Source organism: Dermacentor andersoni, chromosome 6, assembly GCF_023375885.2.
Source record: "Dermacentor andersoni chromosome 6, qqDerAnde1_hic_scaffold, whole genome shotgun sequence".
Classification (NCBI taxonomy): Eukaryota; Metazoa; Arthropoda; class Arachnida; order Ixodida; family Ixodidae; genus Dermacentor; species Dermacentor andersoni.
Window position 1 is genome coordinate 110,500,641 of NC_092819.1, and position 72,089 is coordinate 110,572,729.

At 46.7% G+C, this 72,089-nt stretch overlaps 2 protein-coding genes across 2 annotated transcripts in view; one reads left to right on the forward strand and one right to left on the reverse strand.

Moving 5' to 3' along the window:
• Positions 1-17,011: 17,011 nt before the first annotated feature.
• LOC129382349 (thiol S-methyltransferase TMT1B-like) lies at positions 17,012-43,822 on the reverse strand. The gene is made up of 3 exons (XM_055066241.2): positions 43,109-43,822; positions 25,450-25,599; positions 17,012-17,621 (listed from the first exon to the last, which is right to left on the reverse strand). Exons 1-3 carry the CDS (start codon positions 43,478-43,480, stop codon positions 17,388-17,390), a joined length of 756 nt encoding a protein of 251 aa, XP_054922216.1. The 5' UTR covers positions 43,481-43,822; the 3' UTR covers positions 17,012-17,387.
• A 17,497-nt stretch (positions 43,823-61,319) lies between these two features.
• The window catches only part of LOC129382407 (uncharacterized), an 11,796-nt gene continuing 1,026 nt past the window's right edge, over positions 61,320-72,089 (forward strand). Inside the window, exons 1-2 of the mRNA XM_055066286.1 lie at positions 61,320-61,331; positions 63,193-64,496. Coding sequence (XP_054922261.1) covers positions 61,320-61,331; positions 63,193-64,496 — 1,316 coding nt within the window. The remainder of the gene's footprint in view (positions 61,332-63,192; positions 64,497-72,089) is intronic.

The following is a 72,089-nucleotide window of genomic DNA, read 5'->3' on the forward strand; positions in this document are numbered from 1 at the left end:
CGTTGAAAGATGTACCTGGCTGCTCTGTACGCTGGGCACTCCGAATCCAGGAGCACGATATTCACACGTTTTCTGCCGTTGCCGACGTAATCACTCTTATGTAGACGTCCTGTCCTGTTCACCTCTAGCTCCAGACTCGGCCTATGGAACGAACTGCACACAAGTCATCCCCTTGTTCGACCTTGACTGAAGTGTCACTGAACAAAGCCGTGAACCGTAGATCGTTTCTCTTTTCGCCTATTTCTATGGATCATCTCGATCCGTCCGACGTCAAGCTGTTCATTTCGCCATTCGTGATCGCCTGCTCCAATGACGACACTACGCTCCCGAAGGCCGTAGACGGCTGCTGGTGATTCCCGCAGCTTAAGATCACAAATCTATACCCCTTTCCCGACGACCCGCAATGTGGCCACGTTGGAATATTTAAGACATACGAACATATCGCGATCGCTATTACGGGCTCGGAATGTGCACTTTTGTACGAAAGCTAGTTCAGGGTGGTCCTCACTGTCAACGGCGCAAGGTGGTCCTCACTGTCAACGGCGCAAATCACCACCTTTGCTCTATTGATGTCTTGCAGCCCTTTCCCTTCTCTGAAAACCCCTCCGATCGCGTCGTCGTTGACCTCTACGGCCCGCTTCCAATGACACCGGAAGACAATCAATGGGTCATAGTCGCTGTGGGCCATTTGGCACGCTGCGACGGAACTGATGCTCTACCAAATGCCGCACAGCGGCATGCACCCTCTTTCGTCCTACATTGCTTCATCCTTCGACATGGGACACCTATGGAACTCCTTAGTGATAGAGTCGCGCCTTCCACTCCAGAGTCGTCGAAGCTCTGCTTTCGGGATACCACAGTGCTCATCGTACGAATACGGCATACTACCTGCAGACTAACCGGCTGACCGAACGGTTTAACCGCACACCGGTGACATGCTCCTGATGTATGTGCATCTGATCATCGTAACTGAGATTGCATCCTTCCTTTTTTTAACGTTCGCATACAACACCGTGACACAAGCTGTTACAGGATTTTCACCTTTCTTCCTCCTTTATGGACAAGAGCCGTCGCATGCCATTGACACTATCGTTCCATCCCGTCATGGCGCTTCTAAGTGCTCAGATGTGTACAAAGCTTCTCCAAAAGCTGAAGAGTGCTGCCAGCTCGCGCGCACCTTTACATCACAAGAACAACAGCACCAGTAGGAAAGACACGCCGACTTGCTTCCAAATCGCACCTATGCCCTAGTGTTTCTTTCATCGCTGGCTGTTCCTTGCCAAACTCCTCGGCTTTCGTTTATACACGTCCCAAAGTCCGAAGGGCTGTACCGAGTCTTGGGGCAAGCGTCCCCAGTAAATTTTGCCCTTGAGCTACTTTTTGCATCTGACGACAAGCGCTGGCGTGGACGTGACCTCGTTTACGTGGCGTGTGTCAAGCCCTACCATAAACCCTTGCCTCCAACCTGTCAGGCCGCCAATATAGCTCTTTTTCTGCGCGAGCTGATTGTGAAGAAGACGCGCCTCCATTCGGCACAATCGCCAACGCTCAGCTCGCTCTACTTGCATTGCTGATCGCTGGTATCTTTCGACACAGTGCCTCACACTCCCTTGCCGTTTCTACTCGTAGCCTCCTTGAGGGAACGCACCGTCAATAAACATCTTATCAATCCTATCCTATATATGCCGTCCTTATTCAATGATAATATTGTTGTTGCTGTCTTGCCATCGATATTACTGCCTAGTCGAATGAAAGTTGCTATCATGGATGCGTCGCTACACTGCTGCCGTCATGCCATGGTGGTCGTGCCATCGTCGCCGCCCCATCATTATCATCCAACTCTCATCATGCCGTAGTAGACAAACCATCATCGCCATACAGGCCTCGTATTAGGGTCATCATCACGCCATTGTCGTCATACATTCGTCATACTTACATTGTTCCCATACACTCGTCATGCTGTCGCCATCATAGCGTCGTCTTTATACGTCATCGTCTTAATTCGGTGCCACACCGTCGTCTTGATGCCTTCGCAGTTTTTCCATCGTCGACATTCTAGCCTCATCACCCGACATTAGTCATGCCATCATTGTCACGCCACCGTCGTCGAACAGTCGTCGTCCCAACAACGTCATCATTCCATCGTTTATACAATTCATCGTTTTCTTCACTGTGTTTAGGTACGGCACATTGCGAAGGAAAGCGTACGATGATTTCAGATACAAGTTTTCGATATTTACAAACGCTGTTACCGTTCCGTCCATTGGAGCGAGGTGCAACATTACTGAAATACAGGCATGGTCCCTAACTGCCAATTTTGAGTCTACCTATATAGTGCGCGAGTAGCTTTGGGGGCAGCATTAAACACCGATGGCGACTATGCCATGCCCATTGACAATATTCCAAATAATAAATAAAGGGGCATCATCTGCACCTAAAAAGTGCACCAAGATTGTCCCTATTTGAATGTGGGCGTGGTATATTAATCAACGCTCCCTCTATTTTGATAAATAAACATGTTTTCTTTACTGCGCATAGTATATAAACAAGACCACTTTAGAAGTAATACTGATCGACATAATGTTACGCCAAACTGGTGTAGCTGACGCCTGATATTTTAAACACTACATGTCGTAATACGTTTCCTTCTATGAGTGATATAACGAATAAATACGTCAGATCCTCTGCATTTTTGCCAATGAAATGTGATAGGCCCGCAGAGTGGCGGAAGCGGCATGAAGGCCACCCACTCATGAAACTGAGATTCGTCTTCTTCTGGCTCGCGGTCATTAGAACGCAATGAAGCTACGGATCAACAACTTAAAAGATAATAATTGGGAGTCAAAACATTGCGCCTTCATAACATAATAAAACTTACGACTTTCATCTGAGGTGCACAAAGAAGAAGGCCCAGTGTCCATGTCCTCGGCATCTTCCGTGTACTCGGAAGAATAGTAAGAATCTGATTCTTCTGCAGCAAAAAAGAAAAAAATTACAAAAACAACAGAAGAATACCTTCCTAGCGAAACGTTACAAAATAAAGAAACTGCCAATTTGAAATATGCAAACAAATACCAAATTAGGGTTAGCCGCCTCCTAAACCAATCAAAACATGAACTGACCTGTTCAAGGAACGTTAGTTCACAACTGACCAGACTCCATCAACCAGAAGCTCTTATAGAACTAATTTGCTCGTAACAAAACCAATGATACAATGTGCGCGTTATAAGAGAAGGGAGAGCAGGGATAGTTCAAGTGGCAACAGTAGCGGCTGTAGTAGTTGAAATATATTTGTTTCTAGCCCTGCATCGTCCGAAGCATCAATTACGCAACGAGGAGTATCACGCATGGAAAAGTTGATGCAGGTGCAGCAAACTTAGTCTTTATTTCCGTACTTGATAAGTTTATGAATATTTAAAGTTTGAATATATTAGTAAACCAATATATAAATAAATATTTCATTCTTCTTTTTACACAGATGTCTCCACGGCTACAAATAATGGTTCTACAAATTCTTGCAAATGTTCTTGATGACAGAGTGCACTTCAGAATTGCAGAATTTATAACGACCGTGGTATGCAAAACTTTGGGAGAATTCGCTTTACACCGGATCTACACAATGTCTTCTTACAGTTTAACTCAACAAGGAGGGCATCTAAAGTTGTCGTGCCGGCAATGGTCCTTCTTTGGCCAAGGCACAAGATTTGTTAAACTTGGGTAGCTTAAGACTAGCAAACGCCAGCAAGAAAAATAAAATAGCTTAAAACTTACTTGTCGGGACACATGCAGGCAATATTTGCTATATATTTTTTGCGCACAAGAAACTTCGCCGCAGGTCCTTCTTGACAAGCACAATCGTAATCCTCTTTTTTTTTTACTGTCGAAATAACGAACACGAGAGTTGCATAGCTGACACGGTGATAATCCCAGTGCACCAGTAACTAACCTTTTTAGGTGATTTTTTTTTCTTTTTACAACAAAGACATTAGCTCATTTCTTCTCCGTCGTCACTCTCGTGTTCACGCTTTCACATGCGTTTCAAGTGTGTGAGGGTGCGGGATGTGCCCCCGTACATGAATTTCCTGTTTTATTGGTTGCACTCTTCAATACTTCTTTACATCTAAACAAAATTGATCGAGGTGAATTAGTTATTTACTAGGTGGGTTTCTTTAGACCCCGCAGATGCTTAATAAAAAGAGAATGAGCGTAGCAAACATGGCGTTTTTGCAGATGAGTTCTTCGATGAGTTGGATGTAACTTAGCGCTTATAACGTGAATGTCACAATGCTAGTTACGAAGAATTGTTAATTTACCTATTTATTAGAATTTGAGATAAATGCTGACAGAATACGTCCCGGCAGATTCAAGCTAGGCTAAACGCGCCGTGTGTGCTCGTGGTTGAGCATTCACTTACGATTGCGCGCATGCTGATGAATCTCCTTCTACCTTCTTATCTTTATTTCCCTGTTTTCCCTTCGCCACATGTCAGTCGGCCGATTGGGCGTGACCTTGGTTAACCTCACTGCCTTTCCTTCTTGTTTCTCTCTCTCTCTCTCAGCATCTGCCGCGAGTGACCCTGAGGTTCAGTTTTAAACATCATCACGCTTTTCGTCGTGGAGCGTGTCCGTCTAATATGATAGCGGGGCCGCCTTTTGTACGCTTACAGCGGACTCGGTTTCGTTAGTGCCTGAATTAACGCTGAAATTTCATGATGAAAGATTGGAAGTTTCAAAAAATGGTGTTGTCCTAAAACATGACTGCCTCCAAGCTGTCAGTGAAACATATGCCGCAAAAGTTCACGTAAAGAACTTTATGCGCTATTTTTTCTTCATTAGTGTTCCGACACTCATGGTGACACTCATGGTATGGTACGAGTCCGCCTCGCGAAATAATGTATGCGGTAAGAACGCCACGCTCGCTACACTCAAACCATTGTTCTAAAAATGTGTATGGTCTAAAAAAAAAGGAACAGCCTCTATGCCTGGTTCGGTTTTAAAACGAAGACGTGATAAACAGGCATTTAGCTCTATATTATATGCAGAAAGCAGCCAATTCTCTAAGAAATATTTACCGACTGCAGCCTTGCTGGTCAAAAAATAGCTTTATCTGCGTGAAAAACGTGGGAAGTCAAAACCAACATGTTTGCGGCTTCGCTTTGGATGTTTCTGCGAAAAAAGACAAGCTTAGCGCGAAGCTCTTGCGTGCCTAAGGTGACAGCATCTTAATGCTCACAATAGAGAAGCGTAACTTGCTTTCACGTAAACAAATAAAGAAAGAAACTCAGACATCCATAGCAGAAATAAGAAAACTGTCGGCCTACCTGGTTCCATTTTCAGAACTGGTGCTGACGCAGCGGACGAGCGAAACTTCGTTTTTGTTGTGGTCCTCTGAGCACGTGACTCAATCCCACTGCAGCGTTAGCCAAGACTTGGGTGGGTATTGCTAAATTAATTTTGACTATTTATATTTGAAGTGTGCCTTGCCGAAAATTTCGTAATCATTTGTTTATTAACCACTCAGAGCCTACTTTGCGAACTTACAGAATATATGCTTTGCATTTGCATGCAAATCAAATCAGGAGGAGTAAATAACTTTATTGTGTGCCCTGTGAGTTGGTTGGGAGGGCCAAAGGCCCCGCCTAGGTGACGGCCAGGAGTTCTTGGATCCTGGCGGCATCCTCGGCCCACTGGACGGCCCATAGCTGGTCCTCGAGGGCGGGGCTGAGCAGCGCGGCTTCCCAGCGCGTGCGAAAGCTGCTGCTAGAGGCCGCGTTTTCTTTATTGCTATGTATACCTGGGCATTCCCATAATATATGCTCCAGAGTGGCTGTGGATTCACATGTTTTCCTTTTGTCGGTTGGATATACATCCGGATATATGATGTGCGAGAGCGCAGGATTCGGATACGTCCTAGTTTGTAACTGCCGCCATGCGACAGGCTTTTTTGTCAATTTTGCGTGAGTTCGCGGGAATATGCACCTCTGTAACCTATAGTGTTTCGTGATGTCATTATATGTGGTCATTCTGTCCTCTCATTCCCACTCATTTACCGCACCGTCACGTCCGGAGGGTGTCGGGCCGTCACTTGCGACTGCAGCTCGGTCCGTAAGCCCTCGAGCCGCGTCGTGTGCCGCCTCGTTGTTACCGTCCTCCGCGACGGTGTGAGCGGGTGTCTAGGTGATGTATATCTTTCTTTTGCAATGTTTGGCCTCTTGCAAGAAGAATGCGTAGTGCCTCCGGGGAGATTCGGCCGTAGGCAAAGTTTCTTATTGCCGTCTGAGAGTCGCTGACTATCACGGTTGCGTTAGTCTGAGCTACTGCGAGCGCTATGGCTACTTCTTCCGCTGTCTCGTTACTTGTGGTGCGTATCGTCGCGCACGTCTTGCACCGTTCCTCCCTGTCGGTTACGGCTGCCGTAAACCCCCGTCTGCTACTGCATCGAGCCGCGTCTACGAACACTGCGTCCTTGTCGCTACCAAATTTCTTCTGTATTTGCTTCGCTCTGTTCTCTCGTGTGTTCTCTTGTCTGTTCTCTCGTCTGTACTTATTGTGTTCTGGGTTCATGTTCTTTGGTATGGGAGGTATTACCATTGTTTCCTTCGTCTCTCTCGGGATGTCCACCTTGACACCGTGCTGTGTGTGGTAACCTATGTCTAATCTCTCTAGGATGTGTCTGCCTGCTCTAGTCTTAGAGAGGCGTTCATATTCGGCCGTACATTGCGCTTCAATGAGCTCGTCTGTCGTGTTGTGTATTCCTAATTGCACCAACTTGTCTGTGCTGGTGCTGATCGGTAGTCCTATCGCTAGTTTGTATATTTTCTGAATGAGACATTCTAGTTTGATCTTTTCCGCGACCTGCCATATTTAGTACGGCGCTACGTATACTATTCTACTTCCCAGGTAGCACACAAAGTCTTGAAAACGTCGTATTAAGGGATTCAACGTCTGAAACAGATTTTTGACCAAAATCAACGCATCAAAGACGTTCCAAACAAGATAGCTTAAAAACGAGGGGTGAATACGTTTTGATAACGTTGGAAGCCAGGCAGCTTAAAAACGAGGGGTGAATACGTTTTCAAAACGACTTCACATGACTCGCTCTATCTCTTTAGTTATCAAGCGTACCGGGTACATTTTTGACAGCGCCGTTCTTGGCGGGAGAATTCCTCGCTAGTCAAACAGCACTCGTCGTGTCAATTGCTCCTCTATTCGACCTACATTAGAATGAGTGCGGCAAGAAAAAGAAATTCTTTAGTGGTGCTAACCTAACGTCAGAAGAGAAGAAGGATTGCAAATGAAGTTGGCATCCCAACAGGAAGTGTTCTGGGCCAGGAGGAAGTGGAGCGTGAGTACAGAAACATCGAAGTCGCCCTTACGGCAGTGGTAGTCGGCCGAGCCTTCAGCAGGAAGAAAGATCTGTATGACTACCCGGTTCCTTACAGTGTTTTTGGCATATCAAAGGTGTCATCACTAAATGTGACAATGAGCTCCTGGAAAATGAGCAGCGTCGCATGCAAATGCTTCAAAATTCTCGCTGGACAAGGCAGCTTTGCCTTGTTTCCTCTTATTCACAATGCAGGGATGTGAATACCTTACCGCTGAACTAAATTTTCTTTTACTGCTGAGGCACGAGGGCTGCACAGTTTTCGTGCGTACAAAGTAAACATTTTGTGCCCAATCGTTTGAATAGTGAAAACTGCGGTTTGGTTATAAACAGTAGCTTCATTTTATTGTCTCTTTGTGTAATATAAAGAAGAGAACGCAGTGAACGTTTTCACTATGGGAGCTTGGCTACAGAGCGCTAAATCATGAAAGTCACATGCAGCATAAATAAAAGTATCGAGTTAATAAACGACTTCACTTTCGGTGCCAACAGAGGGACACAACGGTATAGTCGTTTCTAGTAACGGTGCTTCGTAGGAAGTGTGGCAACGAATTCTATACTGTGAGCACAATGTACATAAAAAATTTGCAGAAACTATCGTCGATGATTGTTAATGCAAGTGATTAGACTGAGCGAGCGAGCCAACAAACGAACGCGAGAGAAAGCGAACGAGACAGAGAGCGAAATATAGTTAGCGTGAGAGCGAACGAACGAACGCGCGAGCGTTTTCCTTGAAAATCGACAGCCCGGCGACCGAAATTTCAAAATTCGAAAAACAGACGTGCGGTGCATTGTCAATACGCGTCCCCTCTGTTATAACTGCGGAGGCATCGGTCATATTGTCCGCTTTTGCTGGTCCCACGACGCCGCATTCCGACCTCGTCAATTCTGGTTTGACGGTCGACGCACTTCTGACGACTACATGCTACGCCGCGCCGACGCTGCTTTCCAAGGTCCTCCGGTAACGCGCACTCTGAACCATAACTCTCTGCCTAACCACCACACAGACCTCGGCCGACGGTCACGCTCTGCGACCCCTGCTCATTGACCTTCGCCGAATGGAAGTCATTTTGCTGAACTCCGGGGAAGAAGCTCACCCAGCCCACACCGGGGAAACTTACGGCGGCGACCGCTGGGGGTGAGGTAACGGGCCGACAACAAGATGAGGAAAAACCACCATAACCCCGCTGCATTACGCCGTGAAGCCGACAGACCCTGATACTGACGAAATTCAGAGCGCAAATCTTCTTGTTTCCGTTGACGGACAGCAAGTGACAGCACTAGTCGGCACTGCTGTCGAGCGTTCCATCTTGAGTCAAGGCCTAGCCGTTCGCTTTAACGAAGTAAAAACGCCCTGGTAGGGAACCCATATGAGGATTGCGGGCGGCCAACTGCTAATGCTGCTGAAAGCAGCATTGCGAGAATCACCATCGGAGATTCTTCTTTCGTGGACATTTTTGGCGTCCTTCCAACATATTGTAAACATTTAATCATAGGCATGGATTGTCCACGAGAATATGGCGCCATAATCAACACGCTCGCTTACGTTTTATCAGAGTCCCGGTTAAATTCTCTGCTTATCACCGTAACACAACCCCTTTTCTCTAATCGAAAACGACGTGGTCATCCCATCTCGGTCATGTATCTTTGTTCCGGCGGCATGTGACGTACCGTCTGATTGTGAAGGAGTTCCAAACCATGTAACCCCATTATTTACTCCCGACGTCTTCGTTGCACGAAGCATCGTAACTGTCACTGATCGGCGCACGTACCCATTTTTAACCAATTTCAGCACACAGCGAAGGCATCTACCAGGAGGCATGGCTGTAGCATATTTTGCCGACGTTTCCGATTTTCGTGGATGCTTTTCAGTAAACTAGAAAGCGTCTGCGCAAGACCCAGCACCAGTGCTTGACGTAAACACTACTTTACCGCAACACGAGCGAGAACGGCTTCTTGCGTTACTGGAATAGTTCAACTACATTGCGTCGCCGTCAAGGGTCTGTCGGACGCCCCTAACCAAGGACCGCCTAATCACATAGGACGCAACGAGACCGATTCAACAAAACACTTATCGTGTGTCCCTAAAACAACGTGAGGCGATACAACTGCAGGTAAACAGAATGCTTCAAGACGATGTGATCCAGCCTTCCAATAGCCCCGGGGCATCACGTGTAGTTTTGGTCAAGAAGAAGGACGACACGCTGTGTTTCTGTGTGGATTATCGAAAGATAAATCGGCTAATAAAGAAGACATGTATCCGCTACGAAACGGTCGTGATTTCCCTTCCATGGGCATAAACAGCGGGTATTGGCAACTTGAGGTAGACCCGAGAGACCGTGACAAAACTGCTTTTATCACGCTAGATGAACTGTAGGAATCTAAGGTCTGCACCTGCTAATTTCTAACCACTTATGAATATCCTGCTGTCGGGGCTGAAGAGGAGAACCTGTTTAGTTTATCTCGACGATGTCATAATAGGTTACTCAACTTTTGACGAGCACCATGACCGGCTTAAGGTGGCCACGCCCTAAATCCGGAGATATGTCATTTTCACTTTGAGCAGCTAGAGTTCCTTGGCCATGTCTTCAGTCACGCGGTTGTCCACCCGGATTCCAACAAAACTGCCGCTGTCGTGGAGTTACCTGTACCTTTAGATAAAAAGGCTGTCTGGCGCCTCCTGGGCCTCTGCCCATATTATCGCCGCTTTATTGCAAACTGTGGTCGCATTGCATCGCCGTTAACTCGCCTCAGAGGGATGACGTTGCTCTTTTTTTTATGGGGCGATTAACCACCGTTTACAAACACCCCCTGTGCTTGCCCACTTTGACGAGACGGCTTCCACAAAGCTTCACTCTGATGCCAGCAATGTTGGTCTCGGAGCCGTGCTTTTGCTATGCCGTGAGGACCCAAAAGAGCGATCGCTTATGTAAGCAAAGCGCTCTCAAGTATAGAAGCTAACTGCTCTACAACTGAGAAGGAGTGCCTCGCCGTCGTAGCGTAGGTTACACAATCTGGCCCATATTTGTACGGTCACCCCTTCAAAGTTATCAGCGACCATCATTCACTCTGCTGGCTCACAAACCTTAAGGATCCTTCCGGGCGATTAGGACGTTGGAGCCTTAGACTGCAAGACTTTGATATGACAGACATCTACAGCTCGGGGAAGCCTCATACCTACGCTGACTGCCAGCCTCGGTCAACCATGGAGTCGGCTCCTGCTTCCAATGAAAACTTGACCGCTTTGGTCTACTCGACACCTATACTATTCAATGCACAACAGCCACGTGACGACCCTGAGGTGCTTGGCTTGTATAATTTCTTGCTCGGACAAGCTGAGGTTGCACCTAAGGATTTCGCAAGAGGATTGTCATCGTATTCTTAACGAACAAAGTTCCATACAAAATGAACTTCTCTTCAAGCGGATCGAGTTATTTGTTCGTCGTTCCAACTCCTCTTCGTTGTGAAGTACTAGAAGCATGTCAGAACGAGATCACTTCTGGGCATGTAGGATACACGTGAACGCTGAACAAAGTGCGACAAAGATACAATTGGCCAGGACTGCCTGTTGATACGATAAAGAGTAGGCCCGGAAGCAAGCTAGCGATGGCCCGTGCTAACGTTGCACGCTTTTTCCTTTTTGCAGTTCCTCGGCCTTTGGAGCTTGCAGCTTCTGCTGCCTTCCAGCTTTCGCGCCCCGTGCCCAGAATCTGTCGCCAGGTTAAATCCAGGCGCAAAACTTCCGGTCTACGGGCCTATTGCGGTGACGCCACTGGAGCCGTCCTGGGCTTCAAATCACCGGCTCACTGGCAGCACATCGCGGTCCGCGCACTTTGTACACGGCCATCGGCTATATCTGCAAGCATCATGGCATTCACTCAGTCATCTGAACAACGGAACCTCCCCTGTGCCTTCTGCGCATGCGTGAAATTCTGTTAAACAGCTACGCCCGAGCAACGCACCCTTTAGTCGGCCCGGCATCAAGCTAGCAATGGCCCGTGCTAACTTTCCACGCTTCTTCCTGGTGCGGGTAACGAACTCGTATTGCCTTTACGCAAAGCCTAGTAGCCAGCGTGCACTCTTTGTGCTGCAGGGCCCACGGCGCTTTTGTTCCAATGTGTGTGATTGTGCGCATATGGTGTCGAAGCTTCTCATGCTAGCTGGTGATACCGAATCTAACCCCGGCCTCGACAAAGCGATTCTTAATATTTTGAAAGAACTGCAATCTGGGCAGACCGTAATGCTTGAACAACTAAAGTCTGTTGAAAAAAAAAGCTAGTTGACCATGATAAAACGTTCAGTGAAATTAAAGCACGGCTAGACAAAATTGAGGCAGCCTGCGCTGGTATCGAGGACATGCACATTGAATTGGGCAAACTTCATGAGATAAGCGCTGAAAATACGGCACATATAGGTGTACTGTTTGCCCGGATAAACGATGCTGAAAATAGATCTAGAAAAAATAACCTTGTTTTTACAGCATCGCTGATAAACAAAAATAATCATGGTCTGATTCTGAGAAAATAATTATTGCACATTGTAAACAATATTTAGATGTATAAATAGAACCGCGTGATATTGAGCGTGCACATCGCATTGGGTCTTTCCAAACTGAAAAGTGCAGGCCTATAATTGTGAGTTTCGCTCACTTTAAAAGCAAAAATTCTCTCCTTTCTTCGGCTCGGAAGTTCAAAGATACGTGGTATGCCGTTGCACAAGATCTCGCCCCAAGCACGCGTATCGCCCAGAAACGCCTGATCGAGATTGGAAGGGCCCGTAAACTGCGGTACAAGTTGCGACATGGAAAGGTTATCGTAGGTGAAAATGCCTACTACTTCGACCACACTTCTAACCAGGTCATGGAGGAGCGCCTTTAGCCATCATTGAGACCAAATTGTACCCCGCATCCACCGAACTGTCAGCCTTTATCATTCCTGCTCGCTAACATCCGAAGCGTTGTTCCCAAGCGTGATGCACAGTGCAGTCTAATAGGCACATCTTCTTGCGATCTCTTAGTACTAACAGAAACATGGCTTCACACATCAATCGATGATACCGAAATTCTCCCCTACCTCTCGCATTTTCACATATTGGGAAGGTAGACTCGATAACTCACGCGGTAGTGGTGTATTATTTGCCACTAAGCGGAACCTACATTGTTCAGTTGTAAACCTGTATTCAAAATTGGAAATGATGTGGATTCCATGCATTACTACACATCCGCACATTCTGATTGGTATTTGCTATCGGTCTCGTAGTACCGACAGTTCTTTCACGCTTTCACTTCATGAAGCCTTAAATACGTTAACAAAAACATAACCTAACCGTCCTGTCCTTCTGTTTGGCGATTTCAATTTTCCAACTATTGATTGGTCCGATCCTGCCTCTACATTTATCTAAAAGCAGCTCCGCCATCCGTTCCTTAAACACGTGTATAGCATCCGGCTTAACGCAGCTCGTTACTTACTCAACACGCGTTACCGCTCACTCGTCCAGCGTTTTAGATCTTGTATTAACCACTCACCCTGATAACTTTACCCCTGTCACCTTATTGAGCTGTTTGAGCGGCCACCTGACAGTACATATTTCGTTTCCTCGCAACCTACTAAAGAAATAAAACAATCGAAAAACACTTACACTCTATGATAAAGGGGACTATGTCAGCATGAACCGAGAATTATCTGAGTACTTCAATACGTTCGTCGCTAACTTTCAACTAAATTCTCTCGAGTCGAACTGGCTGCTTTTCAAAGCAGAGACGCATTGCCATATACGTCTTTACATCGCCACCATTACAATATCCCAAGGAACAACATCACCATGGTTTAATATATCCCTCAAACGGCTAAATAATCAGAAAAAACGGCTGTTTTGATCAACAAACGATCTAATTCTTCTTAAACATGGCAGAAGTATTATGCAGTCGAGAAGGAATATGACAAGTTAACCTCTCAAACTAAGCACAAGTTTCTTTCTACCACTTTACCAGCTATCCTACAAACTAACCCGAAGTGATTTTGGAAAACTAATAATCCTAATCAACGAAATAAGATATCACTTCTCAATAGCTCCGGACTTCCGATCGCTGAGACTGAGGCTGCGGATCTTCTTAACACAATATTTAGTTCGGTTTTTACTAATGAATTAGCTGACGGCTTGCCCGATCCACCATAATTCGCATATCCGCTGACGCAAAATGTCACATTCGATCCCATCGGCATTGTCAAAGTAATTGAATCATTGAAGAACTCGTCATCTACAGCAATAGACGGTATCAATGCCAAAGTGCTAAAATATACTAAAAATGTGTGTAGCCTGTTTTTATCACTCATATTCCAGGAATCACTTAACAGCGCTTCAAGTCGACATTACTGGCAGGTGGGCAAGGTCATTCCAGTCTTCAAGAAAGGAAGCCGATCATCCCCTAGTAACTACCGCCCTATTTACATAACAAGCGTGTCTTGCAAAATAATGGAATATATTTTATACTCGCATATTTCTAACTTCCTAACATACGTCAATTTTTTTTCATCCATGTCAACATGGTTTCCGCAAAAATTATTCCTGTGACACCCAACTTGCTCTTTTCTTCCACGACTTACATTTAAACCTTGATCGTACCATCCTGACTGGCACAATAATTATTAGATTTTGAAAAAGCTTTCGGTAATGTCCCTAATGGTCGTCTCTTAATAAAGTTATCGCGTCTCAACATTGCTCCTTGTCTTCTAAGCTGGATTCAAGGGTTCTTAACTAACTGTCAGCAGTTCGTATACGCTAACCCACACTCTTCATCCTTAACACCCGTACTTTCAGGAGTGCCTGAAGGTAGCGTACTTGGTCCCCTCCTTTTCTTAATTTACATGAGTGACCTGCCTTGCAATATTTCTTCTCATACCCAACTCTTCAAAGACGATTGTGTGGTTTGCCGAGCAGTTACTAACCCCAGCGACCATTTTGCATTACAAAACGACCTATCGCGCACACAAAACTGGTGTAACACTTGGCTCATGTCATTAAATGCAGCTAAAACCGTGTAAATGTCTATTCATCGTCGTCGTAATTACGATATGCCTAATTGTAGCATCAATAACACTCAGATTGCAACAACTGATTCATTCAAATATCTTGGTGTATATATCTCGCGTGACTTAACTTGGACCTGTCATGTTAATCACATAAATTCTGCTAATCGTACTGTATTATATACGCCGTAACCTTTTCCTCGCTTCTCCCTCTATTAAACAACTTGATTTTCTAACGTTTTAGCGGCCAAAGCTGGAGTATGCCGATGCTATTTTTGACCCTTACCACAGTAACCTTATTAACGCCTTCGAGTCGGTTGAGAACCACGCGACACGATTTATTCTGTCAACTTATTCGTACAATTCAAGCATCTCAGCACTAAAAGCCGAAATAAACTTACCCTCTCTAGCCTCACGCCATAAAATAGCACGTCTGAACCATTCTCAATGTTTTTATCATTCTTTTCCTTTTGACAACCCGTACATAAAAATATCACATCGCATTACCCGCACCAGTCACTCTAACACAGTATATCCCCCACAAGCCCATACCGTGACTTTTAAGCAATCATTTTTTCTGCGCACAACACCAGACTGGAATGGCCTGCCCACCGAAGTTGCCACTATCATCGACCCACTTGCATTCAAGGGACTCATCGAAAATATCCCTTGGTAATTTGTAGTATCTATCCTTGTCACTAAGCACCCACTCACTCATGTTATGTCTCAACAAGAGACCTTTCAGGAAATAAATAAATAAAAATAAATAAATAAATAAAACACTAAGTTTTGACCTGCCTAGATTGTCAGTTGCGCAAGTCACCGCCAACGAAACCAGCCGGTTTCCTACAACCCATTCAAATACCGTAAACGCCATTTGACCATATCAGAATGAACCTCTTGCGTCCGTTATGATCGTGGGTCTATACGAATGGGCCTCTTAGGTCCTACATTACTGCTAACCGTTGACTCATCGTAGAAACTGACTATCTTACTCCTTACGCCGGAAGAAAAGCTGCCCAGGGAGGCACAGCAGCAGAGGTGACATGATATTTTAGAGATAATATTGTCCTGAGATATGGTGCCCCAACCATCGTCATAACAGACCGAGGAACTGCAGTAACAGTCGCGCTTTTAGATCACATCCTCGTGCTGAGCGGCACGACTCATCGAACGACAACAGCCTACCATCCACGAACAAACGGACTAACAGAGCGCCTGAACAAAACACTCGAAGATATGCTTTCAACGTACGCGAATATAGAGCATAAAATTTGGACGAGATTCTGCTTTTATCACGTTTGCTTATAACACGGCTAAAGAAGAAACTACACGGTTGACTCCATTGAGCCTTGTCGACGGACGGGAAGTAGGGACGATGCTCGTATCCATGCTACCGCGCGAACATGAAGACGTTGACACGGATGTCCACGCCTTTACGCAACGTGCAGGAGACAGGCAGCTCACACGCGTGCGAATACACTTGCAGCAACAGTACGATACAGGTCGCTATAATGCCCATCACAGACCTGTAACTTACAAAACCGGCGAGAGAGTATGGATGAGGACGCCAATACGAAAACGGTGACTATCTGAGAAGCTCCTAAGACGATATTTCAGATTCTGTAAAGTGCTGCGACGGCTAAGTGACGTCACATACGTCACATACGAGCTTAGTGCGCAAGGCGCCGCCAACACCGTTCTGAACTTGTGCACGTTGTTCGCATGAAGCCTTATGTCAGCGAGTGACTGTACTACGGACATTCCTTTCCTCCTTTAGAGATAGGGTAGATGACTTGTCTTCTGTATAGAAACGTAGAAGACGATGAGGATACGTGCTTTAACGGACTCCGTGCAGTAGGACTCGTGGAATTCAGACGCCAAGACGACGTCTTTGTTCTGGTGCTTTGTTCAACAGGCTTTCTTGCCGTATTCCTGTCTCTAGACCGCGACAACATATATAGCAGCCAAAAATTATATCAACAGTCTGGTCAGTTTTTTACAAATGCTGTTTATAACCGGTTTCGCCTTTGCATTATCTGGGTGATATAATTTACACAGGGAGTGCGCTCACTTTTAACAAGAGAAAAAAAGAAAGACGTTTTTATGTTGAGCTGCAATTTCAAAGAAAAACTTTTCTTATTGAAGTTTGGCTCGTGTGTTACCTAAAATTTAGAAGTGAAATATACCGCTTACATTAAAATGCAACTCTTTCAAAAACATGGTAGCATTCTTTGAGCACACATAGTTTGATACTTCAGCCATTAACCTGGGAAGAATGTCACACTTGACCGGATTCTTCAAGTACGCATATGCAGTAGCCTTGTATGAACATACTGTTGGTTCAGGAATAAAAGGACAAATAGAATTAGCTAAGTACTTGTAGGGGCATACACTCAAACTTGGCACTGTTTCGAAAATCCTTTTTTGCAGGAATACTGAATGCAATTCACGTACTTATTTGTGTACTTCGGCATGGCCGCCTGTAAAGCATTGCAATTCGTAGTTCCTATACATTTTGTTCAAGATGAAGAAAGACGTGAAATTGAGTCAGTACGTGTGCGCAGAATTTATCAGCTATGAAAGAAACGTTGTCACAAAAATGAAGCTTTTAGTCTCTTTATTTTTTAAACTTTCATGAGAAAAAATTATAATAAAATAATATTTCGGGTCAGAACATTCGTTAGGCAAGCCCTTCATTATCCCTTCACCAATCTATGAATTTAAACGCCTATTGGTAGGTACATTAGAAAGAATAAATAAAGAGAGCGCATTCAATATTTCGTTGAGCGCATGCAATAAAATTGCGTCTTTTTCATCGCAAGCAGTTTGTCATATCAAACAGTTCATCTCAAATAGCAAGTAGATTGTTTGCTCCAGGTTTAGAAACCTTAATTGATTTCTCTGTTTACCACAGAGACATTAGGAGAAGTTTGTTCTTGACCTGTACAGGATATCAATTATGTCTATTCTGATGTCTTACGGAATAGCGACACCAAAAACTTGATAACTCAATATAGTGCACATGTCAACATAAATATAATCAGTGGTGACTTGAGAAAATCCAGCATTTTCTATTAGCTTAGCGGAGTCCCTGTCAAGATGACAGTTCGCACAAGTGATCTTCCATAGTGGAGTTATAAGGCTTTGAAGGAGCCTTGGCCATGTCCGTTCTGGATGAGCGACATGCTCCAAGAAAATCAGCTGGCCTCCCTGCGAGATAAAAGAGGCCATCGTGAGAAAAGTATTTCACTATTTTTTTATAAAAGCGGTCATTTTTATATCCTTCTAAAGAACGCCTGCTGTGACCAATGACAAGGGAGACAGCCATCCCAAAATATACATTCTAGCTTGAAATAAAACTGGCACACAACGCTACAAACAAAAGTATTGGAGCCTGAGGTACAGTGTGAAAATCTATTATAAATTATAAAGCAAGCACCTGGGAAGAATAACATGTAACGAAGTGTTAAGGCTCGAAAGCAAAAACAAATCCTGCAACAAATTTATACACACTCAGAAAAAGCTCGCATTTTTAACCTGCATTTTCTCGCCAAACGTCAGCGCTAGTTTTCTTCCTCAAGCTAGAATATTTCAAATGCTTTGGAGTTGGTAATGCCTAGGTAAGGGCACCATATTTTTTGCTCAGAGATATTTTCATTGGGCCAAAGGAATATTAACCCGTATGGGAGAGAGAAAAAAAAAGAAATGTGTCAGAAATAACGAAACAGGACACAAAACCAGCGACTTCTTACAAAGGGAGGTTCAGAGTAATCGCGATAATTTCGGCATTTTCCCTTTTCGCGGCGATCCAGTGGGTCTTGCCATGTTTGATCACGTGGTGACGCGTCCATTGCTTCCCTCCACCGCCTCCATTGCCTCCGTGATTACAATGGGTGTGTATGATGCCGGTGCGGCTTAGCAAATCTCTGTTTCGGGATATAGCGCAGACGGTGACTTAGAGGACGACACGAAGCTTTGGCCACAGATTCAGGGAACACGAAAAAACGCTTTCGCAGCTGATTAAGCTATTGTCCAAATGGCGCGAGCAGCGCATATGGTGCTTGTTCTAAAAGGGAGCTAAATATGTATCCCAAACTTTCCTGCGATTAACTAAATTTGGATTAGTGTTTTGATCTTTCTTTATTTGGCATGTATGTTGAACCAGCGGCTCGTCACGTTTCAGATAGTAAATTTTCTCAGTGACGTTGATATTTGATAATTTTCTGCTTAATCGCTTCTGTTCCTAATCTTTATCAATGGCCTTCCTGCTGAAATTTCATCATCCATTCGTCTCATTGTGGATGATTGCGTTCTCTACCGACGTATCTCTACTATTAACGATCAGTCATTGCTGCAGGATGATTTAACCTTAATCCAAAATTGGTGTTCGACCTGGCTCATGCAGGTAAATGTATCAAAATGTAAGTTTATGCACGTGTCTCGTAAAAGATCTAACCTACACTTCTCATACATGCTAAACATTGCCGCGCTATCACAAGTGAATCTTATAGGTATCTAGGCACAGAAATAACAAGTAGTCTAAGCTGGTCAAAACACGTCACGTCGCTCTCTGCAAGCGTTTAGAAATAACTTGGTTTCATTAGACTCACTCACGTTTGCTTCGCCAACGGTTAGACTGATCGTATACGAAACTTTCATCCGTACCAAACTTGAATACGCATTCCCTATCTGGAACCCCCATCAAGAGTACCTAATCCAGGCGTTACAGGCAATGCAAAATCGAGCTGCTCGTTTCATAACATCCAAATATAATTCTCGGTTGAGGATTACTAACATCAAAGCTTCGATTGGTCTAACCCCCCTGGCATCTCGTCGTAAGATAGCAAGTCTCTGCCATTTTCATAAGCTATATTATCATCTTCCTCATATACGTGAGAGCCTAATTCTGCCGCCCATGAGATCATCAGGACGTCTGCTTAATTGTCACAGTGTTCAAAATATTCAGGGTTCAACGAACGCTCTCAATAAATCATTCCTGCCGACTGCCATATCGGATCGGAATGTACTTACTGACGCAATCGTCAGTGAAACAAATTCTATAGAATTTAAACTGTTACTATTACACCAGTTTTGTCAACAACCCCAGTAGTAAGCCCTTTATCGGCTTTTTCATTTTCATGTGTTTACTGTGTTTACCAGTTCTTGCAATCTGTATTAATGTGTTTTATCTTTGTGACCCGTGGTTACCATTTGTTACCCCCCCCCCCCCTTTATGTAATGCCCCATCGGGGCCCTTAAGGATAAATAAATGATGATGGTGATGAATCGAACGCGGGTTTGCTTGGTTTCGATAGATTTGTTCCTTCTGCGCGCAAGGCTTGAAATTTAGCTATTTAGTATGTTGTGCTGCCTTATAGCAAAGATGTATTATCGCTAGCAGCTCGCTTACTCTTGTGGACGACAACGAAATATTCAGCTACGACCATTCATACGCTATTGGTGTGACCCGTCATCTATTGTGCATATATGGTGTCTGCCCATTCACTCATTGACATGTTGGCGATAGAGTGGCCGTAAGTTGTCGTGGCTTTTGGGGTAGACTGTCCACGAAACTTACTATGACAAGACGTTGCGCTACTCCCTTTATCATTGCTTAACAAATGGTACTCACTCTTGCCGACGTTCTCGGGCGGAATCACTTTTTTTTTTAAGGTTAGCGCTACAACGCTGGTGGATGAGCAAATTTCTGTATCGTCGAGGTAAGGCGTACATCGCGAACTGCCAGTCACATGTACGGACGTAATTTGCAGCAGCCGTTCGTAAACCTGGCCACACAGATTCATTCAATTCCTTTGTATGCTAGTCACTATTTTTTCAACCAACAACTGCACACGTATTCAATCCACATGATTTAATCCAAGGTAATTGAAGCACAGTGCGTTAGCGAAAACTCGGTTGCATATCCGACAGCTGATCCCACCGAAGCAAGGTGGATGTGGTAGGGGTTTCGTATTCGTGAGCTGTCACTGAGGCTACGTGCGGCGCATGGCCGAAAGCGCCATTTCGTTTCTCTAGAACAAAGTGCTCCTCGAAACGCATCAAAGGAAGTGCTACACAATTTGGAACGTAGGGCACCCAAAGGAAGATCTTAGGTCATCAATTAAGGCAAGGGAGGATAAGCAAAGGCTGTAGCAAGAAGTGCAGGGAGTGTGACTTCCCCCTGGAAAAAATGATGGACCGGCGGTGTGAGTGAGATGATACAGACAAAGCGCTAACTACAAATATAGCAATGGCCACAAGACATACAATATGCTTGAGACAAGAATGCACGAAACAATATTAAGCTGCTGTATAATGATCGAAAGGAAGTGGACACACAAATGGAGTGTCGCCGCTGGCCATGAAATCAAGAAGGTGCTAAAATAACATCGCAGGATTAATGGGATGGGAATCTATGCAAAGAGAACAGCGCAAAACAATATTTGCTCTTTGCAAGTGTTGTTGCGATTACCATTGTTCGGGAATTTCCCAGTTTTCTGTATGTATGTATGTATGTATGTATGTATGTATGTATGTATGTATGTATGTATGTATGTATGTATGTATGTATGTATGTATGTATGTATGTATGTATGTATGTATGTATGTATGTATGTATGTATGTATGTACATTTGTGTATATATGCCTAACCCCTTTACCACCCGCGCAGGTCACTAGGTTCTCCGTGGTAAAATGCGTTGAGGATCCGGTCACTATGCTTAGGGAAGTGGCTTGCTTTTCAATGATCCTTTTTGATGCAAACTTGCGTCACTGCGTATGTGCCGTTTTTAATGCATAATTAGTCTCAGGGCACTTGACGCATTTTTCAAGAGTTACTTTCCATGTATCTAACCGTTTTTAGGCCTCCCTGGGCCGCAGGGTAGGGCTTGGTAGAACGGGTAAACGCATCGGAAGGCTGTCTTGAGTGAACAGTGTTTCAAACCAACCGTCACAACAACCTTGGTCACGGAGTATGTGGTATTGTATGGGCCGCTCTTCAACCAACCCCTTTCACGCCGACATGGATGACTGTAGAGCGTAGACAGGGTAGGAACCGCTGTTAAACGAATCTCTTTGATGCCCACTTACATGCCTTGGTGTGTGTCACTTGTTTTGTACTGGTGTTCAACGAACCTCTTTGGTGCCAAAATGGGCCAAGGTACATGGGTCAGAAGGTGTGTACCGCTCTTCGATAAGAGCTTTGACGTAAGCCTTGATAAGTGGGTATTTGTCACTCGGAATCTACTGCTCTACATGACGAAAAGCCCGCCTCAATTTTGTCCGAAGCTTAGCGGAATAAAACGCACGTCACAAGGCTTCCTCGAGGAGAGCAAGCCGACGCTTTAGCAGGTTTCGCGAGAAATGCGCGGGCTATGTGGTGCTTTTCAGTGAACGTGTTTCACGCCGATATTTTAGCGGCTGCGTCATGAATGCACTGTGTATGTGCTGCCCATCAATAAACCTCTCGCCAACCTAGGTCGCTCAGTATGCGCCCCTAGGTGTACGACAACCGAGGGAACAATCAGCGTTTGGAGGCACCGGCGCGCCACGCTTCTCGCTCCTTATGCAACGCGTGGACTTCCCGGCAGCGTTACTAGATGGCGCAGTGTTTCCAGTAAGAAATTCACGCGCAGGATGCGCGGTGGCAGCGCTAGATTGCGCCGAGCATTCTTAGAAAATAGTGTTCCTGTATGTGCTCCCCAGGAACACTATTAGAAAACAGCGAAAGAGTCCCGCTGCTGTAAATGTGTCACACATGACTGGTGTCTACAAGGTCAGTACCTCGTGTCAATATATTGATTCAATACTAAACGCATTACCGTCTATAGTGTAATGGGCTTTGCCGAATTTCAGAGCATCCCTGCCTTCTCTCTTTATTTCTTCCTCCTCCACCGAATTTCAGTAGATTTAGAATTCTTTGTCTACTTCCCGCACTTCTTCTATCTATCTATCTATCTATCTATCTATCTATCTATCTATCTATCTATCTATCTATCTATCTATCTATCTATCTATCTATCTATCTATCTATCTATCTATCTATCTATCTATCTATCTATCTATCTATCTATCTATCTATCTATCTATCTATCTATCTATCTATCTATCTATCTATCTATCTATGCTTGTATGACGATCTTTGTACCTGATTTCCCGCCTACCTGGGTCACTGGGTAGCCAGTGGCGAATGTGCAGCTTATCGGGCTGCTTTCCTCAGATAATAGGGTTAGAAACCAACCATCGTACCAACTTGGGTCACTGTGCATGTTGCAATTTGTAGATAAGTACCGCTCTTCAACGAACCTCTTTCACGCAAACTTCAGTCACTATAAACGCGTGTATGGGTGGTTACTTGGGCTAGTTGGTAATTCATGATAAAAAATAACGTAAGGCGCGAAGAACAAGGACCGCGAGAGACGACATACACAGCGCCGTGTATGTTGTCTCTCGCGGTGCGTGTTCTTTGCGCTTTACGTTATTGTTTATCATGGGTAGGTGCATTCGTTCGAAGAAACTCTCCAATGTTGACTTGGGCATGCGCTACTCGTTCTGTGCCAGTCTCGAATCAACCTCTTTGATGAAAACTTGGGTAATGGGGTACGTGACTCTGGATATGTGCCGCTTGATAATTGCGAAAAATATCCGGTAAATTTATTCGGCGCTGAGTGGAATCCAACTGACGTCACAAGAGTTCCCTAAGAGCAGCAAGCCGTAGCACTAGCACGCTGAAACTAAACGCGCAGGGTAGACGCCGCTTTCGATAAACACCTCGACATCTTGGGTAACTGAGTATTTGCCACTAGGAGAAGTTAATTTGAGGGATCGCCAGCCGTTTGTGCGAAGGCGCGAGAGAGAAGGAAGGAAGGAAGGAAAACTTTATTTGGTCCTGCAAGTAGTGATAACTAATCACTAAGCGGGCCGCTCGCTCCCACGTCGGGACCGGAAGGCCAAGCCTCACGGCCACATCGTGAGCCTGCTGGACAGCCCAGAATTGTTCATCCAGGTCCAGGTTGACGTATAGTTCAACGACTCAAGCAATCGTCCATATGCTAGGCGCGAGAGAGAAAACCTGGGGGCTTTTGCTCCTTGAATATATGAGTCTGCCTAGGCACTACGGAGGAGGTTTCTTAACGCGTCTTGTGGGCGAGTGGGGTCGAGTTTGTTTACGCTCGGACGCTGGCTGCCGTCGAGGTAAAATAGTGAAGCACCGGGCACTGATGCCCGATTCGGCGACCGCTGTGTCGGACAGACGGTCTCGCACCTGCGGCGCTCGTGCTAAGTCAGTCGTGGCGGATCATAGCATGCGAACGTAGTAGAGCCCGGACCGCATATATTGAAAACGTAGAAGGTCTGTCTTAGCAAGTCTGTCGGACGCACCTTCAGAGGCAGAATTGTTACTGGTGTTACCGAAGTCGTGGGGCGCGTTAGTCCTGAACTTAACGACACAAGTTGGCGGCTGGACGTAAATATATTTATTCAATCATATTTTTTACTCATTGTAACAACGTGCCATTATTCCGCATTATTGGCGGCGCCACCAGGAAACCAAAGCGGCAACGGGTACACCAAAGCTAGAACCCGGTCTGGTCTGTGGGTTGAGACTCGCCGAGGCTGCGCGTGCCCAACCCGCTGGAAGCCTGCTTCCAGCTTTGATCCCCCGCTACCCCTTCGGTGCCCAGGAGATCATGCGCCGCCGAATTTATGCCGTTTACATGTGCCCTCCTGGAGCAGTGCCTGTAAAAAAATGCAATCTATCGTCGCGACGAAAAAAGTGACTCGCTACTTATACAACATCAGTCATAACCTTGCCCCTTCAGACACAGCGATCACCAAATGGGGCGTTCGTGCCCACTGCCTCACCGCGCGGGATGTCAGCGGAGCGTAAACTCTACCACACTCCTCCATGTCGGCATGTCTAGGGCAAACGCATACGACACGCGCTAAGAAATCTCCTCTGTAGTGCCTAGGCAGAGTCATATATTCAAGGAGCAAAAGCTCCCAGATTTTCTCTCTCGCGCCCGCTCTTTCTCGCGCCAGCGCACAAACGGCTGGCGATCCCTCAAATGAACGTCTCGTTTTCCCACTGGATGTGCGGCAAACGAGGAAAACGTTGTCAGCCCTCGCAGGCTCCAGTGCGCCACATTTTTTTGTCTCGGAGGTCACGTATGGACTGCTCAGTAGCAACATTAGATGGCGCAGCGTGTCCAGAAAGAAGTGAGAGAGAGGAGCCCGATTGTCGCGTTACACGTTTCTCAACGTTTGCACTCGCCTTGCACTTCGGAGCCTATGCTCAGGTTTCGCCGCGGCAGCGCTAGCTAGCGTCGAGTGCTCCTAGAGAAACGCGGAAGAGGAGACTCGCTACCGTACACGCCTTGTGCTTAACTCGTTTTGACGGTGGCAATACGTCGTGCCCCTATGTTTATTCAATGCTAACGCATTACAGTAGACAGTCATCGTGAGATGTGTTCAGGTGCAGTTTTTTTATTGACTGATTTCTTAGACCATGCTGCCCTTTATTTCAGTTTTGCAGTGCCATGACGGTCTAATTCTTTATGCTGGCAATTTATACTTATTGGTTCGTTTATGGTCATTGTTTCGTTTTTTTGTACCGCCTTCAGAGGTTCATCACTTCGTTATAAGATGTCTTGACACTTAGGCATCATTTGCTTTTATGTCGAGCCCCTCAGCTAGAACGTACTATTTTTGATTTTAAAAGAATCGTCGTATAACACATATAACCATTTCCGGACCAAACGTAATACGTGTTGCTAGTCGGCAATCACCTCAAAATAATGGATTCAGCCTCAATGTTTGAGCGAAGTAGCACCTAGCGATCGCGTCAGATTTTCATAACGTTGGGTAATATTACTTAGGAAGGAGTACTTCAATCTGAACTATAAAGTCACGCTAGCTTAGCGCAAAAGATTTTCACTTTCTCTATAAAGGTGGAGAAAATTTCGCAAGTTTTTGCTTAATGGCGGCTTCCGTGCAGTGCGTTTTTATTCATAATGGTGGTAACATGAAATAAACGCCTACCTTGACAAGTACTCGTTTTGCTTCCTCGAGAACTCTCCTCCCATCTTGAACTGAGCACAGGAGATATGTGAACAAAACCACATCGAATTGTTCATTCTCAAGCTCGTTCATGTTTTCCCCGTGGCACTCAACCAAGCGTTCCAATTCAATCTGCATAGAAAAATATTATTAAATATGTGATAAGAACATGTTAACGAAGTCAAATGACACTAAACAGCATAGAAACAGTATTGCACATTATAAAGATTCAGTATTGCTGTTTATAACAAGTCATACAGACAGTTTCGAATTTGAATCTTTCGTCTGTGATATTTTTTTGATGGTCAACAAACAATAGAATTAGACTTCTGGAAAAGTACAACGTAATCAAGCGGTAGTGGCGTTACCAGTCACATCAGTGGGTCATATTATAGCCTCGAATATCTCGCATCATCTGTAGGTAGTGACCCTCCGTCATCCTTCTTTAGTTGGTGTATGTGACCACGCCGAGCTACATTTAGCATATTCGTGACGTTTTTCTTAAGTAGCTTTTCCCTGGATCTTAATGTGCCTGTGTTCGCGCCTTCTTTTTGCTCCCTACACTGGCTAGCATAACACAGCGCCTATTTTGCATTTACGGACAATTTCTTTTCGTGAGTTGCCTCAATATGTTAATGAATAAGTACTCTTTGGCGTTTACCCCAGAGAAACAATGTCTGTCCCGTAGCACCTTGTAACTGGGAAATAAATGCGTAACTAGGTCAAGCTACTTATTCGTCATAATAGTGTCACTGCAGATGACTGGCAGCTTTCGAATTATTGAAAAAAAAAAACAACTGGTCACGTCGCCGTCGCCTCGACATAGTGATTCGGTGCTATAAAACGTTAAACTTTATACTCGCGAAAATGATAATGGGCAGATGGAACAAAGAAAACAGCGACAGGAACTAGGAGACGATAACCAGCAATAACAGGAAAGAAGGTGTTCAGAAGCGGATCGGAAACGACGTTACAGGGTGACGCAGGATAATATGCATGCATGCTGCCGTACCCGGCGACCTGTACGCACCGCACGCGCGAACCAGCACAGCAGCGAAAGAAAGAATATGGCGGAGATAAAGAGCCCGCAGCTATGGTGACGCGGGGAGAACGAGACACCCATATCGAAGGAGACGCATGTTCCCAGCCGGCACAGAAGAGACGCATGTTGTCCCATCAGAATAAAATGTTGGACAGAACGCAGCAAAGGAACGTTACTATGCCCGTGCTGGGTGTGGAATGGAATTGGACTTGGAACATTGTGATATGGCCTAAGCAGGATAGACGTGGTAAGCGACAAGAAACGCTACAGAAATTCTGAGCATTGTCCGCTACTGCTTAAGCCTTCTTTGGCTCCGGAAAGAGCGATGGGTGGACGTGCGTAAGCTGGCAACATAAGTAAGGGAAACCGAAGTAACCGACCAGCCAGAGAACGCTTGCACATTAGTAGGCAATTCCCGGATTTTCGGTTGCATTTTCGTATCGCGTACGTTTGTAGTCTTTTTCGTGGGCCGATTCCAAGACTGCCACCGATATGTGCCACTGGTTATGTGCCCTTTGGAGGAATGCTCGCTATGATGTTCATAGTATATATAAGCGCAGAGATAACGTCAGGTCGTAGTGACGATGAAGGAAAACGTATTGCAATGCTGTCAGTCACGAAGTTAACTTTTTTATTCAGCAAGCTTGTGCCCTTCGTTCATCACGCTCGCATACCTTTACTTCCAGCGTGTGCTCCCCATTAGGGCGCAAGATTCAGAACACGCGGGACAGTTGCAGCGCGTGATTTTTGACTGCGCCTTGATATGCGTTTGTTGGTGCCTCCTTGTGGCTGCACAAACTGGGTAGGCTACCCCAGTATTATAAATTTTTTTGTACACGCAGCCCGGAAAACCTGCGGCGCCGAACGGAAAGCATGGATATCTCTACATCGAGTGGGTTTTAGGCGCTCAAGGGTACTACACCTCTTAGCAATCTCTGCCGAAGTTTTCTCACACCGGTGAGCATCATGATACTCGGCTCTAAATTTGCAAGTGCCGGCTTGGATGTGTTTATTAGAACCTTTCACGCGAATATTGCAGTAACACTGCCTAGTTCGTGAAGTAAAATACCCTTGCCTTCAGCAGATGACTAAAGCGGATGTGGCGCATTCGAACACGCTTCTGGTTATTCGTGTCGAATTTTCGGTCAGATGTCCTTAGTTTATCCGAATATCCGAACATGGGCTGTTTAAACAGTCGATACAAATGCATGCGGTTACTGAGAAGAGCACGAACAACAAATGCTTTGATGTATATTAGGCGGACAAGAAAAGTGAATGCACATATTGCTGTGTACTTAGCGTAATTTGTGAATAGATTACGGCGCATTTAAATTGATGAAAGGGATTTGACGTGATCAACGTAGTTCCATTTTTTGTATCGGCGAGTTGAGAACATTACGTCAGTTTTAGGCTGCCATTGTTTTTCGGTTTTGCACCCTGAACTATGCCATATGTTTTCTTTTTCCTAATAACTGCGTCACTAAATAGTTCAAAAGGAGCAGATAAATACAAAAGGTCGAAGCAAGTTTTGATGTCCCACGTTGTTTCTACAACAAACAATGATGAATGCCACAGAAACTATGCCAGACTTCCGCAGTTCAATTTCGATATCATGGCGATAGCTGGTCATAGGTACTACCATACTTTGAATATGATATTGCTCATAGGTGCATCACCGTAAATCGTAGAAATATCGCGGGAAATTACTCGATATATTATTTTTAAGCTGTTCAGTTACTCTTTTCTGTTTAAATATGTTTTCCGTGCTAGGCACAACTAAAGATGGCGTGAGTGGCAGACTAGTGAACCAGGGAGCGCAACGCTGGTAATCAGTGCGTTGTTTTATGTGCTAGCGTGGTAGAAATGATGCTTTTTTACAAACAGAATTACCAAATCTCCATTGATTCTAAGGACAAACAAAGAAATGTGGTACCTCGTCCAACAATTCATGCAATACACTCTGGGTCTAACAAGTAAATTTAGTGCCGGTGGAATGAGAGCAATAAATAAACACAAGTGAGCCTTTTATTTGCCGTGTATTGTGACAAAATGTGCCCAAATTACCTTATTTCACCTCATTGGTGTGATATCACGATGTCTGGCAATAAACAAAGTTCTCCTCTTTTTTTTCATGGTTCTTATAATGTGCAGTAAAACACGTTGTGGGGCCAGTTGGTGCATAGCTTTCAATAGATTAAGCGCCAAAAGTGACGGCACACAAGAAGAAATACAGACAGGACGAGGCGCTACTTGCAACTGTTTATTGAAATGACAGGTGGCTAATTATATAGCCAATAATGCGCCCAATAATGTGCGCATTATTGTGCGTGGTTCAGATATATTTCTCCCTGGAATTTATTGCTTTCTTTCAAACCTAAAATGATTGATGTTGGTTCGGGTGCCTAACTCACTATTATATGCATTTATTGTGACTGCTGGGCGGCACCCCCGGCCCACGATGCTAAAATGTGTGATCTTGTTTCGTCATGCGCTCTTGGAAGTACGGAGGCCAAGCGATGGCACATTGCGGTTGCTCCAAGGATTAGTCATGAGCAACTACCTATGAATTCATGTTTCCTCGACTTATTGTACGGTTGACACCTTCCCTGACGCTATTACGTCACCAGATGTTGCCACCCTTCGGATCGTAGCCTTCCTCAGGGCATGCCAGCGACACAGGTAAGTGAGTGAGTGCAAAATTTATTTAGGTCCTGAGGATAAAGAATTAAATCGATCCCGCGGCTCCACCCAGGTCGGGGCCGGTAGACAGAATCCTTCGGCGACGGCCCAGGCCGTCTGCAGAGCCTTGAGCTGAGCGATGAGCTCTGTGCTTTTGAGCACTGAGTCCCAGAAGGACTGGTCAGGAAAGTCCATGCCCGCGTTGGCAGGGCACAGCCAGACCATGCGTTCGAAGTTGTTGTATTCGTGGCAGCACTGTGGGCATTCAGTAGAATGGCCGGGATTGATCCTGCTTAGTGTCGTTGATGTGAAGTATGTTCTAGTCGGCAACTGTCTGTAAGTGATGGCCTGTGCTTTTTTGAGATTTGGGTGATAAGGAGGAAAAATTATTCGTCCAAACCTATGATTTGAAGTGATCTCGTGGTATGACAAGAGCGGGTCTTTGTTGTCTAGGTCCCTCCAGGCTGGGTCGAAGCGAGGGGGCAGACCGCAGACGCGGAATGTGAGTTCTCGCGCCAGGTGGTGTGCCGGCTCCTTCAGATTACAGTCAGGACGTCCGGAAATGTTGCCCATGTGGGCCGGAAACCATGGGATGTGTGTGGACGTAATGTTGTAATCTCCCGAGTCTTGGAACAAGATTTTCTTTACAACCGTAGCTGCTTTCCATGAGATGAGGGCCGCCGAAAAGGTTCAAATGGCCGTTCTTGAATACGAGTAAATGATGGAGGCTCCTTTGCAACTTCGAAGAACCACTGCGATGGCTATTTCTTCTGCTTCATGAGTGAAGTTGGTAACTACTGTGGCTGCGTTGACCAGCGAGCCATGGGCGTCCACTACGGAGACCGCGTAGGTGCTTCGATTCCTATATCTGGCCGCGTCAACGAAGAGGACTTGCGTTTCGTTACGTTTGATGTTGTCGAGGATCACCTTGGTTCTCGCTTTTCTCCGCCCTTCGTTGTGGGTCGGGTGTATGTTTCTTGGGGATTGTATCGACTACTATTGAACTCTTGGAGTTTGTGCATAGTTGCGAGTTCTCTGCTGGCACGAAGAAGGGCGGTATGCTGCTCCTAGTAAGATCTCGGTTCCCGCCCTTGTGAGTGAGAGCCGACTAATTAGGAAGTTTCTCTGTGCCTCAGAGAGTTAGGTAAACGTGTTTTTTAGCCTCAGTTGCAGAAGTCGTTGCATGCTAGTGTTTCTAGGGATGCTTAGGACCTGTTTTAATTCTGTTCTGCTTAGTGTGTCGATTTTGTTCAGCTCCGTCTTCTTCCAGTTGAGGTAAGGGGCGGCATAGGTTACGTGGCTATAGAGAAGGCGTGAAATGCTTTCATGAGGTTATCCTCTTTCAGTCGATGCCTTGTGCTGGTGACCCGTGCTATGACGCTGGTGAAGTTTAGGATGCTCTTTTTGATGCCTTTTAGTGCGTCTGCGTTGTCATTGCTGCAAGCCCCAATGACCATGCCCAGGACCTTGATTGGGTTACACCTGGGGATGTTTCCTTAATCCCTGGTGTGTAGGTGAACGGGGAGGGAGCTAAGGGGTGTCTCACCCTGAGGCCTTGTTTGCACAGGAGGAGCTCTGATTTGCTTGGGGAGAGCTTTAGTCCTGTTTTTGTAAGAAAAGCTTCCGTGGTGTCCTGCCCTTGTTGTTGGTTCTGCTCCAGAGTGCCTAGCGAGCCGCTCGCGGACCAAATTGTGATGTCCGCGTAAATCGCGTGCCCTACTGCCGAGACGTTCGAGAGTTTGTTGGAGAGATTGTGTATTGAGATGTTGAAAAGAAGCCGCAAAAGCACTGATCCAGCAGGGTGCCGATGTTGCCTAGCCGGTGCTTTCTGCTTCTGATTTGTACGATGTTTATGGCGGCCGTTCAGTTAGCTAAAAACGATCTTACAACGTTGTGGAAATTTGCTCCGAGATTTAAAGTGAAGATTTCGTTGAGGATGTGTTCATGCCTGACCATGTCGAAGGCCTTGGTTAAGGCGAGAGCCAGGATGCCTTTTACATCTCTCGATTTGTTGTCCATGACGGCGCTCTTCATGAGTAGCATGGCGTCTTGCGTGGATAGCGTTTTCTGAAGCCTATGAAATTGTAGCGGAATAGACCGTTTTCTTCATAGTTCTCTCCAATTCTATTGTGGATGGCATGTTCGGCGACCTTCCCGAGACACGACGTAAGAGAGGTGGGTCTGAGATTCTCTTCATGGAGCGGTTTTCCGGGTTTGGAGATGAAGACTACATCACAACTTGACAATATTATTTTGTGGCACTGGGGCTGTCCGAATTATTATTTATTAATTACTTAGGTCATCTGTATACGCGCAGCACTGGCTGTAGCTGTGGACTTGCCCACCTTATTTATTGTACTCTCCTAAGGCATACAGTGCTGTTTCCACTTGTGATAACCTACAATGCTCATTCTCCAGTCCCTCTTCTAAAGAAGTCTATGAAGTCTTGATTTCAGTGACTGAATCGAGGAGTTGGCCTAGGCTATCTGTACCGGTATTTGGCTCGAGATTGCTGCTAGGTTGCAATACTAAGTCGGCGACATGAAAGGCTCGCAACAACAAGAGCCCAGACACTGTGGGCTCGGCAGCATTGTACAGAGTGCATAATATTTTTTCACGCCCTTGACGAATTAGAATTTCTCACTAATCTGCACAACGAAGAGAACTAAATTTAACAACCTGCACCTGGAACTTCCACCAAGCCCGCTTGCCTGCCACGCTATTCTTAACTTTAACAAACTTCTTACATCGGCTGCGTTGCAAGCCAAGGACAGGCTGCTGATCGTTGCCGGAGACTTCAACGCGCACAACACGGTCTGTGGCTACGCCAGTAATGGCAGGAAAGAAATTAACCTTGCCGAGTGTGCGGACACGCTAGGCATAAAAGTCATCACGAACTCAAGGTTCAACGTTCGCCGAGGCAACTCAATTCAAAGGGACACCACCCCGGACCTGACGTTCCTTGAATACGCGGAGGTCTCGTGGGGTAACCCGCAAGAGGACATTGGCAGTGACCATTTCCTCCAAGAAATCTACTTCCGCCTCACACCCACTCATCCCCAGACGCACGCCCACGTACACTGGGAGCTCTTCTGAAAAATGAGGGTAATGTGGACAGACAAGAGTAAACATTCGCAGAGCTCCTGGAAAATCTAAAGATTGCGGTAGCCAACGCCACTAAAGAAATAAGCATGAACCTGGAGGTTCCAGCCATGGACTCCAGACTAGCACGCCTCCTGGACGCCAAGAACGCGTTAAGGGAAAGATGGAAACAGCAGAAGCTAAACAGCAGGCTGAGGTCTAAATTAACGGCAATCAACAAAGAGAACGAAGAAGACTCCAGAAAGTTGAGTTCGTAGCAATGGGACGAGGTGTGTAATGAAGCGGACGGTAAAATGAGAAGGGGCAGCAAGTGGAGCCTTCTCAAGCACCTATTCACCGACAGCCACAAAGCGACCAAAAATAATGCCCGGCTAACGATAGAAAGGTGCGTTCATCTCCATACGAACGAAGGAACGAGTCCGCGGGATCTTGTTGACGCCCTGGCAGACGTCTACCTTCCGGTAGAGCGCAACTCTTCTCCGTGGGACGACCCGACAAGCGAGTACAAGGGGACCTCAACTTTCGCTGGATCGTCCTTTCGAAGTCTCGGAGATTGCGCACGCCCCTCAAGACCTAACCGGACGCTTGAACCCTAGTCCGGATGGACTCACAAACTACTCAGAAATCTAGATGACAGAGCCATACAAGTCATTACGAGCAAAATTAACGATGTATGGGCTGAAGGTCGGGTGCCGGACGAATGGTGAACTACCATTGTACTCTTCATTTCGAAACCCGGAAAACCGCTCCATGCAGAGAATCTGAGACCCACCTCTCTTACCTCGTGTCTCGGCAAGGTCGCCGAACATGCTGTCCGCAATAGAATTGGAGAGCACTATGAAGAAAATGGCCTATTCCGCCACAATCTCATAGGCTACAGAAAATCACTATCCACGCAAGACGCCATGCTAGTCATGAGGAGCGCCGTCATGGAGAACATATTCAGCGATTTAAAAGGCATCCTGGCTCTCGACTTAACCAAGTCCTTCGACATGGTGAGGCATGAACACATCCTCAACGAAATCTCCACTTTACATCTCGGAGTAAATTTCTACAACGTTGTAAGATCGTTTTTGGCTAACCGAACGGCCACTATAAACATCAGACAAATCAGAAGCAAAAAGCACAGGCTAGGCAACATCGGCACCCCGCAAGGATCAGTGTTTTCGCCGCTTGTTTTCAACATCTCAATACACGATCTCTCCAAGAAACCCTCGAAAGTCTCGGCAGTAGGGCACCCGATTTACGCGGACGACATCACCATTTGGTCCGCGAGCGGCTCGCTAGGCACTCTTGAGCAGAACCTACAGGAAGTGCTGAACACCACGGAAGCTTTTCTTACAAACACAGGACTAAAGCTCTCCCCAAGCAAAACCAGAGCTCCTCCTGTGAAAACAAGGCCTCAGGGAGAGACAGCCCCTTAGCTCCCTCCCCGTTCACTTACGTACCAGGGACGAAGAAAACATTTCCAGTTGTAACCATATCAAGGTACTGGGCATGGTCATTGGGACTTGCAGCAATGACAACAGGGAAGCACTAAAACACATCGAAAAGAGCGTCCTCAACTTCACCAGGGTAACCAAGGGCAGTTGGCCCTATAGTGAGTGAGATGCATGGCATTTAGCAAAATCGGTGGCGTTTTCGCCGCTATGTTGTGGGTGAGGCGGTGGGTTTTTTCGGCGGACTAACATGGGTATTTTCGGCGGACTAACGCTTTCGCCTGTTCGTTCCCTTTTATCGGCGCTTGTCGGGCACCAGAGTAGGCGATGACGGTGGTTGAAAGAGTCGGGAATTATCGCGAAGCAAGCCGCGGTCACGTGCCCCTAGAGAAACATGCGAAATGTCTACCGGGAGCCCGTCACCACAGCCAAGACCCTTTACGAACGCTCTGCGTGCGCATGGGCGACCGCCACTGTTATTGTTTCAGCCGAGGTGGATGATGCCGCCGTGGCCTCAGCGGTTATTCGCTGCTGGCAGATCGCGTTCGCGACTGCCAGGGCGTACCTCATTTTGCAGCGCTGCCCAGTCACGTCTGTATACGCTGTTGAGTGCGTGTAGAAGGTATAGTACGTAGGGTTATTAGGGTACATCGATTGAATATGTGCACGGGCTATGAGCGTTTTCTTGTCGTACTCGGGATGCATGTTCTTGGGAATTGGAGCTCCTGTAATTTCGGATCTCACTGAAGGAGGGAGACGTACGGCTCGTTCGGTGAGATAAATGGGTTATGCTGAGATATTGAGTCTAGGAAATATTGCCCTACCAGTTTCTGTGAAGTTAAAAGGTGTTCCCTCTGTAGCATCAGAGTGGCCTGCCTGAGTTCATCGAAAGTATTGTGCTCCGAAAGCTAGCATGCGCTCCGTGTAGATACATTTAGGCAGGTCCAGAGCCGCTTTGAAAGCGGTTCGAGTTATCGTCTTGGTCAGCCTTTCCTCTTCCATGTTCAGGATTTGGAAAGGTGAGATATATGTGACTCGACTAATTACTAAGGCCTCTACGAACCTCAGGGTATCGTCGTCTCTAATGTCCACCTTTCGATACGTCACTCGACTTATCATTTGGGCTATCTTGTTGGTTCAGGATTTGAGGGTTTTGAGCATTTGTGGGGCTTTCCCGCCGCTCTGAAGCAACAAAGCCGGACTCGAATCGTGGGTACCTCTCGCACCATGTGGCCCTAAGCCACAATGTTAAGCGACCCTCTGGATTTGTAGCATTTCGTGTGTATCCGTATGACCTCGGGCGCGCACTGCAGCCCGCTTCCTCGCGGAAATTTCTCCAGCACTAATACGGCGCTTTGGAGCGTATATTCTTTATGCGTTAGGCAACGTCTGCTCGCCCACAGCGTGATATCACCTGCGTAGAGCGTGTAACCTAGGTCGGGTATCTGATTCAGATAACGGGCGAGGCGACACATCGCCACGTTAAAGAGCAGAGGCGAGTTTATCGCTCCTTGAGGTGTTCCTTGGCAAGAGATTTTAAACATCTGCGATGTGATTTGGCCAGTACTGATGCGTGCCTCGTGGTTGGAAAGAAATGTCCTCATGTAATTCTAGGTACGCTCGCCACAACCCGCGAGTTCGAGTTCCTCGAGTGTTGCGGCGGGAGAGAGGTTGTCGAAGGCTCCTTTGAGGTCTTGTGCTTGGACTAGTCTCTCGTCGCTGTATGGTATATTAGTTAGAATTTCGTCTCTAAGTGGGAGGAACGTGTCCTGATAAGAGAAAGTCGTGCGAAACCCTATCATCGAGTCCGGGACCAGTTCCGCTATGACAGGTATCGCTGCAGTCTGGTATGGATCCCCCTCTCACAGAGCTTTCCCAGCCGTGATGTGAGCGATACTGTCCAGAGTATCTATCGAGGAGTTTTTTTTTCGCTTTGTAGATCATGAAATTGTAGCGAATTTGCATTCTTAGAGCTAGTCTCCCTTGACCCATTACTCACTATTAAAAACCTTTGTTATTTTCGCTAGGGCCGCCGAAACAATGTTTCGAATCATCGAATTTGTGACCGAGCCTGAGCCCGGTGCCGAGTGTTAACAGTGGATTGTGCAGCCTCCTACACTTGTGCGTGCGTTATTTCTTCGTCTAATTTAGGGTTGGCTTCTCCCGCATATTGTCTTGTCGTGTAGGGCGGCGCCGTGGCAGGTTAGTGTCCTGTGTATTTGTTCTGAAGGACGTCGAGTAGTTCTTGGTGTGTACCCTCGAAGTTGTCTGCTGTAATTTGGAGGTTCTTGTTATGCGCAGTGCGTGTTGATCACCGGGTCTAGCATGATCTGTAGCATTCACCACCTACTGGTCATTCCAACAGTCCCTGATAAGGTTCCACAAAATATCGCCAACTCGTTTTTCGCTAGCTTGTGGTCATGGCTTGGCCTTGCTCTGCCAGGACAGGGATACGTTGTCTCAGGTCTTTGTTTAGCGGTTGTCTTTTCCACCTTTTGGCCACTCTCCACCGCTCTTCCCATAGGCTGACCAAGTGAGAGTCTATCACCGGTGCCTCCGCTGTGCACTCAATGGCTTTGGTGGTGTCTGCGTGCACTTCTCGAAGGAATTGAGCCGATTTCCGCATGTTCCTGTATCACCTATGTTAATGTATCTGGCCTGCACGAGCTCGGGTTAACCTTGTCACTTTAGCTTACTTTATGAGATTTATTTCGCTTTCGCGCCGTCTATGCAGAATTTTGTTCGTTATAGTTACTTGATCAATGGCATTAGCCCGCAGTGGCTTGCCCCTTCTAACGAAGTATTTCATTGTCCTTTTTGGAATTTCATTGCGTCCTGCTGCCGTGGTATGAGGGGCATATCTTTCTGCGCTTTTCCACTAATAAATATTTATTCTAAATTTTGGACTTTTATTTGATTTTTATCTTGCATGCCTAAGTTATCCCTAATAACGACTGTGATTTACCGCAGTGCATCGTCTCCTTCGAAGATGCAACTGTCTCCAGCCCTTATAGCTGTTTGTTAATTTTTAGTTGGAGCTGCGAATGTTCTTAAATGGTTCCATAGTATTGTCGGTGCACCTCTGTCGCTTTCGGCAATGTTACGTCCCCAGCGTTTCCTTGCGGGTCTAATTTTCTCATGCAAGAGCTTACTCGCCAGCCATTTTCTTTTCTCGGTATTTGTTCCACCTCTTCTTCGTGTAATCCCAACTTCTTGTGCTCGCGATGATCCCCAGAATCCTGTTTACGCTCTTGTATAGCTTGCTTAATGTGCTTGTCCCACCACTTACCTGGTTTCCTCCTTTAAATTCAACAATTATTTTAGCGTGTGTGTCTGATCTGCTGCTTAAAGTCTACTAGTTTCTGATATTCACAAAGAATTGTAAGGAGCGCCTCCATTTTTTTATCTTTGTTTTTAGCGATCTCCCTCATTTTCTTTTCATTAATCCTGACAAATATTGATGCTATTGGTTCAGGTTATGCACTAGTATTTTTCCTAAAATATAATGCTAAATGTTTATGATCGCTACCCGGGCAGTTTTTTTCATGTTCGTGTATTATCATTTTATGAAGTTGTTCGTAGGGGATTTTTGAGACCAACGCGTAGCGCATGCACGTGACTGCCTGCTTCGGTGTTGCCACGCTACCCGTCCATGACACTTATTCTCCGTGCTAGTATAAGCTACTGTTCAGGACACATATCAAGGTGTGGAGAAGAGAACCTCTGTAATCAGTACATGCATGCACATTCTCCATGTGAACATTCATATCTCCGACTAATAGCACCTTGCCTAATTTCTTGAAATTACTAATGTTGCTTCTGATGCAATCAATCAATTCTCTATTTTCATCCTGCTATCGCTACCTCTCCATAGGTAAGCTACTCCAAGACACGTCTTTTTGCCATCCATGTACCGCTAATCCATAAGTGCTTCTTAAGTGCACCTTTTACTCTTTCCCACCTCAGACTTTGCCCAAAAAAGCGCCTGCGCCTTGCCTTGACCAAGTTATTCTGTTTCATCCCTCGCACACAAAATTGTCGAAGACAGGCGGTTGCTGCAAATCTCGTAGACGCGTTCCTGTCAAGGCGTACACCCTAAGAGATTCGTCTTTCCTCTGCGTGTGAATTTCCAACCTGATTTCCTGCTTGGGACAACGCTGCATGTTTATAAAACCAATTTTAACATCTCCATACTTATTGCTTGTGCCTCTTTTCTTTACTATTAGTGGTCTAATCTGCTACTTCCCCCCTTGCGTGTCGCGAAATTCAATACTTAATCTTACTTCCTGATCGCTTGGGGTCATCCTAGAAAAGCTACTGCCCATGTCGTGAATCAACGTCCAGCCGATGTTGCTACGAAATCGCTGAAATGTATCCCGTCGTACATAAAAGCGCATTCGCGGCCTGCTCGACACGCTTCCCGGATGTTGTCATTGACCGTAAAATTTATTGCATTTGCTATCGCCCATATTTCGCTGTTTACTGAAGCACCGTCCTTTTACTTGCATACATCTGTCCATATCAATTACTGGCACCGTGCACACTGCGTTTTGAATTATCTTTGAAGCATCCCGCATGTCGGTAATGCCTTTGGCTGTTTGCTTCGTGATCCCTGTCCCCCGTTATTGCAGTACGTCATCACTCTACCCATTTTCACCGCAAGGTGTCTCTCCTCCATTGTGTTCCACCTGTGTTCCACATGTGTTCCTTGACTTTCGCTATCGCTTCCCTGTTAGGCTTCGAAGGAGCTCCCTAATCTGGACTCGCTCGTCTGTACCTGTCCTGTTTATTATCACCGGCTGCATTTTACGCATCTTTGAATCCCAAACGTTACTATCCAATCCCGAATGTTTGAATCCCAAATGCGATTGTATATGCACCTTCAACAATTAGCATTGCAGTTGCATTATTTACTTAACAAGATGGCACGTAGTGTAGCAGTTACACACTATCGTGCCACTTGTCACAAGGTTTGCGATGCCCACCCCTTAGCGTTCATACACGCAAGCTTTCATTGAAGTGCTCTTATTTTCAGTAGGTGTCGCATCATATCATGCCATGTGTCAAGCCATGTGACATGTGTGCCGCGTAGACTGAATGCCTGTGTTTGCAATTCGGTACATATTATGGCGCCTCCTCGGTAGGTGCGAATCGCTGCTGTAGAAGATAGTCGTAGAGCTACGCGCGCGGCTGCAACCAGGCAACGTCAGGTTCAGGAGACCGCTGGCTCAGGAGTCGCAGCTTACCATTAACGCCTTGTGGGCAGTTAGGTTTGCTCTCGTGAAAACTACGCTCAATGGCTTCGCAGCGAACACCCCTTATGGCGCTCTGGTGAAAACGCGGCCCAACAGCTTCGCCGCGAATACCCTGAAATGCTTGCTGTCGAAAATGCAGTCCTGCGGCTTTGCTGTTAACGCCTTCAAGTGCGTATTGCTTAAAATCAGGCACGACGGCAGTTAACCATCTTCAAGCGGTTTACGGTGATCCCCTAAGGAGCCGCTGCTCCAGCCTACGTTGTGACTGGGCTGCGTACGCCTGCGACTCTGTGACTGTGCAGGCTTGCGACTTATTTGTTTTGAATAAGCTAACGTGACCAAAAACCTTAGCAATTAGAATGAGTCTGAAGAGACATGACTGAGCGAAGAAATAGGATCCACCTGAATGTAGAACGAAGCTACAGAGAAAACCTGTATGGATGTTTTTATGAAAGAAAGCATCGCACTTCAGAAAAATTTCGTCTTGGTCTCGCATTATAACCCCGAACCAATGATTTTTCCGGAGTGTCGCTCAACCATCTGAGCTAACAAAAAGCTAGTACATCGCAGCACGAAGGCGAAGTAATTGACAACTCGAAACACATGGACACTGAATATGCCAATTTATTCATGCGCGCTGCCACAAGGTGCAGGACGGTTCACGAAAGAAGAAATTGTCATCCACCCTAATGCATTAGGAAGCGAAAAAGTAAATTCGAACGGGTTTCTCAGAAACCAGGCCTCACACTTTAGGAAAAGTTATTCCTAGTCGTGGATTCGAATCAGGTACCAATTCCAATCCAGTATGGATAAACTGCTTCTACTACTCACTAATAACAACCACCGCAGTGAGCTAGCAATTGACGTAAATTAGCGACCTGCTTGATAACAGGCCACAGATCGGAATGACTTTGCCAGCTATCTTCCCGGACAGCTTGTGTAGCCATTTCAGCTTTTCGCCTTTTCTTCACTGGCTCTATGCATATAAAAATGGCGGCAAAACCCGTACCACAGTCGCTGCCGACGGTATTGCGTGGGCAAGAAATTTACATAGCCAAACAACATATTGTCACCGTCGAAACGAGGTGTGCAAGGGGCGTGTGCAGCAGCAGGACTGCTCTTCCGCGCTTCCGTAGGAAAACTCGGTGCCATCTATCAGCGCCGCCACGAAGGTTGAGCCCGACCTCCGATATGTGTGGCACGCCGGTAAATGCGAACGCATAGAAACGCGCAGTGGAGTAACCACTATCGCACTTCTTTTTTTTTGACACGCAGCGTCATCAAGTGGCAGTGCCGCAAACTCCACGCGTGCCCTCCGAGACGAGAAGCGTGGCGCGCCAGTGCCCGCGAGCGCTCACAATTACGCGCTTTCCGTCCAATCAATCGAACGTACTAGTAAACCGAGTTGCAAGAAGGTCGTTGGAGAGCGGCGAAATCCAGTGCTTTCGTGGCGCCGCTTACTGAGGTGTTGGAATGAACGAAATTAAATCAAAAGCGGCACATAGGAACTGCATTTGTAGGGCAGCCTGTCAATGCATTGGATTGCTCTCCTTCAGGAACCTCTGTGGAGAGTTCGATTCTGCTCAGCATAGGATAAATTTGAAGATCCATTTTCAATATTTTAGAGCAGCACATTACCAGTTACACAATACTAGTTCACTGAAGAATGATACACACCTACTTGCACGTGCTCGGTAACCAGAGGTCAATTTCTGGTTAGCACAGAACGAGTAGCACTCACCTAGTACCCCAGTCGGCATCAAAGTGTCTTCGAACAAGAAGAAAAAGAAAGAGGAAGAGAAGGAATGGCCATGGGCTGACTGGTGCCCTGGGCCTCTCGCTGCTATGGAATTTTTTATGTTTTTGCCATTTTTGTGAGAGTCATTTCATCAAGGATGAGAAATAAGACGCTCCCATGGCTAGCATGACAAGGTCAGTCGTCTGCTTCATTACTCATTTTTGGACGACGTGCCTTTCGAAGCTCGGACAAGATTGACTCCTCGGAGAGCTCAACGCCAGAAGTTATGGACTCCGGCAGCGAGTACACCGTAGCCATGGGCCGCCGTATGAAGATTCACCATATGTCGACTGAGGCGACATCATAGAATCAGAGTGAGGAGGAATCCTTCATGGTTTCTGACGTGCCGCTCTCGACGTCACAGAGCATGAACTCCCTCAGCAGGCAGTTACTAACCAAATATTTTCAAAGTGCGGCCCCTGGGCAAATCAACCACATTAGGATCAACGCTCGAAAGAACATCCTGACAATAGATGTGAAATATTCCGAAATACTGGAAAAGTTAAACGCCATTCCACAGTTAGGTGTGATATTACTTCATTACTTACGGCAAGGAGACAACGACTGCTGTGATCTCCGACGTGGAGCTTGAAATCAAGTATGGGGACCTCAAGAATATTTTAGGGTCATGGGTGCGCATTCTTGCGATTCACGGCTTGGCGAACTCCCGATGTATCAAGTTAATACTTGCTTCTTCGACATTATCAGCGTATGTCACAGTGGGCTACGTGGTCTACCTTGTACGACCATTTGTTCCGAGGCCTCTTCAACGCCGGAAATGTCTAAAGATAGGACACGTGAGTGCTATTTGTAGAAGTGAAGCCACCTGCTCGCGTTGCGGCGGAGAGCATAATACCACCGACTGTGATTCGTCTTCATTTAAATGTCCCACCTGTACTGGCTATCACGAAGCGCATTTAAAGGAATGCCGGAAAATGAAACAAGACGCTCGTTTTCTTCGAAAAGTGGCAAGAGACCAATCTTTATGGAACGAGGCTGCACAGTCTATTCGCTAAAGTGGCCAACGCCCGCGATAGAAGTGCCACAAAGCCATTTCAAAAGAACTACATGACGGGGCGCACGCGCCATGACCGCCTTTGCCGGTGCGTGCACCGAAGACGGTAACCGCTAATTCGGTCGGAACTGCCAGTTCAAGAACTGCCAGGACTCAACTGCTAATTCAAGGTCAATGAGAGCCCGTGGCGAATATTCACGTCCACTCGCTAATACAGACACGGAGTGGCCTTTGCTACCGTCTGGACCCATGGCTATGACAGCGGGCCCTAGTGATCCTCTGCACCATGAAGCCAAGAATGATAGGGCCAATGAAACCGGTGACACAACGGACAAGGAAGGAGGCGGACACATTGAGAAGGAAAGCGTTCAGAAAAGGCTGAGACACTTACGGCCGCTAAAAGTGCCCTGCAGGTGCTCGCCATACTGGAGCCGCGTATGGCAGTGATTTACATGCTGTAAAGCTTTTGTATGGCGCCTGTGTTGGTCACGCAGGAGAGACCCACACACCAACTTCGTCTTTGCGCTTTTATCTCTAGGTTCACAAACTAGTGACTATAGACCAGATACGGATCCCAGTAGTGGCTTCATGGATGAGATTTCTGATTGTTTATCATCGAAAAGGGGGGTCACGATCCCACGTCTTCGCATTACGCGCGTGATGCAAAGACGTGGGATCGTTCCCCTCCTGCGGCGAGTTGTTTTTTCATCCACTTTCATTGCCATTAACTTATCAGTTCTTAAAAAATATTAGTAAGTACGAGTAATTTCCCCTATGTTCTCCTTGGTGTCTGTGTGCGCTTCTCATGATATGATTCTTTCTAATATCGGGCCCCGGGTAAGCCCCTTTCTTCTCGTTTTAAAATGAACCCTGTGGTTTATTACAGCTTTTATTATTCTTAACTTTATCATTACGCATCAGTTTCTGTTATTTCTCAATGTCATACTGTTTACCTATGTACACGTTTACCAAATTTGTACACACTGATATGCTATGTATTAGGATTTCCTACGTACATGCCTTACCTGTAATGGTCCCCAGTGGCATCGACGGTTGCATTAAATAAACACATAAAGTAAATAAACTGGACCAAGTGTTCCAAAATGTTTCTACTAGGTTTGGTACCGCCGTACGTCCTTCCAGTAATCCGGTAATACGTTAACGGTAAGAGTTAGCCGACAGGTTAAAACCCTAGATATTCGCTTCTTTTGTGGTTTTCTTAGTATTAACATCAAAAGCCGTGGCTCACGCATATATTCGGCTTCATTTCGCTGAGCAGTTTTCTGTACGTATAATAATGAATGTTTATACCTTTGGGTAGCGCTTGAGCTCTTTGAGGAAGACATTGCAGAACTCTGGATTGGGATCCACGTTGGTGTACTTAATCTTTCTTGTGATGTGCTCAAAGTTGGCTCCTGAACCCGCGCCAATTTCTAGCACCCGGAGGGCGCCTTCTTTCTGGAGCGCGGGATCACGTGACTCCAAGAACTCCAGAGGTTTGAGCGCAGCGCGCCGTGCTGAAGCCATGCCGTCTGCATAAATGATGTTTCCGACACGAAGCGAAGTGACGAAGTACATTTCACGTAATTTTCTGGACACTAGCAATGCTGGAAGTAGTATGATCCCGAACGTGAGAATCAATGTGACCCACACGACGCCACAGAGCTGGCAGAGCAACCGCATCCTGTCCCCTACACACACCTTCACTGCACGCGTGCGTTTTGTTCAACATCGCATATAAACAACTCCGTTCATCTGTCAGGTGACTGCGCGACGGGAAAGGGATTGGTGGCCGGTGTTGCCTGTGAGAGGCCGTATTTTTGCAGAACTTTCCCCGCGCCTGATATAGCACGGTGGTCATGCAATATTTATAAAGAAGAGCGTGACTTTCGAGCTTAAATTCTTTTTTGTGATTAGCATTCTTATGCACTAATTCTCTTCTGGTGAATGTAAATCTATTTAATAGATATTTGACTCCAAAATGTATCTTGAAGCTCAAATATCTCAGAAATAATGTTGTGTTAGCTGATTGATCAGCTGACTATTCCTTACACCGACATTTAGGCACGAATATGATCAAGCTTATTACGGAAACCTGATGTCAAAAAAATTTTATCGAAACTCGACCGCAAACTTCGCCATATGAGCCGAAACATTACCAAGGTTCCCATTTCTAGGTAGACATTGTTTGAGAAGGCACTAGTATGGTCTAAACTCAATTATTTAGCCGCTCTATGGCATGCTAAGTAGGCGAACCTGTGTCAGGCTCTTAGGGAATAACTCAATTTATTGCGTATATACAACGTATTTCCAGGCTTAGAAGCGTCCAGAAAAATATTTTTGAACAAAGTATAGGTCACAAAGTTTGTCATAATTCTACCTAACGAAATTACTATAATGCTGAACCTTCTCATCGAAATCTCATTACACAAATAACACATCTCGTTATCATGGTTAGGTTGCTTTGTGCCTAAACTTTCCTGCCAATTTTCGCGCCTGTACTGCCGAAAGATGTTTGCGTTTTTCATACTGCCCTTTAAAGAAAGCTGTAGGTCATGGGCTCCCATCTGCATACAGAGGAAAGGATAAATTGTTTTCTGCACAACCAGTGCGCCAAATTTCGATGAGTTTAGTTGCATTCGAAGAAAATGGTTACAAGCTAGGGTCTTACGTTGCAAATATTAAATTAAGATATTAAAAACTGCTAAAGAAAGATAACTCATCTGCCCACTTTATAAATTCCCTACTCAGTATTCAAAAATTAAATGGTGGTTGTGTAACTTCCGTCTAATGATACATCTACAGGAAACAAAAGTATTGTATAAAAGAATATTTTAAGTATACCTTTATTTGGGAATAAAACAATTGCTAAACCTTGATAAATATCGGAAGAATGAGATGTGATCTGCTAATTTATATGTCAAATAGGTCCTCTTTGACGCCCTAGCGGATGCAGTTTATGAAACTCTCATAGCTCTTTTTTGTGCAGAGTTAGGAACTTGTAAACATTTTGATTCAATCTTAGTGAAATTTACGAATGTTGAAGTTCATTCTGAGCGGTTAAGGTATAACATCTAAATTGTGCTTCGTAGAGTCACTAGAAACCATTTTCTCGCTTTATTGCAACAACTTTTATTAAATTTAGTGTAGCACAGTACTCTCATAAAAGCATTTTCACATGTTACAAGTATTAAAATCTGAAAATCTGAAATAAGCCTGTGGCAAAGCTTTCTCTTAAAACATAAGGCACCATACAGGCTCAGTGTGCATCTATCTATCCCTTGGAGTTATATGTAGCCTGCTATGAAACAGGCTTAATCCTTTTGCCCCGTTTCCACACGCTATACTATGAATTGTTATCCACAATGGTTCCACTGTAATTATGTGTTCTCACGGATTATGATCTCGGCTCGAACCATGACAGACTGCCATTCGAATTATTACAATGGTCAGTTCTGATTCCATTGCTTGCTCTGGAATGCTGTTCCGTTGCGTGCAGCCGGCATTCCAAATATGTACATGTCATATCAGGTGTTTTGTTTTACGCAGGGTAACTAACACGATATGGGTGTAGATGCGCCCAATGGAAGTGGCCTGCAGCATGCAGAATATCCAGAATAGAGACAACAATTTTCTTTTTCAAGCACGCCCCGCCTCTGCGACGCCCTATTCAACTCGTGGTGTTTTCATTTCTACTCATCTCATCAGCACCGGGACAAGCGTGGAGAAAACGTTGACACCGTCGGTAAGCAATCGATGCACGTGAATAGGAGACAAAGTTGATGAGCTAGAAAATAGAAGCCCATATAAAACTGTCCTCATCTACGGGCTCACAGAACAAGGTACACAAACTGTAACTGATCTGAAGCAGGCGGTCGCAAGCTGCATCCTTAAAGACAACCTTAGTGGACGTTCAATCATGCAGCGTGTTTGCCGTATAGGTAAAACAAACAGAAAACCGATTTTGCCCTGTCATTCCATTCTTTTATAACTTAACTGAAACGATGTGCGTACTTCTAAACTGTGTTAAACTGAAGCACAATTATCCATCTATTTCTGAAGGTTTCTCAGCAGATGTTCGTTCCATACGTAGTAAGCCTTGGCAGTCATGCAAAACCGAAAAGGAAAACGGTGATAAAGTCACCCTTGTCTATAAAAAACTAAAATTAAATGACAAATTGTACGATTGGAGTTTACGGGCAGCAGTATGCAGTGGCGGTGCTACAACCTGTGACTATGCCTAAAAATAAAGCCTTGTTCTTATACAGAGCGCTAACAGAGGGCATGGGATGGCAGCAATGGCGCAGTCCGTTCTTCTATTACATCCAGCTTGGTACTTCGACTTCCCTCTACTGTAAGCGCTCTAGCAATCGCGCATTTCTGCCCGTCCGACGCCCGGACATTTTGTGGTGTTTATTTACCGACTGTATACATGTCACAAAGTTGCTTGTGATGTCCAGAGACATTGAGCTTAACCCTGGCCCTGATCCCAGTTGTAACACTAATCTGCTTCTCGAGGCCATTAACTCTCTTGCTACTAAAATGGATGCGCATCAAGCTGAGCTAATCTCAACTCTTAATGAAGCGAAAGCCAACGAAGAATTACTTGAGGAGCCTGTTACAAGCATGAATGCCAGATTAGCGTGCGTAGAGGAGAAAGTTGTTGCACTTGACACTCAGCAGAATCCTGCTTATATCCGAGGCATTATTACCGAAACCATGAAAAGTACTCACCTACGGGGCAGAAACCTGGAGGCTTACGAAAAGGGTTCTACTTAAATTGAGGACGACAAAACGAGCTATGCAAACAAGAATGTTGGGTGTAACGTTAAGGGATAAGAAAAGAGCAGATTGGGTCAGGTAACAAACGCGAGTTAATGACACCTTAGTTGAAATCAAGAAAAAGAAATGGGCATGGGCAGGACAGGTAATGAGGAGGGGCGATAACCGATGGTCATTAAGGGTTACGGACTGGATTCCAAGGGAAGGGAAGCGTAGCAGGGGGCGGCAGAAAGTTAGGTGGGCGGATGAGATGAAGTTTGCAGGGACGACATGGCCACGCTTAGTACATGACCGGGGTTGTTGGAGAAGTATGGGAGAGGCATTTGCCCTGCAGTGGGTGTAACCAGGCTAATGATGATGACGATGAAAAGTGAGAATGCATCGGTGCAATCTTGTCTGGACGATTGCGAGGACAGGTCAAGTAGAAGTAACTTGATTTTCTTGGTATAGCCGACAGTACCTCAGAAACTTCGATGGAAAAAGAAAAAAAAAACTTCGTTCCATTTTTGTGCGATTTCTCGCGCTGCAATTACGCGAAGAGCGAATTGAGCGTGTGCATAGCTTAGGTGCCTTTTTAAATAACAAATGTCGATAAGTGGTAGTGGAACTGGCATCATATAAAGTAAAAAAAACATATAACACAAAAGAAGAAACTGAAAGGATCTGGGGTATGCATTCACAGACAGTTCTGTCGGGCAACTAGAATGACTAGGAATAAGTTGATTGTATTTGGGAAGTCCTCCGGTCAATTGTGTCATCTCAGGTACAACAAATTGTTCATCAACTAAACGTGCTACGTGTATTGCTCTCAAGCGGATACTGATTATGAACTTCAGTGGAACAGTATTGCTAGTGCCAGCGGAAATGTAGGCAGCAGCGCAATAAATTTCCCTGCGAATACCCCATCCCACGTTTCGAGTTGGCATCGCGTGGCCGTAAAGAATAGGCATGACAACGATTACTCTGTTCTGTTCACTAACATCCGCTCTATCATGAATAAGTGCGATACCCTGTCTGCGCTGACCGACACGTATAATGAAGATATTGTTGTTTTAGTCGAGACCTGGCTTTCTGATAAAATTGAAAATTGGGAACTTTTCGCGTGAGGTAAGGCTTACAATATTTATAGAAATGACCGAATAGGACGATGTGGCGGTGGGACCTTGATCGCTGTTTCATCTGATATCACCACTTTTGATGTACCCGTGCCTTCGCAGATTCAGTTCTTGTGCTGTAGTATTCACATAAACAAGAAAGACGTGATATTTGCCGCTTGCTTTCGACCACCCGATAGCTCATCCACATTTTGCAACGAACTATTTGACTGTCTTAACCAAATCGTTCGTGAATATCTAGCAGCACCAATATTCTTGCTCGGTGATTTAAATTTCCCTGGCATTGACTGGGCTGTTGACTTCCCATCAGTGATTCTATCCTCATCACAATGTTCAAGCTTTCTTGATATATGTTGGACCTTTGGCCTCTCGCAGTTTGTTAAAGAGCCTACCCGTGTCACTGCAATTTCTGCCAACATCCTTGATCTCGACTTCACCACATCTCCTGATTCAATTTCTTCGTTATCAATTCTAACTGGTTTAAGCGATCATTCCGTGATTCCTTTTGCAATCCTCTGACGCCAGCCTCAGGGTCTAAAATATTGTAAGAAAATTCGTGACTACAGTAGAGCAGATTTTCCCTCGATCAATAACGAGTTACAAAGCTTTGCCAATTTCTTTTTTCCACAGTGTGGATCACACAATCAGGCAGCTGGCAAACACTACAGCTCAGATCACGAGGATGATCGCAAGAATCGCAAACAGACGACGTGGTATGAAGGAAGAGGACACATGTAGTCTAATGCGGGCCCTCGTGGTCAGCAGGATTGTATACAGTGTCCCCTACCAAACACCACTCGAGCAGGAAAAAGAAAAATTAGAGGGAATCCTTAGTAATGCGCTCTCGGACTGCCGGTGAACACCTCGACGGAGAAATTCCTTAAATTGGGCATAAACAACGCAGTGCAAGAAGACATTGAAGCTCGCCTTCTCGCGCAGAAAATGAGACTCATGCTGACTCCAACGGGCAGGAGCACACTGAAGATACTGGGTATGAGGGATGCTTGCAGAGAAAGTAACAGCACGGAAAGCATACCTCAAGAGATTTGAGAGATCATTGAGATCAGCCCGATACCGAGAAACATGCACCCTAATATACACAAGGCCAGGAGAAAGGCAAGATCAGAAGCACACAGCAGATATTTCGCGGGGGGGGGGGAAGACATCTTATACGTCGACGCGACCCCATACAAAGAACACTCCGGAGCGGTAGTCAGCGTGGTTGAGCACCAGCTTACAGAAATCGATTGCGCTTCGATCAAAGGCAACAACATCCTCGAGGCTGAGGAAGCGGCAATCGCAGTCGTCATCACCCACCAGGGCGAAGAGGCCAGTACAGCAATACTTACGGAGTCGCAAGAAGCGTGCAAAAGGTAGAGCAGTGGGCGCATATCCACTGCAGCCATCCGCATACTCAAGACGAGAAAAATCACCTTTTCGAAATGCTTCATTACGTGGACACCAGGTCATGAGACTATGACAGGGAACCAGCGTGCCGACGCAAACGCCCGAGCATACGCCAACCGGGGGGCGCACCACGACGGGGAACCGGACACAGTCAATAGACGCTATGGAGCAATATTAAAAAACCAAAGAGCCCTAAGGAGGATCTACCCTCCTCCACACAAAGACCTTAGTAGAGAGCAGTCGTTTGCCAGGAGACAACTGTAGACTAATAATAATAATAATACTTTATTCCACAAAGTCACAAAGAAAGCAGCGTACAAAACAGGCCTGCCAAAGCCACACAGCGCTTGAGCGGCAGTGCCTGGCAAGCAGCGGAACGAAACACTTATTCTATTGACATGTACTTTTCACATTTAAAGCAGTCTATGAAGGAAAAAAATAAAGAAAAGAAACTAATAGTTCCCTGAGGCGACTAGTTGTCAATTTGCCTGAGTGCCTTTTTTAAATTGTATTTGGTTTGAGCGCGCAAGACGGTTTGAGACAATTTGTTAAAATATACAGGAACATAGTAGTCTCATAATCTCTTGCCATATCTTGTACATATCCCAATCTGAGTCTGCTGAGCAAAATCTATCCGTCAACATATGACAATAAATGCCCGCTATGCGGGGAACACGCAACGCTTTACCACGTTACATGGGCCTGCCAAAAGCCAATGGTAGCGCCAGTACACATAACACCAACACCGGAGCAGTGGGAGGCTGCGCTGTCCTGCTCGAAGCCTGAAGAACAGCTCAAGCTGATCGACAGAGCTAGCAAGATAGCAAAGGCCAGAGGGGCCCTGGATTTTGGGCTCCACCTTCGCCGGTATACCTCCTTTGTGAAAATAAAGTTTTTCATTCATTCATTCGTTCATTAATTCATTTCTCCTGCGTCCTATTACTTCGTTGTTTTGTTTGCCTTCATGCGAGCTTTCCATGAGTCGCGAAAATCTTGCTGTTTTAGAGTTAGCATTTAAGAGATAAGCACATTGATGAAGAGCACAAGCTTGCTTTTCTTCATGCTGTTATGTTTCGCCTACGACGCGCGGTATAGCCGGCGCGGATGCAACGGACGCCGGGGCTTCGTTCAAAGCGGCGGACATTTTGCCCCGTTCAGCGCCGCCGATACACCTCCCCGCCAAGCGCGTCCAGGCATGTTTCAATGCCACGTGTCTTCAAGTGTGCGTGTGTGTGTGTGTGCATGTTGGTGCCCACGCTTGTCAAAGCGCGGCAGCCGGAGAGAGGAGCTCCCCAAGTGTGAAGCGAGGAGGTCTGACCGGCGCCGGCCCGGCGGATGCGTCACTACACTCGTCTCAACCTGTCTCTCAGCGTGTCCGTGCCCCGTCACGTGCGCCTCTATCGAGGCGTTCCTTCTTGCCCTCAACTCTGAGAGTATAAGAGCAGCTGCCCCCGGACGCCAAGAGAGGCTCCGATTTCTTCTGTCGAGTAACGTGCTCTCCCGTCTCTGCACTTCGGTCGACCTGACCGCCCGCTCTTTTGCGATGCTAGAATAAACAAGTTGTTCTGTTAGCAGTCGACTCATCCTTTGCCAGCACCTTCGGATGCTTCCAGTTGTGCCCCAGGCCGCCAGGCCAACGCTACCCTTGGGGCTTGCAACCCATTTGCAACAACGGGTGTCAGCGCCGGGATTGCAACAACTGTCTGCCAGCGGTGAGATCGCGACAACGGAGGCCAGCAGCGAAGATATGCGGTTGACTGTATGCTGAGCAGCACAACGACCATCCGGGAGCAGTGCAACGAGCCCTGTGTGATGACTGGTTGCCTGCAGCGAAACGACTGCGCTGAATTCTTGGCTGCGAGGTTTTGTGAGTGCGGGACTTTCTTCTTCTGAGTTTTGCCAGGCTTTTGTTAGTGTCAGAAACAGAGCTGGTAATTGTGGTTGTCGTTGCTGCCGGGTTAGTTTGCGGCAAGACAATAGTAGGCAGTAGAGAAAGCAGCATTCAGAGCAGCCATGGATTTGAAGTCGTTGCGCAAACCGAAATTGCTGGAGCTTGCAAGAGAGTTGGGTCTGGATGTCTCAGACAAACTCAGAAAACCAGAACTGCTGAGGGCTATTCTTGAGTTAGAAGCTGAGGATGACGATCTGTCGGAATGCCTTGAGACCATTGAGGAGAGGGAGACGGCAAAAAGACAGGAGCGCGAACTTAAAGAGCAAAAAGAGAAAGATGAGCGCGAACGAAAAGAACAAAAAGAGAAAAAAAAGAAGAGCGCGACCGTCAACACGCTTTGCAAATGAAGCGTCTCGAGGTAGAGATGGAACGCGCTCGTAAGGGAAGTGAGGCACACGGTGCAGGAGAGCGAGTATCGTTCAAAATGACTGACCTGATGCGGCCGTTTAAGCTTGGAGAGGACATTGGTTTGTTCCTGGTTAACTTTGAGCGAACGTGCGAGAAGCAGGGGTTCTCTCGGGAAACGTGGCCACAGCGCTTGCTCACTTTGTTACCCGGCGAGGCGGCCGACGTAGTCGCTCGCTTGAATAGAGAAGAGGCAGAGGATTTCGACAAAGTGAAATCGAGTCTGCTAAAAAAGTACAGGCTGTCAGCGGAGGCGTTCCGTCGGAAGTTTCGGGAAAATGAGAAAGGCAGAAGTGAGTCATATACAGAGTTTGCCTACAGGCTAATGTCAAACATGCAGGAGTGGCTCAAAGAAGAGAAAGCGTTTGGTGACCACGCGAAAGTTCTGCAGTGTTTCGGGCTGGAACTGTTTTATAGTCGGTTACCTGAGAACGTGCGGTACTGGGTCTTGAATAGGCCAGACGTTAGTACGGTGGCTAAAGCCGCTGAGCTAGCCGAGGAGTTTGTGACGCGTCGGGCTCGCGGAGCTAAGGACGGTCAAAAGGGTGAATTTGGCTCCAAGTTTGAGAGGCCGAAGTTCACACCCATGAGAGCAAAGGGGGACACACGTAGTGCGGATGCGAGTGAAAGCAGTCCGACCGAACGAAAGGAGACGGCGGCAACCGAAGCCGAACGCAGAAAGCGGTTCGAGACGAGGCAAGCGCGCGTGTGTTATACGTGCCAGAAGCCGGGTCACTTTTCGGCGCAGTGTCCAGAAACAAAAACAAAAGTCGTGTTTTTGTCTTTATGCAGCGCTGACGAGAACATGAAGCTTCTCGAGCCTTACATGCGAGACCTCCTCGTGAACGGGAAAGAGTGCCGAGTGCTTCGCGATTCCGCAGCTACGATGGATGTAGTTCACCCCTCCTACGTAGAACCCGATATGTTCACGGGCGAGTGCGCATGGATCAAGCAAGCCGTGGAAGCTCATAGCGTGTGTCTGCCCGTAGCAAAAGTGCTTATTGAAGGACCTTTCGGTGCGCTTGAGACGGAGGCCGCAGTGTCATCTATGCTGCCCCCCCCCCCCAGTACCCGTACCTATTTTCGAACAGGTCCGATCACCTCCTGCGCGAGAAGGGGCTTTTGTTTGGTGAGGCTAGCGTTCAGGCCTTAACCAGATCGAAGGTTCCGGAGCTCGCTGCAAAGGCGGTAGTTGCGGGGCCGACGTTGTCGAACAATGAGAAAGGATCAGAGGCGCAGCAAGCTGATATTCAGAGCACGTCCGAACTGAATAAAATTGAGCCTGTAGCGTTGAAGGCACCAGATACTGGAGAGGAAATGCCCGACACGGGAAAGTTAGAAGAGCTATCTGCAGATTTGCTCATCGCGCCTATGTCAGATGGACTCAATAGGTTGCTAAAAGTGAGCCGGTCGGCTTTGATAGCCGAGCAAAAAAAGGATGGCAGCCTAGAAAACATCCGCTAAAATGTCAAGGAAGGTATCGTCAAGAAAAATGCTCATTTTGTGGAAAGAGGTGGGGTCCTGTACCGGAAGTATCTGGACCGCAGGGGAGTGGAGTTCGATCAGCTGATCGTGCCTCAGTGCTACCGTCAGGATCTGTTGCGCTTGTCGCATGGGGGTTCGTGGTCCGGACACCTAGGAGTTAAGAAAACTAAGGACCGTCTCTTGCAAGAGTACTATTCACCAGGGTGTTTTCGGGACGCAGACCACTTTGGAGGACATGTTACACCTGTCAGCGGGTGGGCAAACCAGGGGACAAATCGAGCGCGCCGTTGACGTTGGTACCTATCATTACGGAGCCTTTTAGACGGCTCGTTATTGATACAGTGGGACCTCTGCCGCTAACAGCCACGGGGTACAGACACATTTTGACTGTGATCTGCCCAGCGACAAAGTTTCCTGAAGCAGTGCCGCTTAAAGAACTCAGCTCAGTTGAGATAGTCAATGCACTACTGTCCATACTTGCGCGAGTTGGTTTTCCTGCGGAAATCCAGTCAGATCAGGGCACTGTGTTTACGAGCGCTTTGACGACAGCCTTTCTCGAAAGGTGTGGGGTAAAGCTGTTACACAGCTCAGTGTACCACCCACAGTCGAATTCCGTTGAGAAGCTCCACTCCGTCATGAAGCGCGTGTTGAGAGCATTGTGGTTTGAACAACAAACTGACTGGGAGCTGTGTCTGCCTTGGGTGATGTTTGCATTGAGGACCGCACCGCATGCGGCTACGGGGTTTTCGCCAGCTGAGCTAGTGTACGGTCGCTCGCGGCGATCTCCGCTTCGCATGCTTCGAGACGGATCACTGCCCTCTCCAATGGCTGCAGACTATCTCTTCCACAAATGGCCGCCTCCTGCGCTGGAGCCTCGCTTTGCAACAATATTCCTTTGAGGTGCGTTACAAAAAGGGGAGTCCCAACGGTAACGCCGATGGCTTAAGTCGAAGCCCCTAACGTAGGAATCAGCCTCAGAGTTGTTTGTTACTGATGTTTTTCTTCCTGAGGCAGGATTTTTAACATATTGCTTTTGTTTAGTGTTTCAAAGTGATGACGTGCTTTCTAGTGCAATTTTCCAATTTGTGGACGCGTTCTGAGTGCTGCTAGACTACTGTAAGGAACTAGGCAGTGGTATAAAAGGGGAAAGAGCCTGGCAGGACTTGGTGAGGGTTGTTTTGTGAGTTTCGGCGTAGTTCTAACGCTTGCCGGGAACGAGAACAAAAATGTCAACTCTCCCGAAGTCACTTTGCAGTGTCCTGTGTGAACCTGAACGAGAGAACGAGGCCTTCTCTGTGCGCTGCGCTCAAGAAACGCCCAAGGACGCCCGACTTCGGTTATGAGCATCATCGAGCGACATCCCTCCGGACAGCGGATGCAGTCCCCTGACCATCGGGATCTTCTTCCCCCGGCGGGGCGGTCTGTTACGTTTCGCCTACGACGCGCGGTATAGCCGGCGCGGATGCAACGGACGCCGGGGCTTCGTTCAAAGCGGCGGACATTTTGGCCCGTTCAGCGCCGCCGATACGCCTCCGCGCCAAGCGCGTCCAGGCATGTTTCAATGCCACGTGTTTTCAAGTGTGCGTGTGTGTGTGTGTGCATGTTGGTGCCCACGCTTGTCAAAGCGTGGCAGCCGGGGAGAGGAGCTCCCCAAGTGTGAAGCGAGGAGGCTTGACCGGCGCCGGCCCGGCGGATGCGTCACTACACTCGTCTCAACCTGTCTCTCAGTGTGTCCGTGCCCCGTCACGTGCGCCTCTATCGAGGCGTTCCTTCTTGCCCTCAACTCCGAGAGTATAAGAGCAGCTGCCCCCGGACGCCAGGAGAGGCTCCGATTTCTTCTGTCGAGTAACGTGCTCTCCCGTCTCTCCACTTCGGTCGACCTGACCGCCCGCTCTTTTGCGATGCTAGCATAAACAAGTTGTTCTGTTAGCAGTCGACTCATCCTTTGCCAGCACCTTCGGATGCTTCCAGTTGTGCCCCAGGCCGCCAGGCCAACGCTACCCTTGGGGCTCGCGACCCATTTGCAACAACGGGTGTCAGCGCTGAGATTCCAACAATGCATTTCGCTGAATCTGTCATGCTCATCGATATATGTCTTTTAAACAGGTGGACTTCGCTTTTCAAATTCAAGCTGGTTTTCAAGCTGGTGTGCCAGGAATCATACCATATCACATGTGGCAGTTTCACGCTGGTAGCTGGCTTTGTACACAATCGGATCTTCGCCGATTATCACATCTGCTGCAAAGTTCGAGCATTTGCGATTGACGTACAGCATTAGTAGACAGTGTACACGCGTCCTGTGCCAGATACCCGTCGGGCGCTTTGTAAACGGTCTCATAAGCTCTGAGAATATCGGTGGGTGTATTCTTTGTGAACAGCGACGTGGAAAGATCGCGATTTTCCTAAAAGGTAATGATATATATTAATTACAACAATTAAACGACAAGAAGACGCGACGTAAAAGTACGCTTTGGGAGCACGTTCTGTGCGCTCAGGCTGCGATTGCACTATGCAACTGCTATGGTAGTGTCAACGACGTGACCTCCACGGCTGGACTACCTCGGAGGCCACAATAATGAATCCGCTGAGTAGGGATGCGACCTACGAGCAGCAACGAGCAGATGACTCCAGTCACGGTGCTTTCGAGGGGAACCTCGGGCAGTCCTCCACAGCTGCATCGCGTGACTGTGGTGTGTCCTTCTGTGAGGGCTAGTCAAAGCGGAAGCCATGGACTGTTTGCGAACAGTCTATGACTGCAAAATTTAAGAGGCCCACTGACTTTTAAAATCTGGATGGTATATCTCGTGAAAAAAGAAGGAGACGAGATGCTTTGCGGCATGATTAAAGTTACTGAAATGAAATGGTGAGCTTCATCGAGGTGACACTGCTTGTGCAATGCTAGGCTGATAAAAAAAACCTTGCATTAAGCCGGGCAGTACGATTCTTGATGAAGCTGGTATACTCCCTATACAGGCACTGCTCGACAGATACCCCCTGTCTCAATTAGCCCGTGAGGGTATAAAAGTAGACCCGCACCGAGGAACATCCACCCGATATAGAACGAAGGTCTCACAAGAGCACGTGCTAGAACCATCCTTCAACGAATGGTTCCTTACTGAGCAGATACATTCTTCGTCGACGCCGCCAAATACGGCAGCGAAGACAGCTTTTCAATCTCGGTCGTCGACGCGCGCGGAGCACTTACCAGCGTCCATCTATCTACACTAAACACGCGAACTAGGCGGAGGAAACTGCGATAGCTTTGGCTCTTGAAGCCGCAAAAGGCCCGACCACCATTTTCTCCGACACGCGCACGGCGGTCAGGACTTTCTCGTCCACTCTAGTTTCCAAACACGCAGCCGGCATCGTCAACAGATCCTTTCGTAGTACTACGGGCCAAAAAAAGTGGAGGTCATAGCAATGCGCGGTTCCCGGCCCACGTTAACGATGTAACTAACCAAGCGGTTTCCAACCCTAACGAGCGGGCCAACTGCCTGGCGCGTGAATTCATGAACCGCGCCTGAGCTGTCTTGTAGAGCGGCGTCGTACCATGGACATAAGTGTAGGGTCTGCGACCGCGCCCTTTCTGTTGCTGCTTCGACGGCCATGGTGCTCGCTGTGCACGTTTTCGGCGTCTCTTCTTTGCATGTGCAGCAATATGCGCTTTCCCTTTGAGCAGCAGGCGTCGCACTGTCGATTTCAATGTATAGCTCAGTTTTGAAGTCCACATAGGCGGCTTCACTTGTCCCCGAGGCCGCTGTTCCGCAGTGAACACACTACCCTTATCTTCTAGAACACTAGGCGCAGCAGAGTCCGCGGATGTCTCCACTCTGTACGGAGTGGCGGGCGAGGAGGACATCGAGGCGTACCAGCAGCCGCCGGAGAAGAACGCCCCTCCTTCCTCGCCTGAGCCAAAGCCACCTAGAATTTTTTCAAGGCCTGCGCGCTCCGTCCGTGACGTTACGTACCTTGCCCGACCCCGCCGGAGTGCGCCTGCTTGCTACTGCCCGTTCGCCTTTGAACCGAAGTGATATGGGAGCGTCCAAGAATTTCAATGCACGACCAGCATTTAGTGTCAATTTATTTCTCATACCAACATGAAGTTCCATTTAAAGGCCCGTGGTTAAAACCATTATTTAACAGTGTCATGCTGTCATGCAAGCAAGAGAGTGGGCGACAGTAGCATTAAGGAAAAAAGGTTTATTTTCCAATACTAGAACTGATTAAAAGAAAAAAAAACACTGAACAATACCCTGACAGATTTACTTCAAATGCACACTAAAGAAAAAAAGGGAGTCCTAACAAACACTGTATAGACACACTACAATACACTGACTACAAACAATACAAACAAATCCTTGAACCAAAGAACCTGTCTGCAGCTGGTCTGCATTACAAAAGTATTTTGAGCTTTCTTTGCTGTTTCTTTTTTGACAGTTCAGTGTTTAAGAGGTCTGTCTTCATTGGGACATAATTTTTAAGCAATGTGTTCGCTGCTGCCCACAGTATATTTTGATAGACATCATCAGGATGATGACCTTGAGAACAGATATCGAATCCTTCATCGTCTATTACTTCTTGTGTCAAACTAATCAGCAATACCCTTTGATGTCTGGAAGCATGAAACTGCACATTTTCTTGTGTACTCAATTTCTCAAGAACTAGTTGCATTTGCAGCACGGCATCTATGACTACAGGCCTCGGGAACTTCAAACCACCCCGGGAGAGGTTCTCAATTATTATGTTGCGATCCAGCTCCATTTCTCTTTCCTGTGCAGTAAGGTTTTGCTGCTAGATTTCCACATGTCTCTCATTTCAGGGAAGATAAGCGAGTCTTGCAGCCTTAGCTTCGCTTCCGCCTCATATATTTGCTGTATGGAGACATGATAGTTTGTCCCACAGAGGCGACGGTATCTTCCAAACCTTTCTTCGAGGCTGTCAGTTTGCAATTTGCCAAGCAAGACATACTCCAAGTGAAGCTCGTGAATGCAATAGCGGCAGACCTCAATTAGGGAATAAGTTGTGAGCCTGAGTGTAGCATGCGTATCAGTTGTCAGAGCACCGGTGTCCATTTTCACCTCTTTCCATACATCTAACGAGCTGACAAAAGAACTCAGGAACTGCACTTGCACACCATACAAGCTCGTCACTGGTTCTTGATAGGGACATCTTAGCCGACGGCCTTTCTTAGGCGTTTTTACGTTGACAATGTGCCACCACTTTAGTATCACACTGATAAAGTCTGCCGTTCCTTCAGCATAGGACAGGCCAAGTTTTGCTCCAAGTGACTTCAGGGCTTCAATAACGAATGGATTGAAAACTTTCAGTGCTAGTTTTACGTTCTGTTTTTCTATGTTGTATGGGTGGAGAGCTTTGTATGTAAGCCCATAGCCAAACTTTGATAGCCTTTTTCTTTTAAATTCATGTATGTCACGGAGTGCCTTAAAGGAAGTTCCATTAATGCGAACTAATGATGATGCACTTGAAAACTCCGGAAAGAAAATGCATGTTCCAGGATTTTTCTGATTAAGCCAATTGTTCCTCACACATTTTAGTAAATGAACAGGATCCACTACATAATATAGGGGCCCAGATTTGTCAGCAGGGTGAGGGTAAACAATATCCAACCTGTTATGCGGCGAAAACATGGACATCACTTTTCTGTTTATTGCATTGTTGTTTGTTATGACAGCAATAACTGTGAGTCCTGCCTTCTCAAGCTCCAAGATAACTTTTTTGAGGACATCGTGCAACTGCCTTGCTTCGATACTAAAACAGGCAAGATATGTGCAACATCCTTGTGCCCTGATAGCAAACTCTGAATCATGAAAACATGAGCAGTTTTTGCTGCATCAGAACAGTTTGCTGCTGTGCCAGTCAATGAGCCACCTTTGTAATTAAAGCACTGCGTCAAGTGAATTTCGTCCATCATGAGAATGACGACTTTCTTATGTTGCTTTAGATGATTTGTCCTTTCTTTTGATGTAGTTCAAGAAATGTTCATCTGTCTGTTCGTGCGCAGGACTAGCACGATACTCGCCACAAATCCTCATCACTGTAGAAGGGTGTGGCAAAGTCATTTTGCTAGTACTGCCGACGAACCTATAGGCATGTGGGGAAATCGTATAAAGGATGCTTGAAAATATCATAAGCTCTGCTGGATACCTCAAAGCACTTTTATCCTTAAGGAGCAAGCGCAACTGTTCCGTTAAAAATTTATCTGTCTCTAACTGTTCTTGTGGCAAAAGATGCTCGCTCGCAATGTCATCGAGAAGTGAGCACACTAGCTGAAAAGACGCTTTCACTTTTTCATCTGCGTGACATACAGATGGTGCTTTGAACATTTTTACACTTTCTAACACAGACTCAAGAGTGCACATATTATCTAGCTTGCTAGGCATAGTTACATCATCAGAAGAGAGTTTTGCCTTCCTCCAGAAGGCCGTAACCTTCATAAGGTCACTCACTATAACAGAGCGCCCCACCTCTAGTTCTCCTGAGTCACATGCAATGTGCACGAAAAACACAGCGTTTTGAACAGTCTTCACCATCCAGAAATCGCACACCTGAACATCTGGAAGCCGTGAAAGCAGATCATTATATGACGCCAGCTTGTTCCTGTGCTCTTCTTCAGCATATGCTGCCAGTGATAACTGCACGGCTTCATACAGATGGGATGCTTCCAGGCGGCTTCGTTTGTCTTCCGGTGCATCACGCACTGGAGCAAAGTGTGATGGGTAGGCAGGGCTATTGGGGAAAATGGTTGGCACAGCCTCTTGTTTCAGACGTGTAAGTCCCATTGGTGCTTCCACTGTCCTCCCATTAGAAGCTGTATAGCTAGAGGTGGTCTCGAGAAACTCTGGCTTGAAATGTAGCTCGCAAACCTTCACAGCAAAAGAAAAGATGAATTATTAAGATTTGGGTTCGTTCACCATCTCTACCGGCATTTTTGTTTTCATATATAACGCACCGTATAGATTCGTCATCAAATAGTAGTCAAGAAGGGCCGTGTCAAGTGTAAGATCAGAGGTTCAGCATCAAGAAGCACTCCAGACGAGTACAGAAGGCACAAGTGACTCGCCAAAACATTAAATACGAAATTCCAATATTTCTACCAGAAATGCAAACAGAAGCCAACTCTATTTCATTAATATGCCACTAGCTCAACTCGATTTCAGCAAGAAGCTAGCAGGCAGCACAGGAACCACAGGAAATCTTTTTCACCATTTTTACAGAATAAACAAAATGTCTCCGTAAAAAAAATGCATTGATTCAAGAAACGATAGACATTGCTTTAAAACTTGGCGCCTACGGAAGAGAACATGTGGATGTACTACATACCTTGGGATCGCGTAAGGTGCCGATGTCGACGACGTCACGACGGATGGCTCTCACCCACTGCTTTCTGCGGGCAGCATCACGCGGCAACGAAAAGAGTCTAACTTCAGGACCCTTATCGTAATTTCCGCGGCAGTTGGGTACGCAGCACCGACCCATCGCTGCTCTCGACGCACGCAGAAACCTTGCAGACCTTCGTATCACACCGCAGGCTTAGGCCTAACGCACTGATTCCAGCCTGGTCGTCGGCTTTACGAGCAGTGTCAACGTTGTTTGGAAACTTCCCCACACCACCACTTCACTTAAAAGACTATTCGTGCAGTCTGCACGCGATGTGCTGCACTATGATCACAAAACAGTTCAAGAAATACAACATCCAAGCGTAACCGTGCACATGCGCTGGTCAACAAAGGTCGAAAGAAAAAAAAAACGCGCTGTTGACCGTCAGTGCCACCTGTCGGAAAGCCGAGAAAGCCAGGCCCGCTTGTGTAGTGACGTCACAGCCACGAAAGACGGGAGTGCGGAGGCCTTGAAAAATCTAGATGGCGCTGCCTGAGCCCCGTTGCCTCGCGGGGCCCGCCGTGGTTGCTTAGTGGCTATGGTGTTGGGCCGCTAAGCACGAGGACGCGGGATCCAATCCCGGCCCCGGCAGCCACATTTCGATGCGAGCGAAAGGCGAAAACACCCGTGTACTTAGATTTAGGCGCACGTTAATGACCCCAGGTGGTCCAAATTTCCGGAGTCCCCCACTACGGCGTGCCTCATAATCAGAAAATGGTTTTGGCACGCAAAACCCTGCAATTTAATTTTATTTTTGCCTAGCGCGCGACTGGAGAGGACACGAATTCGGACGTGTTCGTCGCTCGCGCACGCGAGATTGAACCGTGCTCGCCGGCTGCCTCTCGCACGCTTTCACTCGCACATACAGCCAACGGCACGCGCCAGCGGTTTTATCGCCCGTGACAGCAGTGCTTCTCATATGCTTCACAACCACGGAATACTTTCTGTAAATAGACTTGTTAAATATAAGTTAGCCGTGATGGTATTTAAGGTAAGACGTAATCCCTCCCCCAGTAGATATATTTTCTTAAGCTATTTTGGTTAACTTAAACCGCACAAGAATTGCAACTAACAACTACGTACTGCCACTAATATATACTAATTATGGAAAATAATCTGGATGTTTCGCAGCATTATTTACTCGAAACAGCCTCCCGCTAGATGTCAAGCACTCTTCGTCTTCAGGTTTCTTCAAAAAAACTATATTCACTTTTGTACTAGATAGCCAAAATAACCCACATATCTAAGCTATTCACTTCATTTCTGCTCATTTATATTTCGGTGTTCCTTCTTTCTACTTTTTTTTTCATTTGTAGCTGTTATAAGTATATTTGGTTGGTTCTGTAGCGAATGCCATAACTACTGTTTCAATTCTACGAATACTTATTGACTTTGTATTATTAGGAGTTTGTACTACATTTACATTGCAAAATTTTCCACTTAGTAAGTACTATATTGTTTTTTTATGCCGTAGATTTGAGCAAATGTATATATTTTCTCACAGGAGGACTCCTTTCAGCCACATGCTCTGGGACCTCCTGTATACGCATGTAAGCACGTATGCACTTATTAAAGAAATAAAGTGAAACTGAAACTGAACCAGATTTCATACAAAACCTCACGGCGACGGGGACGGCAGAAATGGGCCTTAAGTGTGTATATAGTTGCTGTCGCAATAAACAATCAATGCTACATATTAATGTCAATAACCCGCCATGGTTGATTATTGGCTACGGCGTTGGGCTACTAAGTACGAGGTCGCGGGATTGAGACCCGGCCATAGCGGCGGCCTTTCCGTGGGGGCCAAATGCGAAAACACCTGTGTACTTAGATTTCATCATCATCATCAGCCTGGTTACGCCTATAGCAGGGCAAAGGCCTCTCCCATGCTTCTCCAACTACCCCAGTCATGTACTAATTGTGGCAATGTTGTCCCTGCAAACTTCTGAATCTTATCCGCCCAACTAACTTTCTGCCACCCCCTGCTACATTTCCGTTCCCTTGGAATCCAGTCCATCACCCTTAATGACCATCGGTTATCTTCCCTCCTCTTTACATGTCATTCCCAAGTCTATTTCTTTTTCTTGATTTCAACTAAGATGTCATTAACTCGCGTTTGTTCCCCCACCCAATCTGCTCTTTTCTTATCCCTTAACGTTACACCCATCATTCTTCTTTCCATAGCTCGTTGCGTCGTCCTCAATTTAAGTAGAACTCCCTTCCTAAGCCTCCAGGTCTCTGCCCCGTACGTGAGTACTGGTAAGACACAGCTGTTATACACTTTTCTCTTGAGGGATAATGACAACCTGCTGTTCATCATCTGAGAATGCCTGCCAAAAGCACCACAGTACATTCTTATTTTTCTGATTATTTCAGTCTCATGATCCGTATCCGCGGTCACTACCTGTCCCAAGTAGAGGTATTCCCTTACCATTTCCAGTGCCTCGCTACCTATCGTAAACTGCTCTTCTCTTCCGGTACTGTTAAACATTACTTTAGTTTTCTAAAGATTAATTTTTAGACCCACCCTTCTGCTTTGTCTCTCCAGGTCAGTGAGCATTCATTGCAATTGGTCCCCTGAGTTACTAAGCAAGGCAATATCATCAGTGAATCGCAAGTTACTAAGGTATTCTCCATTAACTCTTATCCCCAATTCTTCCCAATCCAGGCCTGTGAATAGCTTCTGTAAACACGCTGTGAATAGCATTGGAGAGACTCAGAAGAGTTTGGGTGCGAGCTAGTTGGTACGAGAGCCGTCCATCGCGTCTGGTGACAAGTACATCTAGAAAAGGGAGTTTGCTGTCGACCTCTGTCTCAACTGTGAATTGGATGGCCTTTTCTTCACTGTTTAGGTGCGCAGTGAACGAATCCAAAGCGCTGCGCCGAACTCCAGGTTTCATGGACACCTGGAGTTCAACCTTGCCTGCAAAGCACGGGGCCTCATCCCGCGCTCATTGCACCTTAACAGGCCAGTACCTTCCAAGTTTGGCTACAGCGTCGTTGCAAAGACTGAGAGGCTGTTGCTTCAAGCAAGGATACAGGACTGTCGTGACAGTATTAGGAAGCTTGAAAACGAGGCATCTTTTGCACGTCGCCGCCTGGAAGACCACTGTCCAGATCATTTTGCAAGTATCCAGCTGCACGCCAACTTTGAAGCCAACATGCGTGCCCGTCATGCGGGGTTGGTGCACAGTGTCAAGCTTGACAGACTTTCGGAATCTACCAGACCATACCGGCCGTACAACCGACGAACTACGGTATACAACCTTTCTTCGCACAGCGTCGACCCAGCCGAGGCCTCGGTCCTAGAGCTAGGTCTGAATTTCAATGTTGCACCTGCACCTGACGTGCGAAAGGTTGTGTGTGCGGTGGAGTGCGCGGTTAACCAAGTTGACCCGTCCCGCCGTGACGAGGCTCGCACCCGCGCCATTGGTGTCCTTTCTGGTCTGCACCGGAGGACGTTTGTTTCCCCTCTTTCCGCTGAGGAACGAAAAGCTGTCAAGCGTCTTCAGGCGAACACTGCAATCGTGATCCTTCCCGCCGACAAGGGGAATGCAACAGTGCTAATTGACACGGCTGTCTACAAAAACAAGATGTTGGCTCTGCTTAATGACCAGGACACTTACGTCCGGCTCACTCGGGACCCGACCTTGAAGGTTCAGAGGGACTTCCAGACTCTCCTGGCTGACGTGTTCCGCTTCGTAGCTCCCGAGCGCAAGTCTTTGTATTTCAAGCTTCTCTGTCATAACGGTGCTGCACCTGCACTTTATGGCCTGCCAAAGGTTCATAAGCCTAACGTCTCCCTACGTCCAATCATCGACTACACTCGCTCCCCTCTCTACAAATTGTCCGCATACCTGCACCAGCTTCTGGCTCCACTCGTCGGGAAGAGCTGCACGCACGTGAGCAACTCCTGTGACTTTATTGAAAAAGTTCGTGACGTGTCTCTAGACGACGACGAGGTGATGGTTTCGTTCGACGTGGTATCACTGTTTACCTCAATTCCGACTGACTTGGCTGTGGAAGCATGCACCTCTGCTCTGGAATCTGACAGGACCTTGCCAGACAGGTCGCCCATTGACGTTCCCGACCTGAAGAGGCTCCTCTGTTTTTGCCTTGGGAACACGTACTTCTGTTTCGACAAGGTCTTCTACAGGCAAGTCCACGGTACGGCAATGGGGGCATCCCTCTCTGTTACTGCTGCCAATCTTACGATGGAATGTTTGGAAAGGCGTGCTCTCGCGTCCTTCAGCCCTAAGCCAAAAGTTTTTCTGCGCTATGGGGACGACTGTTTCTGTCTGATTCGGCGCAGCGCTTTGGATTCGTTCACTGCGCCCCTAAACAGTTAAGAAAAGGCCATCCAATTCACAGTTGAGACAGAGGTTGACAGCAGACTCCCTTTTCTAGATGTACTTGTCACCAGACGCGATGGACGGCTCTCGTTCAGCGTGTACCGTAAGGACATTCATCCAGACGCTCACAAAAGATCGGTTGCTGCCTCACTGCTCAACCGTACGAACCGCATTTGCACCACAGCAGAAAGCCGTTCCACTGACTTGGACGACGTGCGAGGTGATCTCTCGGCAAGCGGCTACCCCACATCCTTTTTGACTGCTGTGGAGCGCCGTCTGTCCAATCCAGCTCGTCCGACAAATCCCCGACCAAGAAAGCGTGTCGCCATACCTTACGTTCCAGGGATAAGCGAAACATTGTCTCGCGTTCTACGCAGTTATGGCGTTGAGGTGGCGCACGTGCCCGTATGTAAGCTGAGGCAAGTGCTCGTCGGCGGTAAGGACAGGCTTCCGAGAGAATCGTTTCCCGACGTGGTCTATAAGATACCCTGCGCAGATTGCGACTACGCATACATCGGTGAATCGGGCAACTTCAAACAGAGACTGAGGCAGCATCAGAAAGATGTCGAAAAGAAGCGCACAGTGTCGAATGCCCTTGCCGAGCACACGGATGCAACGGGCCACAATATCGACTGGGATCACGCGAGAATTATCGGCCAAGAAAGAAACCAAAAATCGCTTCTGTATCTGGAATCACTGGAGATACAAAAAACATGTCACACGCTTAATCGAAATGAGGGAACCCTCCCCCCGTCATACACGCGCTGCTTACGTCACGTTCTAAAGCATACATAAGCTTCCATGAACCTTCCGTCATCCCATTGTGAACAAGGCTTCCGTAGCGAAGCCGAAACGTCTTTTAGATTTTTTCATTTTTTAGCACTTCTATGTTGGTCGGTGTCCTTCGTTTTACTTCTTCAATGCTTCATCCCGACCAGACGGGCTTCCGTCGAACCCTCGATTTCATAATGGATTAATGTTATAGGACAGAACTGTGAAGCAATATACGGTGTTGCGAAGAAGAGCAACTCTATAGTGGGCCATCCTCTCCAGCGCTTTCCTCGTTTTCTCGGGAAATGTCGCTCGTGCTCAAAGTCTGTTCCCTGCTCTAAAGGTCGGCCCAAGCGCTGGTGACTAATAAACACCTTTTCGACTGCAATAAACTGAAATGATATGTGCCGTTTGAAGCGACGAAACACGCTTGAAGAACATGAATGGTCACCTAGGACGTGACGAAAGGTGAAAAGCGAGTTCTGTGTAAGCTAGCCCACCTTTATAGTGTAAAGCGTTGGAGAGTGCATTTAGCATTATTCGGAAGGTATTTACTTTAAAGTACACCAAGTAAAAGCTTTTTGTAGATTTGAACGTATGGCCACGAGATGTGCAGTATTATCTTCATTATGAAACAATCGAAGCAAACAGCACCCCCACATTTGTCATACCGTGTGCACTCGTGCAAGAGCCGCACTTTTTCTAGTGTCTTGGCTGCCTGCAGCCCTTACACGAATCATGCCAATGACGGCCGGCTAAAGTTTCGTACTGTTTCCGCAACTGTAGCACATGGAAATGTACGCACAAGGGATGTAATATAAACTTTTTTTATTTTATCATACAATTTCGCTTTCGGTTTTGTCACTCCCTGAAGAAGTCAGGTGCCGGTCCATCGTCGCTGACCAGAACTGACTCAAGCAGGGCCCCCATCTCTAGAGGGGAAACACCGCCGATCTGACTGGAATTATTGCTAACCCAGCCGAGACGACGCGCCCCACTAAGAAACAGTGGCCCTGTGGCGGCGGCCTCACTGGGATGTTTCGAATTGTTCCCAAAATGTTGTACTTCCAAGTGGTGGTGCGTCCTTTACACGAGGGCTGCCCTTAGTCGCGTATGCGCGGTATGCCTTCTTTCTCACGTTTCCTGCCAGAAATTGTTAGCGTGCGATGTTGCGGTCCGCAGAGAAATTTACTTCTGGGGCAATATAAAGTATTAAGTACTTTCAACTCAGTGCTTTCACTGCTGCTTAAGCGTCAACGGGTCTTGTAGTAAAATAAAAGCGGAATAAATACCACATGCATAATTCACGTCGCAACCATTATGAGGCATTTACTAGTGTGAATTATAAAGGATTCCAGATTTAAGGGAAAGATGGATTTCATTCCAATGATAGCATGGCGTCATGACAATCATTCTTGCATTTGGTGCTACACATATCTTTTATTTCGTTCAGTTGGAATGCCTATGAACCATCAGTGGTATCCCTTGGCATGATTTAGGTAGACTGTTCCCAATTTAGGCAAAAATTATATTCTCAAGTAGCCTTGTGGATCATACCAAAAGCTTGTTCAGCAGAAGTATGTCTTTAATTACAAATTCCGAGGCTTTCGAACGCCAATCTCATCAAGCTTGGGTGTATGCCGTTCTCTGATTTCATCCGAACGTGTTTGGAAATCATCAACAAGGTTTCTTGTGGTGAATCAAAATTTGCGTGTACGGGAGGAATAATGAGTATAAATAGGTGAATAATGCAGCATAAAAATATCTGCAAGAAGCAGGAATCAAGAAGCGCTGTCTCGACAAGCATAGATCATGGAACACAGAATCACTGGGTGGTACAAAGGTTGTAAACAGGGATAAGGCCGCACACAGGATAAGCCTCAGAAAGACTGGCCATCGTTTCTATAGCAGGACCGATAGCACGACGGCTGCGTCGTGTTGGCATGTGGCTGGAACATCGCGTCATGAGGTCTGCTCTCGTCGGGGTATTATTTTCTTCTATTCGTCGTCGGGATAGTGGCGTCTCTTTGATATATCGTCGATATTGTCTTTTCGGCGTCTTCATCGGCGGTGGAGAAAATTCGTCAGTTCGACGAACAGCAACTGCACCGCCACCACTTGCTACTTTTAGTTTCCGGGTACTCACAGACTGGCCCTGGGCAGGGCCAGTGTACGGTCGGCGTGGCGGCGACAGGTGGCGACCTTGTGACGGTGAGTGGGATGGCTGTAGATAACTCCACTGCGCGGCGGCGAGGTAGTCGGCGTCGTCAAGAGGGCGCTCCCCAAGCTGTGGACGGGCGCGCTGATGGCGAACCCTCGCAGTCCCAAGTCGTGCTATGGGCATGGGCGGTACACATGGCCAGCTTCCCCGAAATGGTAGCCAAGCGGGCGGCGAATGTCTGTCTCCCTTGGGGCGTTTTAGCTGGCCGGCAGGTGGCGGCAGCGGCTGCGTCCGGCGAAGGAATCGCGGTGCCACGGGGTCTCTGGCGCGGAGGAGGGAATTCGGCGGCGGGCGACGGTAGCCTATGTCATTGCTTCCGGTTGGGGCTGCGGCGATGGCGCTTGCACTTGAGTAACATCAAGCGACCACCGATCCTATTCTTTGACGATGTCGGCGATTGAGGCCACTTGAAGCTGCGAGTTTGGGAATAGCTTCTGCAGTTCCTCGCGAACGACTGCTTTGATGGTTTCTCGCATGTCGTCACTGCCGCATCCTTGAATATCAGTGTAGTTTCGGTGGGTAGATCGTTTTGTCCGCATATCGAGCGTCTTCGCCATGGTTCTTGCTTCGGAAACAAATCCAGCAGCAGTGCTGGGCTACTTGCGTATAAATCCGGCGAAGACCGCTGGCTTTACCCCGCGCACGAGGAATCAAATTTTCTTCTTCTTAGGCATATCCGGGTCGGCTGGCGGAACAGGCGCATCATCTCCTCGGCAAAGGTCGCTATCTTTTCTTTGGGTAGCTGTATTCGGGTTTCTAGCATAGTTTCGGCCCTTTCCTAGCGCACGACGCTGGTAAACGACCGCAGGAAGTCGCTACGGAGCAGGTCCCCCGTTGTCAGGGTCGACTTCCGGTTCTCAAACCACGTTCTGGCGGCGTCTTCTACGGCGAAATATGCATGTCGCAGCTTGTCGTCACAGTCCCAGTTGTTGAAAGTTGTGATTCATCTATAGGTCTCCAGCCAGGTTTCGGGGTCTTCAGATGATGATCCATGGAAGGTCGCTGGGCCCTGATATTGAAGCAGAATGGGGGACGTTGGGGCAGCCATTGGGGTTGCTGACTTCAGCTCAATCTCTCTTGTCTTCTTGAGAAGATATCCGTTTTACCGTAGCAATCCTTGCTGGTTACGGCTAGCTCGCTGGTCTTTGTCGACGTTGGTGTTCTCCTTTTGCTTCGCGCTTGGATCGCGGCTTTGCGGGGGCATTCGGTACAGGAACACTCTAGCATCTCCACCAGATGACACATCGTAGTGACGGTGAATAATAATGCGGTAAAGCTGTGAATGACAAAACTAACTTCTTATTGGGCAAAGGTGTGCCCGTAAACGATAGTTACACTTAAGATACAGCAATGGCGGCGAACACGGTCGACGAGCGTCGCAAATCTGCTCAGCGGATCAAGCGCGTTGGCTTTTATGCATCAGTCATCGAAGGTTCAGGAGTAATCGCTGGTGCCTGCATGTCGTCCAAAAAGTTCCACACCATTCGCGACGCGCATACATAAAATCAGATTGCACAATCTTCGGTGACAACAGACAGCAGATAGAACTATCAATAACATTCGAGAAATTTCCGATTCAGGCGGGCGCGTCTCGCCCAGAGCGATAACATTCGTTAAACAGTGAAAAACGTTCACCCGTAAAAGATAAGTCCACGTGTCAATAGGCCCTCTTGATCATGGTATTGAGTTTGATGAAGTCAGTTGTACTGAGGCTAAGTTACGGGGTGGCATAGGTTATCCTGCTCAGGGCGTAAGTGGTTACCAGTCGTATCAGGTATCAGGGTATCAGGAAAAATCTGTACGATAATACGAAGCGAAGTCCCTCGCTCTTAGCGCCGTCACTTGATGGCTGCAGAGAGTTGGAGGAAAGGAAACATTGAAGCTCGAGTGGCTCATTCGTAAATTAATGAGGCATGTGTAGGCTGCAGCAAAAATATGTGGACCATTTACCAGATCCTTATGGAATGCGAAGGCATTCACAAAGGAAGACCTGTAATTAACGCACACCTTCCAGAAGCGTTTGTATAATGCGGAGGGAACCATCAACCGGTCAACAGTCGATATAAGGAAGCGACGTTTAGAGTATTAGTGAAAAAAAAAAAAGCTGGGGATAGAAGAATATGGCCACATCCATCACACGCATACGTAGTGGGGCAATGTAGGTAGAGAAGTTTTAAGGAAGATAAAAATGATTAGGGGGATGTATAGGAGAATGCTCGAATTAGAAGAATGCATAGCGTAGCAGAGTCCCTCATGCTGGCTAGCCGCCTACTTGTGACCGCGTAATTTCAAAGGGATGCAAACAAATAGTAATTATCATCAAGCAGCACGACAAACGAGCCCGCTTACCGCATTTCGTGTTTCTGATGATTCTCATGCGCCCGCACTCCATGGACTTCGGAGACCACGCCAGGTTTTGCGGTTATGGTGCTCGATGCCGCCGAACGTTCTTAAAGGAACGCGCAGGAGTCATCCGCTGCAGCACATGTTTTTAGATACCTCGTTTCGACGGTGGCAATACGTCATCTCGCTATATAATAATTTGATGCTATCCCATTATCGTCGATACTCATCGTGAGACGGGCCAGGCCACAAGGTTTCTACTAAAACAACACACTTGCGTCACGAAGCGCGAAAAACTCTGCTTCGCTTCAGTCACTGTTTAGTTTTGTGTAAATGGGGAAAACGGGGAAGGTTGGGGGTGGGCACTACGGAAGGTTTCCTCAGCCTTTGCGCCGGCTGTACGAATAAAGATGAAAGATGACATAAACAATTCAAACTTGGTCGAGGTGCACCATTTCAATTATTCGTATGTAAACACGCTGACGGAGCACACTAGCACGTTTGGAAGTGATTAGTTGAGTGTAAAAGTGTGCATCGTGCTTGTGTTACTAATGTTGAACCGATGTGTGAGCTTATTTCTCCGGGCGTGCAACGCGTGTGCACAGTATACGTGTTCATGCTCTAAAAATTAAAGAAAAATTACCTAGCACTCTTTATGGGCAGCATGTTATCCGCACTTAATAGCAATAATAAACTCGCGTCGTAATACTAAGGAAAATTTTCTTTATTCTGAACGCAGGCGAAGTTGTTGGAGCCGTGCTCTTCGATATTGAAATAGGCAGCTGTGACGTCTGCCGAAAGAACCATACTTTAAGGAAGACTTTCTCAAACCTGCTCAATACGTCGTAGCGTGCTATACGGAAAAAGTACGCTAGACTGAAATGTCGTGCAGTCATGCGCATTAATTCACCGCGGGCTCTCATTATTTCTTCTCCAGGAGCGAATGCATGTTAAATTCACCGTGTCATCTTTCGTTGCGTAACAATCGTAAAGTTGTGGCTAATTTGTTTCCACAGAATTGTGCTTCTCATAGCCAGGATATTATTTATTCGCTCTGGTATTCATGACAACCCTTGCCTTAAATTTCATGGAAAGGGGGGGTTGTAATTTGCCATGTTGATGAAATTGCTTATACTTGAAAGACGAAGCTTTTTTCGGCAAGTTAACATGCTTCGCTAACACATAGCCTTACCAGACTCTCTGCACTATATTTTTCGCGCTTCACGTACATAAATTATGAAATTCTCATGCTTGTCCTCCTCTCGTCAGCGAGGAGATTGTATCCGGCTTTTCTTGTAAGGCGCGGAAATGTTCCACACCGCGACATACCTGTCCCACATACAACACTTTAGACTATTACGAGGTGGTGAAAATGATGGAAAACGATTTCTCCTGCAAATATCTTTTCCTGTCTACTATTTATATGCCTTATATATAATCAGTGCACTCGAAGATCTTTGTGAAATCCCAATCGCAAACCTTTTTTATTCGCGGTCTCATTACAAGCATTCCCCAGAATCTCTCATGAAACACAAGACTTTTAAGTCGCAAAACTTGAGCATGTACCAACAAACCACTTATCTGCTGGAACTGTCCCACCAATCGCCTGACGGCGCATCTGGCATCTCCATAAGAGATGTCGACCCAACCAAATAAAAGTCCCATGAACGTTTTGGCAACACACTTTCAGTGAAAAAGTTGCTCATGCTCCCCACATGGTTACACACTCATATATTGGCAGCCGTTGAGCATAATTCACCGTTTCTTTGACAGTGGCGTTTGGACGTATAAAAGCACATGTAAGCCAAGTTTTGTGCACCTAGAGGCATTGTGAGCGGTACTCACGTTGCCGGTTTAGCAGCAAGAAGAGAGATGCGTCATTGCACTCACTCTATTTATCGCATCCGGTGCTTTTGCAGATGTCACGTACAATCAAAGGGTAGCGAACTCCTGACTCCGTCAGCCTCGCCATTTGTTCGTCTGTCGCATGCGGGTATAGTATATGGCATGACTGCGCATCCTTATAAATGCAGTCATCAGATTATACATCACCTGCAGTGAC

What these genes read in the sequence shown, in the direction of transcription:
- LOC129382349 (XM_055066241.2), bottom strand. Translation starts at nt 43,480, where the DNA reads ATGCGGTTGCTCTGCCAGCTCTGTGGCGTCGTGTGGGTCACATTGATT. An exon ending in AGCTCAAGCGCTACCCAAAG is followed by an intron (nt 25,600 to 43,108) that starts GTATAAACATTC and finishes TTTTCTATGCAG; the next exon opens with ATTGAATTGGAACGCTTGGT. An exon ending in CAAAACGAGTACTTGTCAAG is followed by an intron (nt 17,622 to 25,449) that starts GTAGGCGTTTAT and finishes TTTATCTCGCAG; the next exon opens with GGAGGCCAGCTGATTTTCTT.